Here is a 55161-nt window from a genome sequence, read left to right as displayed (position 1 = left end):
ATTTGTTCATTATTCTTTTATCTTTTAAATATTTAAATGTAATATTATTTATATTTGTTTTATCAATTTATTTATTTATCGTTCTTTTACTTTTAAAATATTTAAATTGAATATTATGTATATTTATTTTATCTATTTATTTATTATTCTTTTACTTTTTAAATGCTTACATTTAATATTGTTTATATTTGTTTCATCTATTTATTCACTTATTTGTTCTTTTACTTTTAAAACATTTAAATTCAATATTATTTATATTTGTTTTATCAATTTATATATTTATGTATTCTTTTACTTTTTCAAATGCTTCAATATAATGTGTGTGTGTTTTTTTTGAAGAAATCGACTGAATTATATTGAAATAAAGACCTAAGCTAAGACTGCAAAGTCGGTTTGAGTCCAATAAAGTAGACCTAAAAAATGCATGAAAACAGACTAGGCCTCTAACGGTTGGCCCAAAATAAACTAAAAAAATCAAATAAATAAAAGGAATCCTAATTTAAGAATTTCAGTCGACAGTAACAGCTGGCCTCCATAAGGTATTATCATTTCCAATCACCGACACAACTTTAATGGTAGTATATCTCTATAAATCTTTTAGTCTTCTGTTATAAAATTCAAACAATCGTATATTCTCTTTCAATCTGGTGTCGTGGACGCTTCCTCTCCACTGCGCAACAAGCAGAGCTGGGAATATCTCCAACTAGGTAATGGCCTTCTCCCTTCTTTAGTGCCTCCACTGTAACAAAATGAGCGAATGTGTTTTTTATCTGGGAATAAAATGAAAATTGAGATATTGAAAATGGATTTTTGTGTTTTGAATATCTCTAATGATTGCTCCGATAGTCAATCTGTCATATTCTGAACTTTGGCATTTTGTAATCACCATTCTTGAATCTCCTATTATTTGCAAAACATTAAACCCCATAGAGATCTCTAATTTTACGGCTTGTAACCTTGCATGTGCCTTTGCCGCAAATGGAGTTGCAATATTGGAATGGATGACTAACTTGGAAGCTAATATTTTACCCCCCATATTTCGAACTACCAGCCCCGAGGCCGATCTTAAAAATTGTTAATCAAAAGCCGCATCAAAGTAAATCGCCACACTCGTTCTCCTTTTGTCAGACTTAGGACCCCTGCTTGCCTCTAAGATAAGTGTCTTCTTCTCAACTCCTCTTAATTCTGAAATGTATCTTGAGATTTGTGTTAAGATATCCTTGCTTGTTGTTTGTTTATTTTCGTATATTAACTTATTACGGCTTGTCCAAATTATCCAAAGCCCACAGCAAAAAAGGTGATATTGTTTATTTGTCCCTTGGCTGAAAACCCAAGTTAGCCAGTTCCATACACTGTCGATGTTAGAATAAAGTATCCAAGAAAACTTTAAAAACCGCCATACTTCTGTCGTTGTAGGGAATCGACAGGATACATGATTACTATCCTCCTCATCCTAATTACACCGAGGACAGCGAGCATCAACAACTACTCTTCTTATCTTTAGATTAACAAAAGTTGGGATGTAATTCCAAGATTTCCTCCATATTGTAATTTTAACTTTCGGGGGAATCTGTAAATTCTATAATTTTTTGTAACAAGCTTTAGTTTCAGTATGTATACTAATAGGATTTAGAGTAGCCTCCTGTAATAGTTTGTAGGCACTTCGAATAAAAAAGTTACCAGAAGGTTCTCCTCTCCAAACTTGGAAATCATCATACACTAAACTTGCCAAAGAAATTTACATGATCTTTTTAGCAAAATCCGCTCTGAAGGTATTGACAATTAAGTCTGCTTTCCACATTCTATTTACTTCATCAATTAGATCCGATACTAATACAATATTATCATTTCTGTGTTGATACTGCAATCTGTCTTTTTCATTGCCCAAAATCCAAAGATCCATCCAAACATAGTCTTTCTTCCAGAACTCCTTCTGCCGACCAGATGCTCTTCCCCTTACCAACTCTCCAACATAGTCCTTCTTCTAGAACTCCTTTTGCCGACCAGATGCGTCTTATTAGCTAAACCGAAATACGATCCCCCTTACCAACTCTCCAACATAGTCCTTCTTCTAGAACTCCTTTTGCCGACTAGATGCTCTTCTAGGTAAGGGAATGTAATATTCCTAATTGAGCAGTTAAAAAACTCGCATTCGGATAGTATTTAGCTTTCAAAACACAAGCTAACAAAGAATCAAGATAATTAATAAGACGCCAACCCTGTTTAGCTAATAATACAATATTAAATTTATCGAAAATCGAGACCACATGTTTCTTTTAATACGCAAATGTCCTTCCAAGCACACCAATGAATCCCTTTTTTGCCTCGATTTTTCTGCCACCAAAATTTGGCTATTATACTCTCTATCTCATTGCATAGAGACTTAGGAAGCAAAAAGCAAGCCATAGAGTAGGTTGGAATGGATTGTAAAACGACTTTGATAAAAACCTCATTCCTTCATTGAGAAAAATACTTAATGCTCCAATTATAAATTATTTATTTTAATCTGTCCTTTAGACTTTGGAAAGCTACTTTCTTGCTTCTACCCACCAAATTCGGTAATCTTAGATATCTTTCTGGATTATTTGAGCTACGAATTCCAAGCACTCTGGTAGTTACCATTTTTTTAAATATTTAAAATTGGACACTACTCATATTCATTAAGCACCTTTCATTTTCATTTTTTTCACCTTATTTATTATGTTGTGATGTCATAAACTGATTTTCTAATTATTGCTATATTCACTTTATTACTAACATAGTATTTATCCATTTACTTGTTATTTATTATTCTAATATGAATATCCTACCCACATAGCTACTTCACATCACTTCATCATCATTATACCATACATTATATTTAAACGTTTACCCATTTTTGAATTATGCCCGGATAAGTAAAATGCATATCATTTAAAGTGTCATGTTTGTTTTTTCGTGCGATGCATAATTTTTTTTAAAAGGTAAATGTTCATTATTTTGGAATTAAAAAAGTCGTGTTCCTAACTTACGGAATATGCCTTCTTTCTAAAATCGAGATAGTTTAATATCTATTTTTAAGTAAATAAAAATAAAATTTTAGTGCTTGTTCTTGTTTACAAGGATTTAAGGTATTACGTCCTAACTTACGGGACATTATTGGTTATCATCTATATTATGAAAAGTCAAAGATATAGGTATCAATTATTGAAAAGTCAAAGATATGGGTATCGAAATATTGGCATAAGAAATCTGAGATATTTGTAATATTTGGTCCCTAATTGTGTAGTGACTTTGCAAGTTGATCCCTGAACCTCAACTATAAATAGGCCTAACCATCTCTCATTCATTGTATCATATATTTGCTATTCTCTACTTAAGGCATTATTCTCTCTCTCTTTATAAATTTTCACTTGTATTTTGGAGTGAAATATATTTGGTAGTGCCCGAGGACGTAGGCAAAATTTGTAAAACCTCGTTAAAATTCTTATGTTCTTTATGGTATTATTTTGCATATTTTGTGAGTGTGATGTAGTGATTTATTGTGCGATTAAATTACGATTGAGAGATATTCTGGCTAGGAAAAACCTGGTACTTAAGCGATCCTTGTGATCCACCTCTCTTTCCTGGGAATTGAACTTAGTGTGATTTTTAGTACAATAATTTTACTCTTTTATACGTTTCCGCACAATAATTGGTATCAGAGCTAGATTCATACTTGGGAAATACGATCGTTTACGGTACTGTTTACGTATAGTAGTTGGGATTGAGGAGAAAAATAGAAAAGGCATCGTCATTAGCAAAGACTATTGTGACCAATGTAAAATTTAAAGTAGAGAAATTTGATGGTACCAATAATTTTGGTATGTGGCAATATGAGATCCTGTATGTCATATGTCAGCAAGAGCTGGATATATCCCTTGAAGAAAAATCTGACAAGATGGATGACAAGGAGTGAGCCAAGATCAATAGACAGGCATGTGGAACAATCTGTCTATGTTTGGCCAAAGAGCAGAAGTACTCTATCATGAGGGAGACATCATCGAAGAAATTGTGGGATACACTGGAAGAAAAGTTTCTAACAAAAGGTTTAAAAATAGGCTTTATATGAAAAAGAAACTTTATCGATTCACGTATGCACCCGGTATGTCGATGAATGACCATGTGAACTCATTCAATAAAATTTTAGCATACTTGTTAAATTTGGATAAGAACTTTGAAGATGAAGACAATGCATTATTATTGTTGAAATCTCTTCTTGATGAATATGATCATCTTACCACTACATTGCTTCATGGGAAGGATACATTCACATTTAATCCAGTCTGTAGTGCGTTGTATAGATCTGAGACTCGAAAGAAAGATAAAAGAGATCACAGAGATACAACTGCAGAAGTCTTAACAGTAAGAGGTCGTTCGCACAGCAACAAATCTGGTAGGAGTAAGTCTAAAGGGAGACCTGCCAAAGATGAATGTGCTTTTTGTCGTGAGAAAGGGCATTGGAAAAAGAATTGTCCTAAGTTACAAAAGGGCAAGGCTATTTCTGATGCATGTGTAGCGGAGCATGATGAGGAGTCAGACTTTAACTTGGTTGGCATGACAATGACATGTCATACAGATGAGTAGATTTTGAATTCGGGATGTACTTACCATATGTGTCCTAATAAGGACTGGTTTCCTAGTTTTAAAGAATTAGAAGGTGGAGTTATTTTTATGGGCAATGACAACGCTTGTAAGACAATAGGAGTAGGTACAATCCAATTGAAGAATTACGATAGCTCAATTCAAGTTTTGACAGATGTTTGCTACATACCTAGCTTGAAGAAAAAACTTATCTCATTAGGGGTCCTAGAATGTAAAAGGCTCACAATCACTTTGAGAGATGGATTACTAAAGGTAGTAGCTTGGGTATTGACGGTGATAAAATGCATAAGAAGGAATAACATGTACTATTTAAATAGAGTACAGTTATTGGATCAACATCAACAGCTTCTGCGAAAGATGCAGATTCAGATTCTACCAGGTTATGGCATATACGATTGGGACATGCTGGTGAAAAAGCTTTGCAGAGTTTAGCGAAGCAAGGCTTGTTGAAATGTGCAAATTCTTGCAAATTAGAATTCTGTGATCATTGTGTTCTGGGCAAGCAGGCGAGGATAAAATTTGGTTCAGTAATTCACAATACAAAAAGAATTTTGGACTACGTTCACAGTGATGTGTGGGGACCTACTAAAGTGGCTTCTTTGGGAGGTATGCACTATTTTTTTTACTTTTGTTGATGATTATTCAAGAAAAGTATGAGTGTATCTAAAAGGAAAAATAAAGTTTTGGATGCATTTCTGAAATGGAAGAAGATGGTAGAGACCCAGACTGGTCGAAAGGTCAAATAACTTCGATTAGACAATGGTACAAAGTATAAGAATGATATATTTCTACAAGTATGTCAAGATGAGGGCATTGTGTGACACTTCGCTGTTTGGGATACACCACAACAAAATGGGGTGGCAGAACGTATGAATCAGACTATACTGAAGAAAGTTCGATGTATGTTGTCCAATACTGGATTGGGTAAGGAATTTTGGGCTGAGGCAATTACATATGTGTGCCATATAATTAACCGGTTGCCATCAACTGCAATAAATGAAAAAACTCCTATAAAGAGGTGGACTGATAAACCTACTACTGATTATGATTTTTTATATGTTTTTGGTTCCACTGCATATTATCATGTAAAAGAATCTAAGTTAGATCCAAGAGCAAAGAAAACATTATTCGTGGGTATAACTGGTGGAGTAAAAGGATACCGTCTCTGGTATCCTGATACAAGGAAGATTATTTTCAGTAGAGATGTGACTTTTGATGAATCAACCATGATGAAAAATAATGATTCATAAAAGGATGACAAAACCAATAGTACTTTACAGCAGGTGGAGCTTAAAAAGGTTAATGATGATCCAACTAATTTTGAAGGAACAAATGATGATGAAGTTTCGACCTAAGAACTTCTACAGCAATAAGATTCAATTGCATATATGAGGCTAAGAAGAAAGTTTTGTATGCCTGCTTGCTTTGATGATATGGTAGCCTATGCACTTCCAATTGCAGATGATGATGTTCTTTCTACTTACACAGAAGTAAAAAGTAACCTTGATGGTGTAAAGTGGAAGCAAGCTATGAATGAAGAAATACAGTCTCTTCATAAAAATAGGACTTGGGAGTTGGTGACACTGCCCAAAGGAAAGAAGGCAATTGGATGCAAATGGGTATATGCAAAGAATGAAGGATTTCCTGGTAAAAATAAAGTTTGATACAAGGCTAGATTGGTAGTAAATGGTTATGCTTAGAAAGAAGGATTAGACTACAATGAAGTGTTTTCTCTATTTGTTAATCATTCGTCTATTCGTATTTTGCTAGCCTTGGTTGCGCAATATGATCTTGAACTAGTTCAGCTTGATGTGAAGACTGTATTTTTACACGGTGATTTGGAAGAGAAAATTTATATGACTCAGCCAGATGGATTCAAGGTTGCTAATAAAGAAAATTGGGTTTGCAAACTGATAAAGTCGATTTATAGATTGAAACAATCTCTGAGGAAGTGGTACAAGCGATTTGATCAGTTCATGAAAGGGCAAAGGTACACAAGAAGTAAATTTGATCATTGTGTGTATTTTTAGAAGCTACAAGAAGGAATTTTCATATACTTGCTTTTATATGTTGAAAACATGTTGATAGCATCTAAGAGTAAAGTTGAAATTAAGAGATTGAAGACTCAACTCGACCTTGAGTTTGAGATGAAAGATCTAGGTGAAGCTAAGAAGATTCTTGGCATGGAAATGTGTAGAGATAGAGCTCGTGGCAGAGTTAGTTTGTCTCAGAAGCAATATTTGAAGAAGGTACTACAGAAGTTTGGCATGGACGAGCAGACAAAAACTGTAAGTACCCTGTTGGCTTCTCATTTCAAGCTTTCTGTACAACTATCTCCTTCGACGAATACGGAACAAGAATACATATTACAAGTTTCGTATTCTAATGCAGTAAGTAGCTTGATGTATGCAATGGTGCGTACAAGACCTGACATTTCACAGGCAGTTAGTATAGTGAGCAGGTATATGCATAATCTTGGAAAAGGACATTGGCAAGCTGTGAAATGGATTCTACGGTATATTCAGAAGACCATGGATATTGGATTACTGTTCAACAGGATACTACACTTGGTAAATGTGTTATTGAGTACGTTGATTCTGATTATGCCAGTTATTTGGACAAACGAAGATCAACCACCGGTTATGTGTTTACACTTGCTGAAGGGCCAATAAGTTGGAAGTCTACACTGCAGTCTATAGTTACGTTGTCAACCACAAAAGTCAAATACATGGCTGTAATAGAGGCTGTAAAGAAAGCTATTTGGTTACAAGGTATGGTTAAAACCTTGGGATTGGTTCAGGAGCATATTAACATGTATTGTGATAGTCAAAGTGCTATTCATTTAGCAAAGAATCAAGTCTATCATGCACATACAAAGCAGTACATTTCTATTTTGTGCGAAAAATTATTAATGAGGGGAAAATTCACTTTCAGAAGATTAAGACTGCAGATAATCCCGCAGATATGATGACCAAGTGTTGTTAGAACTTATTGTTAGAACTTGATAAGGGGAAAATTCACCTTCAGAAATTATTGTTAGAACTTGATCAATATTCTGCAAGTTTAACAATTGAAGAATGCACTATCAAGTGTTGTTGACAAAGGCAGAGAGAATTGTATGAAGATAAGATTATTCAAATCAAATCTTTAAGGTGGAGATTATTGGCAATCATCCATATTATGGAAAGTCAAATATATGGGTATCAAATATTGGAAAGTCAAAGATATGAGTATCGAAATATTGGCATAAGAAATCTGAGATATTTGTAATATTTTGTCCCTAATTGTATAGTGACTTTGCAAGTTTATCCCTGAACCTCAACTATAAATAAACTTAATCATCTCTCATTCATTGTATCCTATATTTGCCATTCTCTACTTAAGGCATTGTTCTCTCTCTCTCTTTGTAAATCTTCACTTGTATTTTGGAGTGAAATATATTTGGTAGTACACGAGGACGTAGGCAAAATTTGCTGGACCTCGTTAAAATTCTTGTGTTCTTTATGGTATTATTTTGCATATTTTGTGAGTGTGATTGTAGTGATTTATTGTGCTATTAAATTACGATTGAGGGATATTCTGGCTAGGAAAAACCTGGTACTTAAGCGATCATTGTGAACCTCTCTTTCCTGGGAATTGAACTTAGTGTGATTTTTTAGTACAATAATTTTACTCTTTTACACGCTTCCGCACAATAGACATGATATATTTTCTTCTCGATTAGCTTGAAATATGCCATTTTTCATAAAAATTAATTTAGTGATATTTTAACAAAAAATCATATTTTAAATCTCTTCAAATTTTTAATTTTCGGCATTAAGACTTTAATTAATCAACTAGGTACAAATTTTGAGGCGTTGCGATGGTGTTAATCTTTCCTCGTGCGTAACCGACTCCCGAACTCGTTTCCTGAATTTTGTAGACCAAAAATCTTTGTTTTAGTAAATCAAACTGTTTATTAAAACGATCAATTTACGAGGTGACCGATCACACCTCATAAAAAAGGATTGGTGGCGACTCCTATTTTCGTTTTTAAATAATATGTCTATTTAAAAAAAAGATCTCGACAATGGGAACTAAATTGATCCATTTAATAATAGAGGGACTAATTTAATCTAAACCCTAAAATACAAGGACCTTCTAGATGCTTTCACCCTTCTAATTAGCGTATTATATTTGTCATGTTATATTTCACTATTTCCATCATTACATCAGATTTGGTCTTGCCCCTTGAATACACCACCTCGTCTAAATTTTGATATGTTTATATGTCATCTCAAAAGATTTTTTTTTTTGAGGCATTTGCATATTTATGTATACATGTCATTGTTGCCAATTTCGTTTCATTATTGTCTATGCTGGTTGATACATGCCATTCTGGTTAAATTGGAACCGTAAAGTTTACATTTCCGACTCAAATTTCTTCAGTGTGTTTCGATTATTTCAGTATATTCTGGTCCATTTTAACAAATTCTGGTCAGTATTTAGATAAGATTTTGATATTTTAATTTATTTTTTAATATTTAGTTAATTTTTCATTGTTTATTTGTAATTTTCAAATTGCATGAATAAATAAATATTTTACATTATTATTTAATTTTTTATGCCTATTTTCAATGGATTTTGCATGTAAGGTAAAATGTAGAAGTAAATATTGACTTATTGTTTAAATAATATTAAGTTTGGTTGATTAATTAAGGTTTAGCTAACGCTAAATTGCGTTATGGATTGTAATGCAATAAGACAATCTATATTAATAGTTAATCTAAACTGTTCGTAGTCTATTAAGTCAGATTGAGTAATTGACTCATGTTAGGACAATATGTTGTTGAATAATTCAATTTGAGAGATAATTAAAATTGGATTGTCTTTCAAAAATAAAAGTATAAATGTGATTGTTTGAACTAATAATAAGTCAAATAGGACCTTGGTTAAATTCATTCTATATCTGTTGCATGTGTGATTCATGAAATTTTATATACTGAGAACCTTTTATTTCAAGGTAATGGGTTGAATTTTAATAATTGAAAATCTGTGCTGTCAAGATAGTATGACATCACTTACATAGAATCGTTGTATGGTAAAAAGAGGAATTTATTTCATTTTATTGACTAATGTATAGACGATGAAAATAAAATATGTTCATGCATTATTTGCATTCGACAAATGATTTAAGTAATGATCAATTTTATTGTGGTATATATAATGGCGATCACGAGATAGAAATGGATCGGATTAGGTGAATGGATGTATAACTTGAGTCAAAATGTGAATGCTTTAAGAAATTTACTATGCATTCCACTAGGAGGCGAAGTTGAGGGTTGACGGAGGCCTTCACCTCCTAAAAAAAAATTGTACTTTAGTTCTTTTAGAAGTAATAAAATAAATTATGGTAAAATTGTATTTTACTCCCCTTAAATATAAAAAAATTTATTTAATCCCTTAAAAATGATTAAATTATAAATTAATACATGATAAAATTATATTTTGATGTTTTAAAATTTTAAAATTTAATTTTGTGCGCTTACAAAAATTTCTGACTTCAATCCAACAGTTTAATTGTCTTTGAAATTCGGTAGCCATACTAGACTTGGAGATTGGTAAAGATGTAGGAAGGTTGTGACAGTCAAAATTTTACAATTTTAAAATATCATTAAATTATTTGTCAAATGCAAATTTAAAATTTAAAATGTAATATATTTAAAGGATAATGCTAGAAAAATAAAAACAATGTAATAGTCTTTACATTAAGTAACTCCATCTATTTATCATTTTTTTACGTTTTTTTCATTGAAAAATATTTAATTTTTCATTGAAGAAAAATTCTATCCATTATTTTTTATTGTGTATTATCAAATGTGCTTAAAAAATTAAATCACTTAAAATCTTAATTTTTAATTACTTTTTTTAATTCGTTTTTAAACAAACTTATGTTGTAAAAAAGATAAAAGGTTAAATTATGTTGTTAATCCTCGTACATTGACAAAAATTGATATTAGACCAAAAAGGTCAAATTTAAGCCCTTTTTTATTTTAGTTTTTAGTTTTTTTTCTAGAATTAGATAAGAATTAGATAAAATAAACAAGGAAGGTGAAATGAAAAAAGTAGATCCAGACTCATCAAAACTCGGGTTCAAGCTCCAATTAAATTACTAATAGAGCGAAAAGAGAAATGTGGCTGGAACAACAATATCCTACAAGATACTTAAAGAAAATACCGTAATGTGGTTTGATTCTAAATAGAGGTTCTACTTTTTTATTTAAAAATATCAATTCCGTCATTAAAATCAAAAGTATTTTTTGTCAGAAGTTGATAATAAATAAACATGTTAAATTGATAATTTTTTATAGAAATTTTAGACTAGGATTTTCAAAATGAAAAAAGTAGAAGGATTGAAGTTTTAATTTTTGAAATGCAATAATCAAATATCAAATTCTAAATAAAGGTATAAAATTATTATGTTTAAAGATCTTCTAATTCATAAAAAAAAGAAAAAAAAAGAAAATTTTGAATATTTCTATCAAATATTAGAAAAAGAAACTTGAGGGTTAGTGTTTCCAAAACAGTAGTTGAGTTGGTGGGGAAAGGAATCACACATATCTTTGCAAAAGCAAAAGCCTGTAAAAAGGTACAAGTAAGAATTGTTAGATTCTTATGTATAAATGTTTCGAAATTAATTTCCCGGAAAACTGAAGCTTTCACACGACAAGTTTTAACAACTAATATAATTATTACGATTCGAACTTAAGTCATACTTGAAATGATAAATACTCTTAATTATTAAGTCATTACATGAGATTCAATTTTTTTCATTTTCTGTTAGAATGTTCTATTTTTTTGGTTAATTTTGATATTTATTATCATTTTGTTTATATTAAATACGAGATTATCATACGCTTATTATTTTCATTAAAAAATTGTGTCATAATGTATTTATTAAAAATGGTAAAATAAGGATTTATAATTCATTTTAACAAAAAAATTTAAAATTCACTATATGCTTCAGTTATAATTATGTGTGAGTTGTTGGTTGAGTCTTAGTTTGATTGGCATCGGTTGTCATTGCATTAGGATGTGGTTTGAGTGCGCCAAAGCGTATTATTCTCCTATTTAAGGGTTGGAGAGGAGCTATAAGTAGTTCTAGGCATTCTACCAAAAATATAAAATATAAAAAATACCCTTATAATTTATGGATATTTTAATTATTTTTATTGAGTTAATATTTGTCTGACCTGTGACACAAATCCAATTAAAAGTTTAAATATAATTAACTGATATGATATATCTACGTACAATTAATATAATTTATATTTATGGCACCAATATCAAGTTTGGTTGAATTGGATGTTACATAAATTAAATTATAATAATTAAAATTTTAAATAATATTAATAATATATATTATTTATTTCTCAAGGTATCTACTTGAGCAAATCTAATAACTAATCTTCTGCATTCTGTAAGCCATTAAACTAGTAAATGCTAGCCACGAGTTTTTAAGCTTAATAATACATTTTAGTACTTTAAACAATATTTTTTCCCTTAAAATTAAATAATTTTGTGTTTATTACTTTTTCTTTTAAAACTAAATAAATTAATATATTTTTACATAGGAGAATAATACGCTTTAAAGCACTTGAATCTATGTCCATTTGCATTGGTAACAATGCCGGTGCCAATTGAGTTAAGATTCAATCAACTTTCTTTTATTAGTTTTAGTATTTGATTATTATTTAATATGTTATATTGATGTTTGAGTTATTTTAATTATGTAAGCTAGGATAAGTTAAGAAGTTATTTAATATTAATATTTTTATAGAAAAATATTTAATTTAAGGAAAAATATTCGATACACTTTCAGTGAAGTTTTTAGATTCTACAATAGGATCAGGAGGTTGACAAGTATTTTATAAGTATATAGTAATATATATTTTAAAAGATACATAATAAAATTTTTAAGCTAGTTGTGAAATATAAAAAAAAACAAAATTAACCTTTTTTAAATATCAATAAAAATACATTATATTTTTTTAACCTGCTTTTGAATCAAATAATTAACTTTTTAGTATTTATTATCATTTGGTTTAACAAGTATGACAAGATAATAGAAATATATAAACACAATTAATACAATTCATGTTTACTGTATTAAAATAATATTCCAATTTAACATCATAAATTAAATAATACCAACTTTTCTGCATGTCTTTTTCTTATGAAAAAACTACCCACACTTTTAAATATATTACATAATCTATAAATTCAAAAGAATCTAAATCTCACTCACTTAAAAAAAAGTTTGTTAGGATAATTACCATCACCGATCTAAAATTTGAACGAATTTGGACCGGATTCTAATGAACTGATGGGCCAAGCTTATTCTCCTACGAGGTTACACATACCTAAGATTATATAAGCGCTTGCTGAGCCTAGAGTATAATATATGTTTAAATACATATAAATAGACAAATACCACTATTTGAGGGAGATAAAAGAAAAATACTCAATAAGGTTACTTAATTCTTAATTTCTTATACATAATGTATTATTTAGTATATTTAGTGTAATAATAAAATGTGACCATGAATTAAGGAAAATTATTTAAATTTTTTTAAAATATAATAAGACATAAATTTGAAAAAAATATCATTTTCAATTTAATAAAATTTTAAAATTGACTCGTTTAATAAATTATCTAAATACGACCCTTTCATTATCGTTCTACCTACCCTGCCCATAAGCTTCACTGCGAGTGCCAGACAATTAATTAAGGTCAAAAACCTTTTCTAAATCTCCCCATTCTACGACGACGTTTAAAGTAGCTTAAACGGTCTTTTAACAAAAGGTTAAATAGAGCATTAACTTCTCATAAATGATCTAGAGCATCCAAGCTTAGCATAACTCGATTACATGTCAATGTATCACTGGCTTTCAGAATGAAAAAGTTGCCAATCAAGATTCAAAAAACAAAAAAACCTACATAAGCGATACCGTACTTGATTATTTTTCTCCTCATCTTCTTCTCCCCCAATAAAGCGGTCCCATCCTTTTTACTTCCTCCCTGTGAAAAGAGCAACTCATATTGTTAATTATTATAATTATATTTTTTTTTCAGAGAGTTACACGGAAACCCAATTACTAGGGTTTTCAAATTCCTTTGTCTTTTTTCATAAGTGTCGCAAAAATATTATATTCGCATCATTGTGAAATTTGCTTGTTTTTAATGGTGTTTTCAATGGTTGTGGTGCCCGAATGTTTTCGAATCGACGAATTTACCTCCGAAACAAGATCTTAACCCTCCATTGTGATGACTTTCAGCAGCAGTGAATGGCTCGTTTTCATTCTCGGTTGCTTCATTTCTTCACCTTCTTCTGCACCACCTTCGTCATCTGTCTTTCGTCTTCTAGCATCGAATCGGATTTTTGGATAACCGATTCGGATTCGGAAGGTCTTTTGTTCCACCAAGACTACTCTCCTCCAGCACCTCCTCCACCGCCTCCTCACGCACCGTCAGTGTCTTGTACTGACGATCTCGGTGGGGTAGGTTCTCTCGATTCCACGTGTAAGATTGTGGCCGATTTGAACCTCACTCGTGATGTTTACATAGCGGGAAAGGGTAATTTTTACGTACTCCCCGGAGTTCGATTCCATTGCCCCATTTTGGGCTGTTCCATAACCCTAAACATCAGCGGGAACTTTTCCTTAGGCGAAAATTCAACTATAGTTGCTGGTACTTTCGAGCTCGCGGCTTATAACGCTAGTTTTTTCAATGGCTCGGCCGTGAACACTACGGGATGGGCAGGGGACCCGCCGCCGCAGACGAGTGGGACACCTCAGGGTGTAGAGGGAGCGGGCGGAGGTCATGGGGGCCGAGGTGCGAGTTGTTTAGTGGAGGAAGGGAAGCTGCCGGAGGATGTATGGGGTGGAGATGCTTATTCGTGGTCATCATTGCAGAACCCTTCGAGTTATGGTAGTAAGGGAGGGTCGACGAGTAAGGAAGTGGATTACGGAGGAGGAGGTGGTGGCCGGGTAAGAATGGATATTAAAGAGTTTCTGGATGTGAATGGGAGCTTGTTGGCTGAGGGGGGTGATGGAGGGAGTAAAGGAGGTGGTGGTTCAGGTGGTTCCGTCTATATCAAAGCTCATAAAATGTAATGCTTCTCTCTTGTTACTTTGTTTCTTAAGAATTATTTTTAGTGATGCTTTGGTTTATTTAGTTTCCATAGTTGTATGGTTATTTTGTGTTCGTTTGGTAAGTGGAAACGGGAATTTGGAAATAATGAGAATAAATGATTACCAGGTTGCAGAAAATTAGGTACGTAAGTGGCTGTTTATGTTGCCGTGCTGCTAACTATAATTTTGAGAGTAAATCATATTTTGAAGTTAATTACTTGTTTTAAAGCATTGAATATGTGGTTCTGTGAAGAGCAGGACTGGAGGTGGCAGGATAAGTGCTAGCGGAGGTAATGGTTTTGCTGGTGGAGGTGGTGGAAGAGTTGCGGTTGATGTTTTCAGCAGGCATGATGAACCAACAATATATGTGCATGGTAAGATGCTTCTTGTTTTTGCCATTGTTCATTATGATGGATCATAGGAAAAGGCTCAATATTTGTTAAGATTATTAAGAAATTAGATTATACTCTTGTTACATAACATCTTTTTGGGTACCTGATTACTTTCAACTTGCTAAAAGAATGGGCAATATGCACATGAGTCACAACCAATGAGCGAAAAGATTGCTAGGTTTTTTAAAGTTTTTTTATGATTATAGTAATTTGGAATATTGGATGCCTTTTGATAGTGATATAAATGAATTGCTCTCATATCGTAAACTATTGTTGGCTGACAAGCTTGGAAAAATACTTATCTTTGAGGCTTTGTGATTTCATTATTCAATATTTTGTATTTGTTCTTTTTTGCTCCCACTCAGTCCATTTATGGTGACTGCTTGGTAATCATTTAATAATTATCTTTCAGGAGGAATTAGCCGTGGCTGCTCTAAGAATGCTGGTGCTGCTGGAACCCTTTATGATGCTGTGCCTCGAAGTCTTAATGTTAACAATTATAATTTGTCAACAGATACAGAAACGCTTCTTCTAGAGTTTCCTTATCAGCCACTTTGGACTAATGTCTATATTCGAAATTGTGCCAGGGCCAGTGTTCCATTGCTTTGGAGTCGTGTTCAGGTTTGAGAACTTCAGTTCTTTTCGTAATGAGATACTAAGTAATGTAGATATCCCCCAACACATGATTATTACTGGGTTTTAGTTCTCATTGCTTTGATTGTTTCAAAGTGTTTTTTCTTTGTTTTAATTTTCTCCTTTAGGCTTCTGAGCTAATAATAAGTTTACTTACCTCTATCTAATGAAATTTCTCTTTAAGGTCGTTTGGAGTTGCTGCCTCTGCTATCACCGCATTCCGCATTAATGTTTTATGATTATGCTTGTAATATATAAAATTGAGTTTGGCAAAATGAATCTAATTCTAGTTTTGATCCTTATACAGGTGCAAGGACAGATAAGTCTTCTATGTGGGGGGGTTCTGAGCTTTGGGCTAGCACATTATGCAACTTCAGAGTTTGAACTATTGGCAGAAGAACTGTTAATGAGTGATTCTATAATCAAGGTAATGATACATCGTCTTATGAACTTGAATTATTAAGTCTGTTATTCCCTTTTCCTTTTAATCATTATGCGAGTCAATGTTCTCCATATTTACTATTCAGTTTTCTACTTTTCTTCTGACGTCTTATCATCATCATATTGCTAAGTTGTTAAAGTGGTTTACCCAACCGAATACCCTTTTTGAAGTAGCTGATTTTGTTTTAGTTGAAGTTTTATCTATCTGTTGTATCATTGTGGATATTTATTTCCACTTCATTCGATGCATTTTTGTGTTCTTAACATGTCTTTGTAAGTTTTGAAATATCCTTAAGCAGCAGATCTAATGAGGGTATTATGTATCAGCTGTCTTAGCTTCCTTCTATTTATTTCTGCTTCAGCTGACTGTTTATTTCCTTTTTTCCTTCATATTTATAATATGCTTTTAATACTCTATGATCTCCCTGTTTAATGCATAACAGGTCTATGGGGCTTTACGCATGACTGTGAAAATATTCTTGATGTGGAATTCAAAAATGCTAATAGATGGTGGTGAAGATTCAACTGTTGCAACTTCATGGCTCGAGGCTAGTAATTTAGTCGTTCTCAAGGTGTTTAACCTGATACAGCTTTGATGTTTCTATTGCATTTTCTCGGGATGTAATGATGCTTGACAACTCTGTCCCCTCTCTTTTTCGTACCTAGGAATCATCAGTTATACAATCAAATGCAAACCTGGGAGTACATGGACAAGGTTTATTGAATTTATCTGGATCAGGAGATAAAATTCAGGCACAACGTTTGGTCCTATCACTATTTTACAGTATTCACGTAAGTGATGATTTAATGTGGTAATTGGATTGGTTCTAGGTTCAAATTTTATGCATTTGGGTTGAAATATTTTGATTTATATGGTTAAAAGTAAATTAAGTTTGCCAAGAACATTCTGATCAGGAGGATAAGGTGTAGGAATGGTTATGCGATAATGGTTCGACAGTTATGGGTAATAAGGATTCTTTTCTAGTTCTCTAGTGGACCACCCATTAAGTTTTATTGCTCTTCCTAGCTTGCATTTTATTTGTGAACCATGACTATCTTCAGTTGTTTTGAGGACAATGATTTCATTGTAATTCCACAGTATAAATTTTTCTATTTATTTAATGGAACCCTTTTTCTGGATGGAAGCATGAGTTTGACTAGCCGACTGTTATCTTTCCATTGGAGGCTACAGTAATGTAAATTTGATGTCCTTTGTAATTCTCCTCCTTGATGCCATATTCATTTTCATTCTGGTAAATTGGACTTCTTTCGCCATCATTGCATGAGTTAATCATCATAAGAGTTAAGTAGAAAGGTATGACATGCATTCATTACTGTGTGTGGTAACTTATGAATGCTAGTCACCAGTTGTGACAAATTCTTTCTGCCAGATTTACATATGTATGAATTAGTTGTGCCATATAATTAATAAATTAACCATATCTGTTTTGCATGAAGGTTGGACCTGGATCTGTTTTACGTGGTCCCCTAGAGGATGCATCATCTTATGCTATGTAAGTCTTTAGTTTGGTTGTATCTCCCTTGTGTTGAAGGTTTCTACCCTTTTTATAATATATCCTGTTACTCTCTGTTTGGCAGTACACCAAAGCTTTATTGTGAGCTCCAAGATTGCCCCATTGAACTACTTCATCCACCTGAAGATTGCAATGTGAATTCATCTCTGTCTTTTACTCTCCAGGTGTTTATCAATATAGTTGTGCATAGTGAACAGAGAAATATGCTTTATTTAGCTTATTTAACCGTTTTATTAGTTTGGTTTGTAGATATGCCGAGTTGAGGACATCACTGTCGAAGGTCTTATTAAGGGGTCTGTTGTTCATTTCCATCGGGCTAGAACGATATCTGTGCAGTCTTCTGGAATAATTAGTGCTTCTGGGATGGGTAAGTTTCTATGTTGTGGTTTAGGTTATATTTTCTTCAATTTCTTTCTCTCTCTCTATATACACCCTGTTGTGTACATGCAACCATACCTGCACATACAAACATATCCATGCTCAGAAATCTTCTCCATCCATCATAAAGGTCTTTTATAGCTTCTAATTATCTCTTATTTGCCTTGAAGAAAATTGAACAAAATACAGCTGAGCTTGTTAACCTGGGGGACTTACCTTTGTTCTTGTGCAGGATGCATAGGTGGTGTTGGCAAAGGGAACTTTTTAGACAATGGTATTGGCAGTGGTGGTGGCCATGGTGGTAAAGGAGGCCTTGGATGTTATAATAGTAGTTGTGTTGGGGGTGGTAATTCATATGGAAATTCCAAGTTGCCCTGTGAACTTGGTAGTGGAAGTGGAAATGAGAGCTCAGCTGATTCAATTGCAGGCGGTGGTATTATAGGTAAGGCTTTGGGGTCTTTTTTTTTCCAAGGGCATATATTTATCTCTCTCTTTTTTTTCATTGCAAGTCTTAGCAAGGGTAAGTTCAGTGCCATTTTTTACAATAGTGTTTGTTTCCTCTGAGCCTTGTTTCAGTTGCTGTATTGTCTTAAACCCTTACTACCAAACATAGCCTTAATGAATACTGCTGGTATTTATGTTTGTAAGTTTTTCATGAGATGTTATGTCTGAACAGTGATGGGTTCTGTGGAGCATCCATTATCAAGTTTGTCTGTTGAGGGTTCTGTGAGGGCTGATGGAGAAGGTTTTGCAGAAACTGTCTGGCAATATAAGAATTTTCTTTCCAATGTTTCAAGCATAGCTCCGGGGGGTGGCTCTGGTGGTACTGTGCTTCTGTTTCTACATACGATGACTCTTGGTGAATCTGCCATTCTTTCAAGTGTAGGAGGATATGGTAGTCCCAAAGGGGGTGGTGGTGGAGGAGGTGGAAGGATTCATTTTCATTGGTCAAACATTCCCACTGGAGATGTGTACCAGCCTATTGCTAGAGTGAAGGGAAGCATCTATGCTAGGTTAGTTTCCAATGTAACTCTTTTTTCTAAATGATATTGTACGATAACTGCTAAGAAACTTTCCCACCTAGGATATGGCACATCCTCTATCACAAAGTTTTATCTTTTTTGTTTGTTTGAAGCCATTAGTGAATTTAGAAATTGATCACATAAGAAAAAGAATTTAGAAATTCATCAAAGCATGCTCTTTTTTTTAACTGTGAAGTGTCAAGTCCCAAATATTATTGCATGGTGAATGTTTTATGGATATGTTAGAAACCTGATGGTTTTTTGCTTTTTGGTATCTGAGAATATTCTAAATTGAAGACTTAAACTGCGAATATTGTTTTATAAAGTTTGTTTTTGGGGCTTTTTTGGGTGGTAACTTAAATTGTTATTTTATAGTATGCTTAGATCTATCTTGATGCTGTGATCACATGGTGAAGCATGTTAATTTTTTGAATTTACCTGGCACTTTGGTTGCATTAATGAGTAGTTGATCCTTATATTATTTCATTGCTTTGAAGCACCTACCTGGAACTTTAAGCTGTGTGTACTACAGGTTATTTTTACAACCAATGCCATGATACTTGCCAATAGTGCTTATTTGCTGTTTCATTTAATTAGGAACTGTGTCATTGCCTTGTAGTTTATGCTTGCGATTTAATTCTTGTCATGGATGCTTGTTTAAAGAGTATATCCTTTTGATATCCTAATGACTTTTTGATAATTTTTGAAGGGGAGGATTAGGTAGAGATGAGAGTGGTTCTGGAGAAAATGGAACAGTGACTGGTAAAGCTTGTCCGAAAGGGCTGTATGGGACATTTTGTGTGGTAAGTTGGCAATTTTGTTGCTTTCTAAAAATTTTCAGATTCTTATAGAATAAGGAATTTGCTTGCTAGTTGATGCTATACTTTTATATGAAGCACTTGGAAATTGAAAATTATACAATAACCAAATTAACATGAATTCTATCATGTAAATGCTTGACTGACTTCAGTTTAAGGGGGAAAAATCTATCCAATCAAATGATTTGACTGAATTTACAGGGGCATTTTATATGAATGAACTTTTGGAGGAAGTAAATTTTGTTCTAATAGTTGTGTAAATTAACATAGGAGAAGTCTGTCATTCATCTCTTTTTACTAGTTTGTAAGAATCCTTTTTCTTTATTCTTTTGAACCAATACAAATTGATTATTCACTTTCAGCTGCTACAGTTTGTTACCATTTCTTTTTTTTTTTTTTTTTACAGGAATGTCCTGTTGGTACTTACAAGAATGTTAGTGGATCTGATAGTTCCCTCTGTCAACCTTGCCCTGCTTGGGAGCTTCCCCATCGTGCCATTTATATTGCTGTTCGAGGTACACTCATTATTGACTAGATTATATCTTATATGAGATCTAAATGACATACTGCTCTTTTACTGCAGTTTATGGATTTTTTGTCATGAAGGATGGGTGAGTTGAAGGCGGGGTTGGTAGGGCCTTGGCCCCACCTGAGTAATTGAAAACCCAATTAATATTAACTTTACAAAACTAAGAAAAAAAAAAGGTGAAGCTCTAGTTTGGTCCCCCAACCTATTTAGCTTCAGCAACCTCTTTCTAAATTTGTACATCAATATGATTAATTTTCTATCAATTTTAAATCTTATGTCATTATTAATTTGGTTCTCTCTAATTCTTTACTTAATTAAACGCTATTATACTTAATATTTCCTTCCTTAATTAAGAACTTTTTTTTAGTTCATCAAGAATTTTTTAATAATTAGGGGTAAGGGTTGGGGTTGTTAGGGATTGAACCCAAGCTCTCATGCCACACAACAAATGATCTTGCCACTAGGCCGAGAGGATGTTGGCTATCAAGACAAATATTGATATCAATTATGTGGTGACAGATAATATTTTCCTTTTATGGTAATAATAGAAAATTAATTAAATAAAGTTGCATCATTATTATCTTTATGCAGAAATTATTGTGCAGTAAGTTTTTCTTTAGTTTTTTTTAAATCCTTGAATATTTATATGAAATGCACATTTACAAGTCAAAATGATTGATGTCGTATTTACGTGAACGGTCACCGGAGTAAATTTTTTTACTTTTAAGTTGACCGTGTTTGTATCCAACGGTTCCTACAAAATAAAATATCTGGTTTTGCCTTTGTTGAAGGATATTTTTCTTGTGATTTCTTGTCCTGTTTAACATAAATTAATTTCAATTTTTTTCTTCATTTTGGTAAATTTATATTGAAAACTTCCTCTCCTTTCATCACAGGTGGTATTGCTGAAACCCCTTGTCCTTACAAATGCATCTCAGACAGATATCACATGCCAAACTGTTACACAGCACTTGAAGAGTTAATATACACATTTGGGGGACCATGGTTATTTTGTCTTCTTCTTGTGGGTCTTCTCATCCTCTTAGCACTAGTGCTAAGCGTTGCACGAATGAAATTTGTTGGAGTTGATGAATTACCAGGCCCAGCTCCCACTCAGCATGGCTCTCAAATAGATCATTCTTTTCCATTTCTGGAGTCATTAAATGAGGTCATATAAAATTTTTGTGTTGTTTCTTTTTATTATTTCATAGATTGTTGGTCATCTATGCTGATAATTTATATACTTTAAGATATCATTTTGCCTTGGCTAGGATATCATTCCCTTCTTTTTCCCATTACCCCCTATGGCTTGACTTCAATTGTGCCATTTTGTTCTTTCAGGTATTGGAAACGAACAGAGTTGAGGAATCACAGAGTCATGTGCACAGAATGTATTTTATGGGTCCTAATACTTTCAGTGAACCTTGGCATCTGCCCCACACGCCTCCAGAAGAAATAAAAGAGATTGTGTGAGTACATGGCTACCTTTTCTGTTGAATGCTTCTCATACAAAACTATGTAATCCCTAATTGTGCTGAGTACTGGACTACATTAACATTAATCATTATTATTGCACATTGATTTGTTGTGCTTAACCTGGCAGATATGAGGGTGCATACAACATGTTTGTGGATGAGATTAATGCAATAGCTGCTTACCAGTGGTGGGAAGGTGCAATTTACACAATTCTTTCTATTCTTGCATATCCCCTTGCTTGGTCATGGCAGCAATGGCGGCGAAGAATGAGATTGCAACGGTTACGTGAGTTCGTGCGATCGGAGTATGACCATGCTTGCTTACGTTCTTGCCGTTCACGGGCTCTCTATGAGGGGCTTAAGGTTTCTGTTTACTTCTAGCCTTGGTTTAATTTTGCTATAATGTTTTTATTTTACCTGATTTGCATTTAGTAGTTGGCTTTTGGGTCAATCTGAAAGTTAATTTAAGCTAAAATTTTGCTCCTGCTATGTACACGTCTTAGGATTGAGATAGATTCCTTCATTTGTTGAGCTCTTTCTAGTTTAAACAAAAAAGTTGCTTTGAGTAGAAAGAGCTAAAAATCTAATGGGACATATGAAAGCAGGTCTTACACTTTAAACTTAGTTCTGTATTTACTGATTTGAATGGTTTTTTAAACTTTATACAATTGGTTTCCAAGCATAATTCTTGGATGTAGCTTCAAACTTGTATTCTTATATTTGTTCACTGTAGGTATCTGCAACTTCTGATTTAATGCTTGCTTATATGGACTTCTTCCTTGGTGGAGATGAAAAGAGAACAGACCTTCCTCCTCGCCTCCCACAAAGGTTTCCTATGGTTATAATTTTTGGAGGTGACGGAAGTTATATGGCACCATTTTCCCTTCAAAATGATAACATTCTTACCAGTCTTATGAGTCAGGTCAGTTCTCATATTTTAACCATGTAATTGGTGAAAGCATGTGTTCATGTTCAAATTTCTGTTATAACAAACTCTTTTAATTGTTGTAACTCTTATAGTTAGTGCCCCCCACTACTTGGTATCGACTGGTGGCTGGTTTGAATGCACAATTACGCTTGGTTCGTCGTGGACAGCTGAGAGTAACATTTCGACCTGTCCTGCGATGGCTTGAAACCCATGCTAATCCTGCTTTGAGAATCTATGGCGTATTCATTGGTCTTGCCTGGTTTCAGGCTGCACCTAACGGTTATCACCAGTATGGACTTTTGGTGTCTTCTGTTGAAGAGGAAAGCGAACCTGTATCCTCGGGAAATACCGATGGAGGAGTCCGAACTGCACTACTTTCAAGGTAATACGCATGTGACATGGGCATCAATATTTGTCCGAAACTTGGACATTTAGTTATATTGTGCTTTTATGATGGAATAAATTCAAATTGTTGAATGTTTTAAAGATCATACATGTTTGTGCATGCATATACTCAAATCATTTGATTCCTTAATTGTATAGAATTTAGCTTTGTTATTTTCTTGTTTGCTTCAGCGTGAGGACCACATACATGCAAAATCAATCTGGTCACCTAGGAGAAGATGTGCTTTTAACCCAAGGTCACGAAAGCAGTGATGGTTTTGCTAGGCGGAGGAGGAGTTATGGAAGTCTTATAGATACTAACAACTTACAAATGCTTGAAGAGAAGAGAGATATGTTTTACCTTCTCTCTTTCATAGTCCACAATACTAAACCCGTTGGTCACCAGGTAGCTCACATGAATTTAAGGGGTTATATTATTTCTTACTTGTAAATTATCTACGGATTTAAATCTTTCACTTGACACCTTGTTTATGTGATTGCAGGATCTTGTTGGCTTGGTCATATCAATGCTACTTTTAGGAGATTTTAGCTTAGTGTTACTCACGTTCCTTCTGTTGTATTCAATATCATTGTTGGATGTCTTTCTGGTGTTATTTATTTTACCTCTTGGCGTTCTTCTTCCTTTTCCTGCTGGCATAAATGCTTTATTCAGTCATGGACCAAGGCGTTCTGCAGGTCTCGCACGTTTCTATGCTTTGTGGAACATAACATCCTTGGTTAATGTCGTAAGTTCCTCGAACTTTCAATCTCTATTCACTCAATAAACATGCTTTTCTTCTGGAAAGTAAATAAGCACGGAGAAGGGTTGATAATGGTGGATGTGAATAGCATTGTTCTCCCCTCCCCTATCCCTTCGGTACTAAATTTGTACCTTCCATTGCTGCTTCTTGCCCTCCTGTCGAGGAGTATTTGATGGCAAGGCGATATAGTTTTTACCTGTACAATTTCTCATATTTTTACTTTGATATCCATTGATTCTTCTGTGTTCTCTTTTTTTTTTTGGCTTCAATTATGTTAATCATCACCTCGGCTTTCAACAGGGTGTTGCATTTCTTTGTGGGTATATTCACTATAAGAGTCAGTCATCATCTTGTAAACAGATCCCGAACCTTCAGCCATGGAATATTAACATGTAAGTTGATGTTCTTAGGTACAAAGTAAACTTTATTGTAATACTATATAATTGGTCTGGTTTTGGATGTGCAGGGATGAAAGTGAATGGTGGATTTTTCCTGCTGGACTGGTTTTGTGTAAGCTTTTCCAATCACAACTCATAAACTGGCATGTTGCGAATCTAGAGATTCAAGACCGTTCATTGTATAGTAATGATTTTGACCTATTTTGGCAGTCATGAGACACACCCTGTCTAAAAAGAGATACAGACTTACACGTTAACGAGGGTTATTTTGTTTAGTTCTTTTTGCTGTCCTATTTTTGTATGTAGTTTGAGAGTAACAAGTAGAAATAGAAAACAGAGAAAAAAAAAGTTGAAAAGAAAATTATTAGAGTGAGAAGGGTCAGCATTCATTCATGTAAGTTTGTCAAGTTTTATTGTTTTTTGGAGTTGCAATGCAAATAACAAATTGGGATATTGCTAATGTGTTTTAAAGAGAATTCATTTGTATATGTAATTTGGTTCTAAGTTAATTGTAGGGATTGAACTTTTCTTTGCTCTCTTTCATTTTTCCTGGAAAATTCATTTCATTCATAACAAAGAGAGATTACAAAGCTGGTGAAGGTAACAGAATTGACATTTTGATTATATGTTTTAAAGCGTAGTTGAAGTTTTTCGTTTACTCAAAAGAGACATTTTGATTTTGCATACATTTCACATTACTTGATTGAATATAGTAATGTTTTACTGCATAAAATAATTTTTTTGATACCTACTTGGGAATGTCAGCTATGTTGTAATGATGACGACATTTAGCAGTAAAGTAGAGCTGTAAGAGAGTTAAGATAGTTGAAAGTGGGGTAATTGGCTCGGTCCTTACTCCTAGTTCTGTAAGCTTTTAGGTTTTTTCTTATAATTCTCGAAGTGTCGGCTATAAATATATTATCTTCAATATGGGTTGTTATATATAAAGTCTAAATAATAACGGCACACGAGGAGTGGGCTCACAAGGCAATATGCAATCAAAATTTAGTAAATAAATCAATATAAAATTACAGGGGATGAATATAAAACATTTATAAATAACATGTACGTTTATAAATAGGGGAAAACGAATAAATCACAAATACCTAAATATTGCTTTCAATATATCCCATAAAGTGCAGGCTTTCAATAAGTTGAAAACACAATTTCAAATTGCTTAACATATGGCTTTATCTATCACTTCATTTGTATTCAAATGATGGCACCGCAGGAGCATCAAAGCTCTCCAAAACCTCCGTCTTATTTCCATTACCCACTGCCGGTTCCTGCTTCTTTCCACCACCAAAAACTCCTCCGAACCATGAGGAGGAAGACTCTGGTGAACCCTGTGTCGAACTGTCGACCAATGCAGGGGCTTGGTTCGGCAATTGCCCCATTGGAAATCCAGGCATACCGGCCACATTCGGTGCCGCTTCTTCGATCATAATTGGCATCTGTGGTTGACTGAGAAATTTATTCAACATGATCCCGGCACCTTCTATTAAAGCAAGCAATACCCCACCAAACAATGCCGATCTTGAAGCAGCACCGAGTCCTTGACGCATAGAAAGGAACCCTCCGGTGGCAGCACCGGCTATAATCGAGTTCCACGGATCTTCTTTCTGTCGAACATATACCATGGTGCAATCAAAGGTCGAAAACAGGCCACCCCAAACAGCAAAACTACCACCAACACGAGGGGCATTCATCCGCACTGCTTGAGTTCCTCCAATCAACCTAGAACCGCTAGGGGAGTTGTTTGTGGCTTTCAAGAAATGGAAGGCAGCACCTCCGACAGCGCCCATACCGAAAGCACCACCAAGATCATCGAGGATCCGATCAGGGCATGGCTCTCGAGAAGTTTCTGGGGTCCCCATGGTTCACAAAGACAGTATTTTATTGCCTTCCTATGAAAAACAGCCCCCCAAGTTTCAAAATTCCCTGCAAAATGCACCGTTGAAGAGAAAAAACTACCTCAAATTTCCAGAAACAAGAATTATTCTGAAATAAACTAAAAACTTAGGACTGACCAAACCAAAAAATTTCAACAGACCGTTATAGTTTGATCGCAACAAATAAACGTTATTTGACCTAAAAAACCCGCAAAAAACCAACATGAAAAACATATGAACCTAATAAATGTAAATATTTCCAGGAAACAAATTTCCACATATGTTTTTTACACTAATTTTTCTTTTCTAAAGAAGCCAGCTAATTGCAAGTTATATAAATGGAAAAGAATATCAAAGAAAACGATCATAAAAGCGATTCAAGCTAAAACCGTGACGAGAGCAGAATTAAACCCCAGTAACAAAATAAAGCCAATTTTCAGATGGTGAATAATCAGTGTCTACGAAACCCAGAAATCACTGAGGAAAAGAAGAGAAATAACTTTATCTTTTAGCATACATGAAATTATCGAATACCTTCAAAGAAAAAAGAAAAAAAACCTCGGTGGCGATCTGCGAGAAAACTTGAGGTCTGACTAGAAAAAGGAGGGGTTTATTTCATAAAATTTAGATTATTTATGAGTAAAACCCTAGAAAATAATTTTCATTTTGGATTTGGGTTTTCTCTGTTTGTTTTATATAAAATGGCCTTTGCTTTTGGGCTTCTTCTTAATGATTTTCATATATATGGGTTAATACACTATCTGGCACCGAATTTTCGTTTCAACATTCAATTTGGTACCTGGTTCTCTCAATTTAGTATCTAAGTTATTTTCTTCCAAATTAAGTAGCTATATTTTTTTTTCAAAAAGAGCATGGGTCAAATATTCATTGGTATGGATACTAAATTTAACATTAAAGCTAAACTCGTATACAAATGGTATACTAACTCTATATATAATAAGATTTATCATTTGATACACTATAGTGAAATTTTTGTTTGCAAGTGTGTTAAAAAATCATAAATGTCTCATTTTTTTTTAAAGAAAACTATTCCATACATGATTAGTCGAGTTGTAGGCCTAGAGTTGGAAGAATGACATGTAGGTGTAGGATATAGTAAAATAATTCAAATACATAAAAAAAATACGTCACCGATGTCACTATCTCAAGTCTAAAAACTCTACTCGCGGCTAAAAGGGTAAAGAATAATTACACATTTAAATATTAATTAAGGATATATAATGATTTTTTTCAAGTTTAACAAGTACAAATTCAAATATATGTTTGAGTAATCATAAAATAGAATGAAATCATTACAGCACAAGTAAATTAAGAACTGATATAATTCAAATTAAAGTCAACAAACTGAATTTTTTAATCATAATGGGATTCAGAGACCTACACATATAATTACACGTGATAGATCTCGAATCTAAATACTTAAGATATCATCATATGAAAATAAATCATATTATATTGTGTCTTAATTATATTTGAAAACAACATCTGTAAGATATCATCATTTTATGTACCATCAAGTTTCCATTTCCAAATAATGCAAAATAACTAGTTTTTTACCTATAAAAGAGCTAAATAGAAGGAAAAACAAAGTGCAAATACATCATTCTCACAGCTATTCTATCAGCCTAGTGGTGGAGTCAAAATTTTGGGCGAAAATTAAATAATATATTTTTATGATAATAAAAATATAATTTTATCATTTTAATAATTTATATTCTTATAATTTTTAAAAAATTAAATTAATTTTTATATTTATTGGAAGTCCAAAATATAATTTTATTATTACTAATTTAAAATTTTATAAATTATAAAACAACTAAATAAAAAAAATTCATTTTAGGGCCGGGCAGCCCCACTGTATGAACCCCTTCATGGCTCGTAACTCAGAACAAATAATCCCAAATAATTCATCAACTTTTCATGAAAGGATTACAAAATGACAGACTTGAAGAATTTTGTGCCACCAGAACTTCACTTCTCCACTTGAACATAACCAAAAAAGATTTCCCCATTTAACTGCAACTCTCATCCCTTTCAAATAAGAACAGCAGGATTAAGTGTTGTCTTTTCTTTCTTACTCTCACCAACTGAAAAAAAAAACAGAAGAAGCAATAAAGTTTCCCCCAAATTACTTACAAAGTTGGCTAACATAAATACACAATTTTCAGTTCTATAACTTTTAATGCCAAAAAGAAAAAAAAAACGTATATAACTTACTTTGTAGAGTTGAAAGTTCAGAACTTTTCAATGCATGAAGCCTCTTTGCAGTAGAAACAAACATACTGCCAAAACAAGAACAGTTGCTCTAAAATCTTGGGTCAAATGTATGCCACAGGTTTCATTTTTAAAGACCAATGATGGAGAAAATTTTGCTTACTGTCATGGAACATCTCCTTCATCATCGTCATAAACTAAAGTATATTCCCCATTTCTAGCTAATGAACTCTCAATCTTGTTTCCATTTTGAGTTGCAGATGTATCTCTTTGAGCTTTTAGATAATATTATAATAAACCAGTCAAGTTAAGAAAATGTAAGAAAAAATAATTGAGGGTGTTTATAAAAACAAACCTGCAAGTAGACAACTGAATAGTTTATCTATGGCAAATGAGAGTTCTTCATAGCTACCATAGGCATTGAGATTCACTTTCCTTCCAATAGGGGTCCCTTCCATTTTGATCTTTACAAAGGGATTTTCTGGTTTTCCTCCATTTTCCTTTGATTTTGACAAGCTGTTGATTACAAGGTTTTTCCTGCATGACCTAATTGGAGGCCAACCAACAACTGGGGAACTTGCAATTCTGCTCATTTTCAGACAGTTTTAAGATCAGGTAAGAGGAATTAAAGCATGAAATTTTTTTGCTGCAAATACTACAAGAACAAGTATCATAAATTTAAAAAACATGACAACCTTTTATTTGAGGCATTCTCTCTGATTGGTGAGAATTCTCCTGGAGGACCAAGACTCAACTCCAACTTTCTGTCATGATTTATTACAGGACATTCTTTGTTCATAAGATTTAGATTCAGCAACTGAGAATATTCCTCCGTATCTGTTGCAGAAAGAAAACTATGTTTTTGGTTCTTTTAGTTGAATGGAGGCTAAGGGTGGGGATTAGAGGAAAAATACTAATTGCTGCTTGTATTATAGTTAAAGAACTTGAATTCCAGATTTTATATGAATTTTGCTGGTTACCAAGGAAAAGGACAACCATACACATGATACTCCAGTGTGTTCGATAAGGATATGTTCAAATTTTTTGGTATTTTTTCAAGGATTTGTGTCTGGTATAGTTGTGGTCCTTTTGACTTTCTTTCAAGTTTACTCTTGAGACTAAGTAGAGCAGAAAAAGGAAACTGTAGAGAGAGATTTCATTACTCCCCACAACACTAGAAATGGAAAATAGGACATTAGATGAGACAGGCAACACAACATACCTAGGACCTAGGCTTGGCTAGGCACATAAACATAGCAAATGATGACATCATTTATCATTAGTATTTATACACTTTTAGGGATATATTTATATAGCACATATATATACAAAAAGAATTATCTAAATAAAAATCTATCATTTACTCTCTCGAAAGCTCAAATTTGGATGAATTCTACAAGTAAATATCTTTGATCCATCTCGACAATTGACTAAATATCATATATATATATATGTATATATAAACTTAATAAGTAAATTCATCTATGCACTTAATTATCCAAATTATAAAGAATTTATACTATAACAATGTAAGCTTAGCAAACTACTTATAATATCTGCAACTATAGTTAACCTTTCACCGTAATATAATGATGAACTCTTCCCATATTTCAAGAATAAAGGAAATATTTCAAACAAGTGTTGAATTGAGAACTAAAAATAATCTCCTTGATAGAAGCAGTCACTATCATTATAAACGTTGGCTCTTGAAGTCATGCTTTCTGCCATCCACGTTTCATGGATCGGTGGAGAAAGCCTACCTTTTCTTTTGATGGGGGTTTAGCATTTACAGCAGTGAAGTTGTTTTATCAAGTTAATTACCAGTATAGTGTACTATATATACACACTAAAGTGCAGATCATCATTATCATAGCAGAAGAATAAACCCTTATCCATTTACATATCATCCATCACTGCCTTTTTCACTTTTAGAGGAGCCCTTTTGGACTTTTTAAATTGGGATCTACTTGCATTATAAATGTGGTCACAATCTATTACCATGAACAGCATCCTTAATCTTCATTAGCCGTCACACCTTCTCAATTATATTATTATCTTAAAACATTTGAGTTATCAGTTTATCTATGTCTGCTACGATTATATCATTTACGATTGTAAATGGAACAAAAGTAGAAGAGAAGGCGAAGAAAGTTATCTTATTTAACCGATTAAATTTTAGTTCGATTCACATGAATATTATTTGTCAATGAAGAAATACGTAACTTCGAATACTGTTGAAATACATTATGTTAGATTAATATGGATTATAGGTAATTTTAAATATGGTGTTATTTATATGAAAGTTATAATTGTGATTCAAGTAGAAATCTGCGAATGCATTTCAAAATTCAAACAACCAAAGCCCAAGATTTCCAAATCCATTATCTTGAAAGGAGGGATTTATTTCCCCAGCAATTTTGTCAATCAGAGGCATGAACCGAATTCATTTTTTGTTGTAGATCAGAGTTCATTAAAGTTTATAATTGGTAACCCAGGCCAGATCAAGGCCCAAATGCTGAGAACTCCACCGATGGATATATATGATTCACAACAATATTTTCTGTTTATATGGGAATTTTTCATATGTTAAAATGGAAAATTCATATTTGAGCGAAGAATCTTTTCTGCAACTCTAGTTAGCAAAAAAGAAGAAAAGGTGAAAGACAATCATATAGAATTGAATCAAAAACTACAAAAAGGCGCTTAAACTGGCATTGGATATACCCTGTTTTTGAAACTTAAAGACTTTAGGGTTTTCAAAATTATATAAATTTAGGCATTCTTAATCTCCAATTGTATGATCCCAGTTACCCCACTAACTGTTTCCGGTGTTTGATGGATCGTCTACGCCCAAGACAGAGGCCGGTCTTCTCTGGGTTTACAAAAGCTGAGGTAATAAAATTCTTTCGTTTCTTTTTCAAATGGCATTTCTTTATCTGGGTATTTTACCAGCTTCTTAATTTCTTAACAAATGTGCAGTTTTAGCTCTTAGTTTTTGCTTATATTCATGGTTCTTTTTAAAGATTTTTTTTTCACGTTGCTGTATTCATATGATATTATCAATATTAGTTTTCTTTATGAATGAACTGTTTTAGAAATTAGCTCCAAATCATGGTGTCTAGAATCTACAACAAATGGTGATATGGAATTTTTACATACTTTCAGGTTTCTCAGCATGGCAACATGTGATATTATCATTAGTAGTTGTCTTTATGAATGAATAGTTTCAGAAATCCCGGTCCAATTTATGGTGTCTAAATTGCGGAACCAAAGGTGCCATGGAATTATTACATATATTCAGATTTCTCAGTGTGGAAAGCTTCCTACATCTTAATGTTTCCTTTGTTCTTGCTTCTTACTATCTTGAATACATCGTTAATGTTATTTCATAATTCATTAGCATCTTGAAGTTACAGCAGTTGTCTAGTTTCTGTTTCACGTGTATGATAGTTTCGATTAATTGCCAGGTCCTTTTGCTTGGCATCTTTCTTGTTTTGACATAGTGGTAATGTACACATGGTTTTAAATTCGAATGTTGATGATTTGAACTGTTTGCTATAAGCAGACCAATGCATCCATTGTACTGAGTTTCTGTATAGCTCTTAGATGCCTCATGTAGCTTGTTTCTGAAAAGCTATTATGCTTTGATGGGATCATGAAACAGATATTTTTCCATTTTGTTACCTCTTTATGCACAGATTGAAAAAATGGAGAAATTGTTCATGGAATCAAGAGAGCTGCTGCAGAGTAAAGAGTTTTGTCAAAAACTTGCAAGAAATTTTAGGTTAGTTGAATTTCATGTATCTCTTCTTAGACCCCCCCCCCCTTTTTATTTTAACCATATGAATTTGATGGCACTTAGATGCATGTTGTCTTTGTAGTTCATCCTCAGGTCGTGCTGGTAAGCCCATCGTTAAATGGAACGAGGTCATTCTTTACTCTCTTTCTTTCATTTTCTGCATTAGTTTTCTTATTATTTCTCCTATTTTCGTTCGATTTTGCTTATGTTGTTTTTATTTAACAGTTTAGGAACTCTCCTATTATCCCTAGTCCAATATTTGTTTCTCAGGTACAAAACTGGTTCACAACTAGGCAGCAAGAAAGCAAAGTGAAAGTTCCTTCAGTGACGAATACATACAAAGATGAGTCCGGACTCCCTCAAACTTGCCTTCTAAATGATGGAGATCAAAGTAGTCAGATTCTTAAAGGTGCGTCTCTTTTTGGGAGTTTGAAAAAAAAACAGAAATGTTCAATTTGCTACTTACTTTAGTGCAGTGACCTGATTCAGAAATATAAAAGCTCTATAAGCATTGAGGAGCCCCTGACTTTGTATTTGCATGTAATGTTAGATATAAGCTAAAAGTTCACCAGGCCTTAAAATTTGGTTTTTGATTGGCCTTGCCTGTGTAACAATAAATCATAAAACGGCATCTTTGTCTGTCTTCGAGAAACAAGGCAAAGAATCGGGTTTCCTTTTTACTTGTAGAGTAGAACTTCTACCAGTATACATTTGTTTGCTGATGCTCTTTTTTACTCTTATATTCTAAACTGTAGAAATCTTACACGCGTTTCTTGGTCATCTTTGCTTTTGCTTTGTGATCTAGAAATAAAAAGCAACTTATAACTTTTATTACTCAGCTGAAGCATCATGTTTGTGGAAAAGCATGTATCCGGTCGCCAATTTTTTTTTCTGCTTTCTAGGTTTGGTTTCAAAAGTGGGAGAAAAAGTTTCGGATCTATCAGAACTCGAATTTGAGGCAAAGTCCTCAACAGATGGAGCATGGTAAGAGTATTTAAACTCAATAGCATAACTTAGGCTTTCCATTGTTATGCATAATAACACGCATTTGTTATGTGCAGGTATGATGTTGATATGTTTCTGTCTCACCGAGTTACCAGTTCCGGTGAAACTGTAAGTACATAGATCATATTATTCTGATCACTGCCTAGACTGATGCTCATCCTGAGCTAACATTAAACTGTTCTTTGTTGCTATCAATCATATTGCGAGTGAGATTGAGTTGAAATTTACGTGTAGGCGGTTTGCACCAAAGCTAGATCTTAAGAGTTCTTAAAAAGGAGTTTATTGTAATGATTCTGAGTGTTCTATTTTACAAGTTATTTGATAAAATGTATTGTTTCCTAAAGGAAGTTCGTGTTAGATTTGTCGGATTTGGAGCTGAGGAGGATGAATGGGTTAATGTAAAAAAGGCAGTACGAGGACGATCCATCCCATTTGAACATTCCGAATGTTGTAAGGTGATGGTTGGAGGTCTTGTATTATGCTTGCAGGTGACTATATAAACTCCACTCATTGTCCTTAATAATCCTCTTAACTCTTTTGTTACTTAATTTGCAATTTCTGGCTCAATATTCAGGAGAGAAGAGACCAATCAATCTACTACGATGCTCATGTCTTGGAGATAGAACGGAAAACTCATGACATAAGAGGTTGCAGGTGTCTGTTTTTTATCCGATATGATCACGACAGCTCTGAGGCAAGCATTGTTATCTTGCTTTTAACTCTTAGATTATAAACCATTGTGCCATTTGAAGCTTTCAATACTGATCTTTCTACTTTTCACCTTTTGCTAGGAGACAGTTCGCTTGAGGAGACTCTGTCGAATTCTAGGCTGAAAATTCAGATAGCTTGCACCATGCTTGCTTTTGAATCATCCAGTTTCAATTTTGCACTTGTATGGGTGCGTGGTTTACTGAACAAAGGAAGGAATCACAAGCACCTCTTTTCAAGTCAAATTTGTTCTTAATAAAATAACAGTAGATTTCAAGTCAAAAACACAATATTCCACAAAAGGATCATTCGGCTTATTTGCCAATCATAACATGATTTTTTTTTTTTTTTGCTTCTTTTTGTTGGAAAATCAATTCTCATCTTCTCAAGCAACTCATTTCGCTTACCTCAATATGCTATATGGTCCCAGCCTGTTAAAAACAATTCTGAGATCAGTATTCAAGTTCATATGCAAGAATAAAAGTCGCAAATTCCAAGCCTCTAAGCAATTGACCTAGGGAAGTGAGGTGCCATTAAAGGTAAAAAGTGGTTTGTGCAAATTGCTGGATAAGGCAAAAAGCATACGCTGCTTACCCCTTTTAACGGACATGAAAAACAGATGATTTAAACATTCAAGGAGGAATTAACCTGAAGCTGTACCTGAAAATATATTGCAGATAGAAATAACACTTGATATGCACAAAAGCCAGAGTCAAGGAATGCAACTAGTCTTAACCAAAAATTATGCATCAATTTGACAACCGAAAGTTCCTTACCAAATCAACTGTTGGCTGGTCTCTGTACTCGGTAGCAGTTCCTTACAAGAGGGCATCAGCTGCATTTCTCGGGCATGGAGCTTGACCTCTGCTAATAATACAAAAAGCACCTCACAGGCTCACAATTTTGAGCCTTGGACTAATCAATGCATAACATTCAAGTCTAAATTCCAGAGTACAGCTTTATGAACTAAATTGCACATTGCATTATCAGACTACATCAGCAAACAATTCCAAATTTACCACCATTGGATTCAAAGGCTAGTAGGGTACAAGATACTGGTACATTCAAATATCAAAATGCAACACCTTTACCATGCACCAAGTCAAAACAAAAGCATGGGATCCCCACTTATGAAGAAAAGAAATAATGGAATGAAAACATCCAAGAAAAGTACTTCAAAATAAGGAGCGTTTGGCAAATGGATGGATCCAATTCTAGGCGCTTGTTTGCTCCAACCATCCACAAGAAATTCAATAGAATCATGAGCTGCGTGTCCTGAATTAGATTTTAGAGAAACGAGAATATAAGGTTCATCTATAGCACAAGTGATGTCATATCCCATTACATACTGTTGCTTCAAAATATACAAAATAAGTAACATTTTTCTCTTCTTTAGGATCAAATCAGACATCCATGAACAGGGTGAAAGATCATAATGATCTTCTAGTCCAGAAAACAAGGCTAGACACTAAACATAATACAGATCATATGACCCAAAGCACTTAAGAGTCCAGCATAAAATCGCCATTGATATTTCCTCAAACACCCATCAACAATTAGAACTTAACCTGTGCACTAGCCTTCAACCAAGAAATTATGATTTCAAAACTATACAATAAGAACATATGTTGCACCGAATGGTACAAAAGATCAGAAATTAGCTCACAGAGATTCTGACTTGATTGAATGACAGTGCACAGATTTTTAAATAGATGCCACATGGTCGTGGCAAAAAAGTTGAATTGTGCATACATCAACTCCCAAATGCAGTGATCAATCAATCTTGACTAAAGAGCTTAGTTCCCTAAAAGTGAAGCAGTAGATCTGTCCCTTGTTCAGCAAACAAAATGAATGGCATCTGAACAAAACTTTGCCAGGTCATGAAACAGTTCGACCATAACAAACTGATGCAATATAGAGATTCTTCGCCCATTTCTCCTGGAGGAAAAAAAACTATGTCAACATCTACACTTCTAGGGGGGGAAAAGGGAAGAAATAAGCAACTAATTGAAGTTGAATAAATACCTTTACATGAGTGCTAGGAAAAGCAGAAGTTCGAAGGGTCTCCTGAGTTTCATCTGCAGGTTTTCTTCTAGGAACGCTAAGAACAAAAGCAGCTTGATCCCAAGTTGCAGCAGTTGAAGTGATGCGATAGCCACCGTCCCACCTCCTGTGAATACCTTCACTAGGATAGAGAAAATCTAACTCTACAACCTGCAAGTGCACCAAGGATATTGGTAGGGTGTAAGTTTTTTCATTTCACGACAATTGAGTGCCATTGAACAGTTAATGTTGAAATCAAATAAAAACCTGGTCAGAAAATGGAGCACCACGTGACATGACAATTGCCCATCTGCTTCCAGCAGTGGCCATGGCAGTCACATAAAAACCCTCCCTCCATTTTTTGTTGATCCACTTAAAGGGAAATGAATCACTGACTTTGTAGGATTGCTGTAAATACTGGGTCCCTACATTCAATACAGCAAATGAAATAAGATAGACTGTATAAATATAAAAACTGAAATTTCTTCTAGATACTTCAGGGATAGCTAAACTAACCCTTAGACATTACAACTAATGAACTCCCATTATTTGCTCCTGCAATAGCACTGATGTAGTAATTCTTTTCCCATTGCTCCATAATCCATTCCTTCAGGAAGTAAAAAAGAAAAAAAGAACAGATTAATACTTGTGCCAGACCACAAATTATGAGCTATAGACAAAGCCTCAAAATCAAAAGGAATACAATAAACCTTGTGAAGAAAGTATGGTGAGAGTTGATAAACTTGAGCAGTGAAGCCGGTGCCAGCATCCATAATAAGAGCCCATAGGTTTGAACAAGAGGCCACACTGCTGATAAATAATCCATCTTCATTACCTTTCTCGATATGTTGGGGAAGCCTCACATCTGCCACATTGTAATGATATCTACAATTGGAGATAAAAACTATCAACATCTTTTCTTGGTCATGAACTTGAAAAGCTTGATCGTAAGTTTAAGATAGACACCTTTGCTTCATGGGCCTACGAGCATTGTACACACTAATCCATTGTGTTGCAGGCATTCCCATCCGAACCTTCTTCTTTGGCTGCTCATCCTCTTCCTCCTCCATTGTTAACCTTCCTCTCTTTTGTCCTACTTGATATATAAGCTTCAAGACAACAAAAATTTATATGTCAAATGAATTCCAAAGAAGAAAAATATAGTCTTCCTCTTGATATGTTAAATAATAATGTAGAAACAAGAAGCAAAAAGTACCTTCTGAGCACCATCAGTATTTATTGGTCTAATATCTGGGTTTGGACCAACAATCCCGTCGAAAAGAGAGATATATCTTGCATAATTTGGCTCCTCATCAAATTTCAAATTCACCACATACTCAACAAACTGTCTGAAAGGCAAAGGGCAAAAGCAACACAAAGTTTCTGGGGAAGTTGCCATCTTCTTCTTACAAACAAGAAAGCCTTTGTTTTCACCCTAAAATAACATTTGGATCAGAAAGGTAATAGATGATAAATACAAACATACAGAAATTTATATTAAGGAAATGCAAACCTGATATCCTTGCCAAGGTAAACGACCACGGAGGAGAAAAATAAGTGTGTAGGCCAGAGACTCCAGATCATCTCTCCTGCTACCAGTTCTACCGAGATGAGCATGCACACTAGCATAGCGTACAGTTCCCCTGCAGTATAGGAATAATTAATAACAGATACACATAACCTTAAAAATAGAAAAGGCAAAAGAATCCCCAAATAATGAGATTGATAAGAAAATCTATTTCTGCACCACACAGAGGAACAGAAAAGAATGCAAAGGTAATGAATATCACCTGAAAACATCTGGACGTTGATCGTACTCAACATGTTGACCACTTGAACTATCTCGCCACCTGGTTGCTGTCAAGCCAAAACAGAGACAAAACTATTAAAAATTATTTCAATATGCATATAAAATATATCTTAAAATAAGGAAACTTCAGCTTACCTAATCCTAGGTCAACAAGAAAAAGTTTTTTCTCATCCGGAGTTCCTGGAGTACCAAGCAAGAAATTCTCAGGTTTCACATCTCCATGAACATATCTACAACGTATAGAAGCATCAGTGTTAAAGTGAAAAATGTGTTCCAATGATAAAAAAACACACTTGTATAGCAGGAAGAATCACAACCCTTTCCACCCAAAAGCAATGATGGACGCCCCAACTAATTGATAAATTACAAAATATTTATCAGTCCAAGTGCATCAACTTTCTTAACACTTAGGTGCCAAAGAAAAGCAAATCATAGGCAAAATAAATAAATAAAGAAGCATCACCCTCTGGAGTGCATCTTCTCCAAGATTGAGATGGCCTCAATGGCTATACATGCAACCATTTCAATGGACATCCTGAAATTGAAAATATAAAGCAATCATTAAACAGCCAATCTGAGGATAAATTAAGTAAAATCCACCATGTAAATTCACAAAGAACATACATGTGCGAGTTATTATTCCAAACATCCCATAAACTAGGTCCAAGCATATCCATAACCTGTTAAAAACATTCCAATAAACATCTCAGAGTCAAACTCCAAAAGCCAATACATAAGTTTCACAAAACTTAGAGACTGCATTAAAGCAAATGCGTACCATAACATAGTAGTCACCTTGCCGGCCCTTATAATGAACTCGAGGGACACCATGGCTACCACCAAGTGCACTGCACAAAATGCAATGAAAGCCATAGTTAAAACCTCAAATGACATGACGGCCAACTTAATGAGCCTATGAACAAATATAACTATTCATAAAATGAAATCATAGGAATCTCACTTGTAAACTACCCACTCGTATGGTGGCCCATAATTACATCCTTTGCTGCTTCTGTGCTCAAATTTTAAAGCTACCTACAATTCAAACATAACACATTTAGCACATTGCAGAAGTGAACCAATAGTGTATGCAATAGAATCCACTATAAAATAATGTGGAACCTCTAAAGCTCCAGGACCAGCGCCAATTCGTCGACCAACATATACTTGCCCGAAGCCTCCTTTCCCCAGTTTTCTTTCTATTCTATACATTGGGGAACTGCCTACCTGAACCTGTTACAACAAAAAGAAAGAGTAAGAATCCAAACTTCAGAGTTCAAACTAACATAATGAAATAAAAATTGGAAAATATTAGTTTCAACATTATGTGGTCTTTCTTCATATTGCTACTTGCGTTCAATGAAACCTAATACTAGGACCAATTCTACAAAAGCCAAAACTTGTTTTAAAATGCTAATTGTAAGGAAGTTTGTAGCGGCAAACCATACAATAGTCTAAAGAACCCAAAACCAAAAACGCGCTAAAAGCAAAAACTCAGAGAGACAACAAATAAGTCTCCCTAAGTAAAACTTTCCTTCTATGGATTCCTTAATAGAAAATTTTAATATGTATACACACATACATATAACTAAAAGAAAAAATATTTTTAATTCGAAAAACTAAAGACTACCTTCTCGGGAAGCGGAGCGGTGCTTCCTTCATCTTCAGCCCCGGGGCCCTTATCACCGCTACGGCCGCCGCTATCGAACTCGTCCATCTTTTTTCACGGCAACCTCTTCTCCGAAAACCCTAAGCTCTTTAATATCCTCGTCTTCCTTCCTTCCTTCCTTGCAAACGGCAGCGTTTCAAAACCAGCACCACTCACGATATTATTGTGTTCGTTATCTTTGTCGTTGAACTTGTTACCATCAACGGCAGCAAGGAACGCGTCTTTTGGTTTCCTATTCTGTGCGGTTCTCCACGGGCGTGTGCGAACAGTACACTTGTTGGAATCAGGTCGGGGGAGTCTACCAGTCGAGTTTGCGTTAATGGATGCCCGATTTCTGCGAGCCTGGCTATGCAGCTCTGGCATCGCAAGTGTTATGTTCGTCCATGAAGGAAGATAGCGTGGTGAAAATCCATGAATATTCTTGAATCATCGGCTGATATATTCGATCTCTGGCTTTGAGAGATTGGGCTAAACCGCCAAAAAAAACAGATTAGATGAAGAAAATTTGGGAAATTTTATATAGGGAGTGATGAAATTAGGGTTTGGCGTGTGGGAAATTTGGAGATCTGTGGAGGGAAATGAAAATATGGGTATTTTCCTTTATTTTACAAAGCAATGCTGCATTGATTTTCTTTCTTTTTCTTTCTATTTTGTTTTCCTAATCAAAACGTTTAGAATTTCTCATGCATACTCTTTTTTCATTTATAAAATATATTTAAATGTAAAAATATTCTTTCATCAAAAAATAATAATTACTTAATTTATCCGACTATAAATTTCTTTTTAACTGAAAATCCATGAGCAACATACCAACTTTTATACGAAGAATAGATATTTTTATTAAAAAAATTATTTATTTATATTGTTAAAAAATAATTTGATCGACAGTGACACATGACGAGTCACTTGTATCTCATATTAATGTTTAAAGACTCATTTTTAACAATAAAAAATGATAAAATTTTACCAAAATAATTAATTTACATATTGATCTGACCTACAAAAATTAATTTACTCTTCTTTTAATAATATAATATAATATAACTCTCAGTAGAAATCTACCCATAATACTTTTACTTAAATCCATGAAAATAATATCTATCAGAATCTCACAATATATTTATTTATTTCACTTTTTCCCTTTCAAATGAGGGAATTATCTTGGGGTTATTTCAGTTTTTATTTTTAAGCAGTAAACAAAGCTGATTGTTTTAAAAAAAAAATAAATCAGTTGTATTTTTTTCATTATTATGATATTTCTTTTAAAAATTTAATGTGTTCCTCGTATTTAACGAAGCAAAATTATGATAAAAAAAACATCCTAAATGATTTTGTCTTGTTTTTAGTTTATCTTAACAAAGCGAAGCCAAGACCAGATAATAAAATAATAATAATAATGTCACTTGTTAGTCAGCTATCAGCCAAATGGTAGTCAAGCAAAAATAAAAACTATAAAATATAAGGTGTAATAGCATAAATTTAGGCATTTTAATCCGTATCTTAAGGGAACCTCATATATAATACTTAAAATCGAAGTTTCTAATCTAATACAGATATTCTATACTTTTTAAATGTAAATGCTTTAAAAATTTGTCATATGCTTGTTTATTAAAAGCATTCAAAAGGATTAAATCATTTTTGGAAACTTAAACTTGGTAAATATTTTTATATTGAAGTTTGGGTTTTTTGTTTAAGTCATGAACTTAGGGCTAGTTTGAATGGGCGGTGTGTTTACCTCTGGTGAAGTTAAAAACAGCGGTGGCGGTGAGATTAATTACTGTAGCGGTGAGATTGAATACTGTAGCAGTGAGATTAGAAACAATGGTGTAGTGTGTGTTTGGATTCAAACGCAGCTGTAGCGGTGAGGTGAGAATAAAAAATGACTATTAAGGACATCATATTAGAATTAATATATAATAGAATTTTTTAAAATTATTTTACTTTTTTAAAATTATTAAAATATGTGAATTTATAAATTCATTTAATAAAATATTAAAATGTATCTTCTAATATTTTAATGAATTATATAATCAATTTAAATTATTTATTAGATGAAATGATAATTATTTTTAATTTTTTATAGTTAACTTATTTATTAGATTTTACAAATTTAAAAGTTTACAACCTACTTTATTCTCATTACTCATCACTAATTTTTGCCAAGTACCCCACTTATTTATGATGCAGAAACAACATGCAATTTCTTTGACCTTTCCTATTTGAAGCATATATATGCTAATTTTTGTTGCAAAATTTTTTGGATGTAGAAAAGAGAAGATAGAAGAGAAAGCTGCAGTGAGTGAATGCGATCCTACCCTGGAATTGGGTGATAAATACATTTTATTATTGTGCTTCTGAATATTGTTAGTATTTGCTAGTCTCTAAATGCTTGTCCGAGAGTTGTTTGATAAAATGCTTGAGAAAGGTTGCTTGTCGAATGAGTTTAGCACTTTACTGCACGGCTACTGTCGTAAAGGGAAGTTATCTAAAGCAAATGCTATTGTAAATGAGATGATGAGAAATGGTTGTGTCCCTAATACTTGTAATATTTTGCTACATAGCCTATGGAAAGAGGGTAAAATATTGGAGACAAAATAGTAAGGGTATTTTTGTATGTTAAAAATACCAACAGCTGAAATCTCCATTGCTGCTAAAATCTCCAGCTGACTTTCAGCTGACCAACGTGGTGGAGATGTCTTCTCACTGGACTGACCTGCTGAACCAAATAGCATACCAGTGAGATTGGCACCATATTTTCCCCCCAACTGCACCTCATTGGCATTAAAAGTCAAACCAAATGAAGCATTAGTATTTTTGTTATTTGTGGAAAACTGTCACTAAAGTAAAAAAAGACTTTGATGATTAATGTTATATTTTATGTTTTCAGAGTAAAAAATCACATCTTCCCCCGAATGCCCCTCCAACTTCCTTTTTGTATGTCTTTTTTTGAGTTTCAGTGTGTTTCCCTTCTACTCTCTCCGCTTCCAGTCTTGCTCTCCACGCATTTCTCTTCTCCAAGTATTTTTCTTGGTCTTTCTTTTTTAGTCTCATTTATATATAAACACAAAGCCAGAAGCCTTCAAACCACTTCAAACTTTTTGCTTCATAATCATCTTTACTAATGAGTTCAGCTACTAGTTTTGATTTTCGACTAAAACCCATTTTTCTTCATGGGTTTTCTGCTTCATTACACTTAGGGCTAGTTTGGATGAGCGGTGTGTTTACTCCGGTGAGGTTAAAAACAACAGCGGCAGTGAGATTAGTTACTGTAGCGGTGAGATTAGAAACAATGGTGGATTGTGTGTTTGGATTCAAACGCAGCTGTAGTGGAGGGGTGAGAATAAAAAATAACTATTAAGGACATCAGATTAAAATTGATATATAATAGAAGTTTTTTAAATTATTTTACTTTTTTAAAATTATTAAAATATGTGAATTTATAAATTCATTTAATAAAATATTAAAATGTATCTTCCAATATTTTAATGAATTATATAATTAATTTAAATTATTTATTAGATAAAATGATAATTATTTTTAATTTTTTACAGTTAAATATTTTTTATAACAATGGTAAATATTATTTTCACAAATAGTAACATTATACTTTGATCAAATTTTAAAGTATCTAAACGAATGGTTTTTAATAAAAAAATATATAGTAACATACATAACAAGTTTTATTATTACTAGAAATTAGGTTATGATACAAAATGTTTTTACAAATATGGATTCATTAAACTAGTTGCAATTGTTTCCCTTAACATCATGATTTCAAGGTCACTTTCTCTGTTAGAAGAACTCGATTCACCTCTGTCAAACTGGCTTGAAGAGACTGGCATATCGGGTATATTCTCAAATTCTCGAAAATCCTCATCATTTGACCAAGCATGTCTTCGAATGTAATTATACAAAACCATTGTTGCAATAACTATTAAAACTTGCTTGTTGAATGAATAACTTGGAATATCTCTTAATATTGGCCATTTTTTTCCACACTCAAAATGTTCGTTCAATCACAGAGCGTAACGAAGAATGGGCATGATTAAAGATTTCTTTTTTTCCAGATGCTTGATGATTACCTCGATGAAAATCAAGTAAATGATATCGTTCCCCCCTATATGGACCTAGAAAACCTACCATTTGTGGATATCCTGAATCCACAAGATAATATTTTCCTACAAAAAAGTAAAACATAATATTAAGTTTAAAAATAAATTAAAATTTTTAATTTTTTTATGTAAAAAGTAATTAAAAAATTAAAGTTCAACCTGGTGGAGGGTGTGGAAACTTCAACTCTTGTTTTCTAAGTGCTTGCAAACAAATTCTACTATCATGTGATGTTCTTTCCCAACCAAGAAATGCAAAAATAAAGCACATGTTGAAGTCACAAACTGCCATAATATTTTGAGTTGGTTCACATTTTCGTCCGATATAAGGTATTTGACAAGAAGGCTAAATGCATGCTTTTATGTGTGTTCCATCTATAGCCCCAATACAATCATTTAAAATAAATACAAGTAATGAGATAAAAGTTAGAAATAATTTATATTTTAAAAATATAAAGATTGTGTAATTTTTACCTTAAAGTGAGGCCAATATCTTGTATCATGTCGAATATGGTTCGGTACTTCCTCGAATTGACCTTCAGTGGGTTTAATCGTGTCTATTCCCATTCGAGCAAATATATGCAACATATCAGTAAAAATTCGATTAACAGTTTCCCCAGATCATTGAAATCGCTCTGTTGCATTTGAATTTGATTCTCTATTTCCAAGAATGTACAATGATAATGCTAACTTCTCCATCGCCGATACTTTCCCATTCTTTAAGCCATAATTTGTTTGCAAATCATGCAACAAGCTGTGAAATATATCTTTTGGCATCCTAAAACTATTCATGCAACGATCATCGTGCCCATTTAATACTTCGTCCACCCACATTTGACCTGTATAACTTGAATCCATACGCGTTTGCATAGTGAAATAAGTTTCATGGTGTACCAATACACTGCTTAACACATATTCTTCCTTTTCATGATAATTGTTGTGCTCAACTTGGGTAACAATTGTGGCTATTCTTCGTTGAGCTTCTTCACTTAATTCAGGGGTATCATAATTCATATCAAAACAATTATACATATTGTTAAATTCATCCATAATCTGAAAAAGTAATAAAATGAAAATAAATCCTTTAAAATCTCGTGACATTCTATAAACACAGAAACTTGATTAAAAGCATAGCATAAAAATACCAAACAGAAAAAGTATCATACATTAGTTTTACATATAAAAAAGTAGTGTAGTTATATTACAACAATAATTCTAAGGAGCTTATGGTGGAGGTGGTTGATGGTATGGTTGGAAGGGAAATGAGGATGTTGCTACCAAGGATGAAAATGATGCAATTGGATTTTGTTCAGCATACTCACGTCAAAGCCACCAAACCCTATCATCTAGATCTAAGTTCAAAAACACTTCTCGTTTCACCGGTATTTGAAACATTTTAGTGGCAAAATAGTACAGTTCATCTTTTTTTTGGAATTTCATCTCCCAAAGCACGCAAAGCATCCATTGCATTTGAAATAGTATATTGAGAATGAGGAAAAATAATTTCATTCACTGACTTCCTTCGACTAGCCATACTCTCACACAATTTCTCAATCTGAGTAGTTAATATATTTCTTGATGATTTTCTACTTGAACCTGATTTTTTTTCCTTTACCGTGTACAACCCCAAGTGTTTGTTTTCTTCGATTAGGAATTTCATGAGAAAAGTTTGATGGTACCTCATCAAGAAGAATACCTTCATTCTCGTTACTATGTTCATCTGAATCACCAAATCCCTCATTAGGTGTATCATCTCCCATAGGAACCCCACTTGGAATAACACCAGACGAATGTGCCCATGCATTCTCTCCAGTGGCTACAATGCCACCAAACATTTGTCACATTAACTCATTCAATCGTGGTTCAATTCCTTTCTTCTTAAATCCTTTAAAATCAAGATTTTCCTACATAATATGTTAAACGTTAAATGTTATACTAAGATTTTTATAATTGTAAATTATTAATTTCAATAAACTTTATGCATTAAAATAATGATAAAGTTAACACTAACCTGTATTTTTTCAGCCCACCATTCTTCGGTAGCATCGACCGTCTTTTTAGATGGACACCATCCAATACCTGTAGATTCCTTAAGCAACTCCCTCCATAACCTTCATTCCTTTTTTAATGTATCCCACTTATTTTTCAATTGAGGTTTTCCATATTTTTTTTGTGTTTTTGCTTGAAAAAGAGCAATGACATTTTCCCATCCTTTTGAGTTTAGATGAGTTGTCGGTCTATTACCAGCATTGACTTCATTCACGTAAAGTTCACAAAATATCAACGTCAACTCATCATCCCAAACAGCTTTTGTTGCTAAGGTACTATCTCCCTCCACAAAATTTCGTGTCTTTACCATCTATTATTATTTTGATTTTAAATGTCAACAGGCATAAAACTATAAATATATAATTAGATATAATAATATAGTTTCATAAAAAATAAAAATAATACATCACGAATGGATGAAAGCCATAAGATGAACACTAAAGAAATCTAGTGCAAATTGTATTAAAGAAAAAAGAGAAAATCCGAGGGGAATAGCTGTTCCAGTTAAGAAAGGTGATGCAGAGAATGGGAAGAAAGCAGATTCATCGCATATTGACAAGGTTCAAAAGAAGGCTGACATAAATGAACCCAAAAATCGAAGTGGTAAACAAAGTGCTTCTGAGGTAATCAAAGAATTGCAGGTCCTATTTGAGAAAGTTTCGGAGTCCGAAAATGGAGTTTTAAATATGCTTGACACTGGAAAATTTCGCTATCATCACAAAAAATCTGTTTATCAAGGTATAGTTTTAAACATTCCCTTAGTTGACCATGGGTTTGAAATTTCGATCACAAAAAATCTATTTATCAAGGTATAGTTTTAAACATTCCTTTTAGATTTTAGTTCGATATTTGTTCTCTCTTGTCTGGATCAATGTCTACTAGAAATGCATACCGGTCCAGTTAGAAGAACGAAAATTAGAAGGCAAAACTTTACCTATATGAAACCTAAGTCAATAGTTGTAGTCTTCAGGTTTATTTTATAGAAACGAAATACGATTAATTGGAACATAAAAATGTTTTTCTAACTAATGTGTTATTTTTGTTTATATAAATACATAATTTTAAAGAAATGAAATATGAAGTTTGTGTATTGTTTTTTTATTCAATCATTTCGTAATAAAATTAGAGGCTGCTGAGATCATTAGTCTTACTGAATTGGATCACCAGTGTTCCTTTATTAGGTTCGTGCATGACAATTCGAATATCATTGGGGAGATAGCTATTTCTGGTAATGGAGGTCCGGATATGGGAATTCTATGTTGTTTTACTTTTACTTATTATGTTTTTGTTGCCATGCACTACTCATTGTCTTAAAATTAGGCTTTAGTTGCTACTTGTTCCGTGAATAGACACAATTGGGTCCCTTACTTTGAAACTTGGAATTGGATGGTGGGAATTTTTTGCCATGGATTTATCCTAGTGCTTGGTTATTGAATGGTTTCTAATAGCTAGTAGGGATAGAATGACGCCTCATAGGGTAGCTAAAAGCATTGAGTGGCAATATGAAATGCTATTTTCATAGGCTAATGTTGTCTGATTAATGTTTGTACTGTATGGGGTAGTATGTTGGTCTCGTGTCATGGTACCCTTTTTTTGTATGTGTCTGCTTGGAGATGCTTGCCTGAGCTCTATTAAATGAAAGCCACACTACCAGTAATATGCCTAACATGGTATTGTATTCATTTCACAGATAAATGGATCACTTGCAAGGAAGGCTATTAGGGAACTGATGGCAAGAGGATTGATTAGGTTGGTGTCTGCCCATTCAAGCCAGCAGATTTACACTAGGGCTACAAACACCTAGATGGTTCGTTATATTTTTGCTTAGTTCCATGCAATAGTGCCGTTCATTGTTGAGTTGACTTCGAAGTGAATTTATTTACTGCCGCCGCTTTTTTTTTTAGTTTAGAATGTGTGAGATACTCTCTTTTTATCATTCTAGTTTAATTGATACTTTTCAGACTTACTATTCAGCTCTCTTAAATTTGTTTCTAATGTGAGATTCATATGTTGATTTAGTGTTTCAATCCTAACATATTTTATTGCATACTTTATATTATTGTTTTATGGATATTTGTTGGGATTGGGGAGTCTGGGGTTCAGACTGAGGCCAGCTGCCCGCCTTAATTAGAAATATTCAACCTTGTAGGATTATGAACAAATGTAGAATTTGGGAAGTGTTATTTTGAGGAAATGGGTTGAAACTTAAAAGATTCATATCTTTGCTTTAACCAGGAACCTTATCTTTTTACTATCGAAAAGCTTTAGTCTTGAAGGATGCATTTATAGTATGTTACTATGTTATTAGTTGCTTGCATCACCTATAGTTTTAGTTTTAAAACCTTGGGGGAGCTCTAACCAACATCTAAGGCTAAAATAGTTAAATAATAATTTACCATAAACATGTTTTGTTAGTATACCATGAAATACTAATTCAAAGAAAATTGAGTCTCCATATATGCTTTATTAGGACTGATTTAGACTTTTCAATACTTTAGAAAAGAAACAATGAAGGAAAAAGAACTATAAATAACAGAATCAACAATCAAACAGAGTTTCACATGGAAAAACTAAATGAGTAATAAAGTACTCACTTTCACTAATTTTGGTAATCAAACCTTCAACCATTGTAACAACCCCACCAAGTGTGCCACTAGCTAGCTCCAAATCAAGTTCTGGGACTTTTACACTTGCAGTATCTGACTGGTAAACTTACAAAACCACTTGTTAGATAACTTACCATAAGCATGGAAAAAAGAACAGACAGAACATACCATTTCAATCCCATGAAATGTTCATTACATGTTTGAGGCAAAGGTGGCGCCCAATGTAATAATAGTATCAAAAGCTTGAGGAGATGCAATGTTAACTTAAATTGCTAAATGTGAAAACTAAATTAATGACTATATTAGTACCTGTTACAGCCATGAAAATATATTTTATACATCCAAGATATGATAATACTGTGGATGCAATCAGCCTTTAAGTGTGATTGCTAACAATCTCTATTGTAACCTTATAATTCCTTTTTCCCTTGATAAAAATTTAGAAAAGAAACTGAACCAACTCCAGAAGATTTGATATTCACACCCAAATCCTTTATAAAGACATTTCAGTAAGAAGAAAGTAAGGAAGATTGAACAGCTTGTTAGATTTTCGATTTTGTGTTCCAATTTGCTCTATTGGTTTGCATCTTAAAATAAACAAAAAATGGAGCAAATTTCACCAAATTTAGTTCCCACAATTACACTACATAAAAAAGAATCTAGATTCAGGAATTTTAGTCTGATGGATGAATTAAAAAATCAAATCGATAAAACAAAAATGGTAAAAACATGAAATTTAAATTCATGTCCCAAGTAACAACAACACACTTTTGGTGTGACATGTATCGGATTCAAGCGAAATTTCTTTTTCATATTTCAGATTGAACTTTGGTCTAAGCAACCCAATGTTGTTTCATATCTAAAAACCAAGCTCAATGCTCAAATTCAAGTCTTTATTCACCAAAATATCCTAGCTTTCAAGCTAAAAACGATGAAATAAAATCACGTAGAACACAGAAAATCACAAGAACCCAATCAATACAATAGATAACTGAATACTCCAACTCTTCAGTTGGGATAAAAAAATAAAACTTTTAAAACAGATCTAGGCACGATAATCATGTAAACAGAAAATAATAATTCAAACAACTGGTGGAAGCATTGAGTTAAAATCAATGAACGATAGAAGCAAAGATAGAAAAAGTTTGAATCTTGGGAGAATATTTAGATGGGTTACCTTAGATTCAAAGGATTTATATCTGTTCTTGGTGAGGAAGTAAGGAGAAGTAAATTTTTGGAATAGAATTGAGGGAACCTAACCTCAATGAAAAAGAAAACGTCTGTGAAGATTTTAAAACAAATAAGGTTGGGAAAGAAAATTCTTTAACTTTCAAGGATAAAATGGTAAAATAATAAATGAAAATATGGGCATTTTTGTCTGCAACAAAAGTTAGACTGCCCGCTGTGTTTAAGCTGGAACTTTTACCTCCGGTTGGAAATGAGGCTCGCACTGAGGTTCAAATCTTCAACTGCACCTCACCATTGTTTCTCCAAACACCAACACAATGCAGGGAAAAATAACATTCCTTCAAAATTCCATCTCACCATGGTTGATTCTGCATCCAAATGAAGCCTTAGTTAGGGTGAGCAAAATTCGATTAAACTCATGATCAGATCTATTGGTCTACAAGTATGTTTACACCAAGGTCGAATCCACGTAGATAAGACTTTATGTGTAAATCTGCATGTAAAAGCTCGCTAAGTGTGAATCTTAGTGCATGAGTTTTTTGGAATCAACCCACCGTACGTTAATCCGCAATAAAAATGGAAGATTGTGTCAATGCAGAAAGTGTATAAATTTTTAAGTTGAACCAATGCAAATGAGGACAAGAGTATGTCACGAAGATGTATAAACTGCACTTGTGAAAGTGACGTCAAATAGGAGATCAGAACCATGAAATTCTAATTTATAAATTTATAAGTGGTATGTTATATTAGTAACTCACTAAGCTCATTTGAACTTACTTAGCCTTTGTTATGTTTCTCAGGTATGATGGTTTCTATAAGGAGCTAAAGAGGGATCAAGTCAGAATTCGTTCAAGCTTAGGCAAACTGGTGTTCTTATCTATAACATGCAAATAGTGGGGTGACCTAAAGGGGAACCTTAATGTCTAAATTATTGTAACTACGGATCAACCTGGTATATTATATTCAATGATGAGTAATCATTTAAACATTGTAAAGCCATTATTGTTAATATTTTCTTAAGTTTGCATGTTAATAATTTAAACTAGGAATTTATAACTCCAACGTTTTAGTTTGCCAAATCAGCTAGTCAAAAATGATACGATTGTTGACGATAATATTCGAAATAAGTTAAGTATGATTATAAAATACTTCGTTGGTGGTCTTAGTCATGTAAGTATGATGTTACATCTTGTAACCGAATTCGTTGATCGAATCGGTAAATGGTGCTACATAAACTTTTATTTTTATCTAAATTGACCTCTCATATTTCCTTGAAAACCCTAAAGTTCAAGCCCAATGTGGGAACAATTGCAAAATACATGATCTAATATGAGAACAAATGCCAAGTTCATGGACTGACTTGGACAAAAAAGAAGTACAATCCCCAATATGAGAATAATTTCCTAGTTCAAGCATTGATATGAGAACAATTGCCAAGTTCAGGGCCTAAACTAGTACAAGCCCCATATAATAATTTAATAAAAAATCCTCTATCTAGGATCATGTTATTTAATATACATATTTGACATCATCTTAAATCTACTCGTAGATTTTATTTTTACTCCACAATGAACAAAATAATTATCATAAAAATAAATTAAAAATTAAGTCGATATATCAAATTTCACAGGGAGTTATATTATTTTTATTTGGTCGAGTTAAGCATATTTATTTAAGAAATATATATGCAATACTTTGAATGTATATAAATGAAATTTTACTTTTTGTAATGACTCTTTTTATATTTAAAAATATTAAATTTTCAAAAAAAAATACGTAGGAAAGGAAGTAATGGAAATGGGTGGTTCGTTTTATTTAGGACAGGACGGACAACTATTTGATAGGGTGATCAGTGTAGAAGATAGAGAAAATGTTCGGCTAAGAGAGAAATTGTTGGAGAAGTATGGGTTGCTTACCCCTATGTAACACCTCCTAACCTTAATTCGTCGCCGAAACAAGGTTATGAGGTATTATCAGACATATCAGATAATCTACAAATAATTTTTTAAATAAATAACAAACATATTATAATATAATCGTAAATTCATAAAAATATTTATTTTACTAATTGACTCTATTTTTTATTATTTTATTTTATGTGATTAAAAAAAATTCAATATAACCCTTTTATAATTAGTTAACCTTCCTGCAATTTCAAACCGCAACCAATTCACAATTCATACAATTTCATATTCAAATAACCTAAACATATCTTAAACATTAATTTAGTAATTTACTAAATAAATATTCACATATATTGTTTAAATAAACAAACTTCATTCATTCTATTTCAGTTTTAATACCAAACATACCATTTTATAACTTAATGTTTCATTTATCATTCAAATATTATAGGCCAATTCTTTACAACCAAAACTTACAAGACTCTTTAATAAAACCGAAATACATGCCACATTTACCAAAGGAAAAATACATCACCAAAGTCATGCTGAAGTCGGGATTGATCTGGATGTTGAACCGGGACCTTTGACTTCAATCGACCTGCGATCGGAAACAATACTCAGTGGTATTACCATAATTCAAATTATAACAGTAATAAACATGTAAAGCATAAATCATACATACAAATTTAAATTCAAATTTCATATTTCATATTTCAATAATAACAATTCATCAATTAATATCATATATCCACATTTTAAACTTGGACACATCATGAACCTTAGGTTCATTCCCCAATTTCGTATCACATTTCAATTCACAATTTAACTTTTTCATCTCATTTCAGTAGCTCGATTGATCAACTCATTTGGTTTATCATTTCATTATTTACCCTATTAACAAAACTCGAACTTTGGCCGATACACGATCCAACCAAACACTCCAGTATGGCACCCAGTGCCTCATCGGATAGTTCGAAGCAATAGTTGACACCCAGTGTCTCATCGGAAAAGCAATAGTTCGAAGCATATTTTCCTAATTTCTAATTTTCCTCAATTTTAGCCCCTAAAACATAAAACTTATAGCTTACTTCACAATTTAATCCTTTTATCAATTCTAAATTGAAATTCATTCAATTAAATCCCTAATTCATCTTTTGTTCAACATAAACTATATTCAAAAACCTAAAAAACTCCAAAACCTCAACTTAATTTCAACAAAACTTTGTTCTAAAGCTTTTAAAACATCAAAATTAAAAGAAAAGGACTTGATTGACTTACCAAATTAAAGTTTAAATCCTTAAACCCTAATTTTTCCTTTTCTTTTATTTCTTTCTTTTTCCTTCCCCTGTTTCGAATGGTCTCTGTTTCTTTTCTTCTTTGTTTCTTTTATTCTTTTACTTTATTTATTTATTGTATTAATTAATAATATGAATAATAATAATAATAATAATAACAATACATAATAATAATATAATAATACTTAATTCATAAATATCTTTTACTTAAATTATAAGAAAATATTTTATTTTATTACAAGTTTATTTTTATATATTTTACACATGTTTAATTTAATCGCCATACACTTGTCTTTAATTTAATTTATTCCATAATATAATAATTATAATTATAATTTATCAAAATATCTTTTTAACTTAATTTTTAAGTAAATAAATAATTATAATACAAATGTATATGCATATGTTATTACATATGTACAACTTTATCACCCTACATTTGTCACTATTTGATTTAATTTATAATATAATTTCATAATTTTAATTAATATAAATTACATTATCTAATAAAATAATAATATTCATTATAATTTATTAAGATATTTATATAATTAAATCATAAAAATCTAAGATTTTTATGAAGTAATTGCCGCCTCATACTTGTGAATTGGCTTAATTTTCATTTTGATCCTTTATACTTTCTTTTAATCTATAATTAAACTTTTACCCTGTATTCAATTTAGTTCTTTTTGCTAATTACCCTAAATTAAGCTAAATTCACCTAATTAAAACCTAATTAAACACACAACTAGATGGAGGCCTGATACTACACTTTTCTGATGCCCGTGAATTTTGGGTCGTTACACCCTAACTTCAGGCCATGAGCCTTATATATATATATGTATTATTCCCTGGCTCGAGATGTCACATGTCAAAAGTTGATGGTTAAAGTTACTATTATATCAAATTTAAAAGTTATTAAGTATTTTTTTCTGTTAGTAATTTAATAACTAGTGACCAAAAAAGAAACAAAATCTGGTAATTATATGACCATTTTATAATTTTTCATAATCGAGTGATAAAAAATACTAATAATTGGGTGATTACCAATATAATTTACTCAACATAAATACTTTGATAGATACTTATATATGTTTTTTTGATAAAATATGATGTCTAAATTTTTATGTTGAGAGAGGATAATATATTGTATATAATTCGATAATTTTTTTTTAACATTAATCTCGTTATAAGTTCTTATCATATATGCTTTTTATATATATATATAACGTTTACGACTATCAATAGTCTTTCCAAAACCCTCAAATAAGAGGATAATACACTTCAGTGCAACCAAACACACATCCTCTTGTACTAACAATAATAGTGATGTCAATCGAGGTTCTGATAATTCTTAGGGTGAAACTTGAAATATTACCTATGGAAACTATGTTTGGAATATATCCCCGGAAGGTTAGAATATGCATATCAAATAAATTCGATTAGTTAGGTAACTTATATCAAGTATAAATTATGGGTTCGGACTGTAACTTAAATTAATTTTATATAAAATAATGTATTTTAATTATTAAATAATAAATCATATCAACTTAATTTAGAGAACAAAATTCTTGTTCCTTGGTTCTTTAGCAAATATAATTACGATTTACAAATAAATCCTACACACATTCCATAATTATATGTATCATTAAATTAAACAAAATATAAATAGGAGTTATAAATAAATATCAATAATTTTATTAAAAATAATTAAATATTAATAATAACTATTATAAATAAATATTAATAATTCTCATATTTAGATTTATAATTTAAAGGTTTAGGGTTTTAAATTTTAGTGTTTTAATATTTATTTATAAACGTTTTATTTAATGATGAAATATCATATTATTATTCGACTATGATCTATGAAAATATTCTCCCCATATAAAAATAGTAAAATTAAAGACGAATCAGAAGTAAGAAAAATATATAAACTCTCCAGCCTTCTATTTTTTTTTAAATGAACCCAAAACAATTATTAATTTAAATTTATATATTACCACACTCTTTAATTACAATTAAACTTCATAATTTATAAAAGTATCAAGGAAAAAAAATAATGAATGATGTTAATGGAAAATTTCATGTGATGGGAAGACAGATGGCTAAATGTTGAGATGTTTTCTTAATTTTCTTTTATGCTAAAATTGTGCGTCGATTGAGTCTTAGTTCGATTAGCATGTATGTTATTGTTAATGTAAAAAGATGTGAGTTTTAGTGTGCTGAAACGCATTCTCTTCTTATTTATTTATAATAAAATTATTCAAAAAAATAAGAGTGCACCACAAATTCTCATTTAATGCATTTGAATTTATATTCTCTTTATTCGTGTAATAATAATGCGAATTTAGCTAAA

General features: G+C 32.8%; 5 protein-coding genes and 3 long non-coding RNA genes across 15 annotated transcripts; 3 read left to right on the top strand and 5 right to left on the bottom strand.

The window, feature by feature from the left end:
• Positions 1–466: 466 nt before the first annotated feature.
• LOC107937949 (uncharacterized) lies at positions 467–1701 on the top strand. The gene is made up of 2 exons (XR_001694796.2): positions 467–707; positions 985–1701. It is a non-coding gene; the product is annotated as an uncharacterized lncRNA (long non-coding RNA).
• An 11949-nt stretch (positions 1702–13650) lies between these two features.
• Positions 13651–24943, top strand: LOC107937972 (uncharacterized). The gene is made up of 22 exons (XM_041109354.1): positions 13651–14774; positions 15055–15170; positions 15601–15809; positions 16129–16248; positions 16706–16834; positions 16929–17054; positions 17721–17776; positions 17862–17961; positions 18047–18164; positions 18408–18617; positions 18852–19188; positions 19907–20000; positions 20422–20530; positions 21441–21712; positions 21886–22013; positions 22148–22382; positions 22753–22941; positions 23040–23329; positions 23524–23737; positions 23835–24077; positions 24393–24484; positions 24559–24943. The coding sequence occupies exons 1-22, from the start codon at positions 13951–13953 to the stop codon at positions 24704–24706; spliced, it is 4359 nt and encodes a 1452-aa protein (XP_040965288.1). The 5' UTR covers positions 13651–13950; the 3' UTR covers positions 24707–24943.
• Positions 24944–25541: 598 nt separating this feature from the next.
• On the bottom strand, positions 25542–27075 carry LOC107937973 (mitochondrial import inner membrane translocase subunit TIM17-2). 2 transcript variants are annotated; one of them, XM_016870989.2, is made up of 2 exons: positions 26917–27075; positions 25542–26431 (listed from the first exon to the last, which is right to left on the bottom strand). In XM_016870989.2, the coding sequence occupies exon 2, from the start codon at positions 26365–26367 to the stop codon at positions 25693–25695; it is 675 nt and encodes a 224-aa protein (XP_016726478.2). In that variant the 5' UTR covers positions 26368–26431; positions 26917–27075; the 3' UTR covers positions 25542–25692. The 2 variants fall into 2 exon arrangements, with proteins under 2 accessions (XP_016726478.2, XP_016726479.2); XM_016870990.2 differs by having other exon boundaries at positions 26941–27046.
• A 1243-nt stretch (positions 27076–28318) lies between these two features.
• On the bottom strand, positions 28319–28942 carry LOC121225173 (uncharacterized). The gene is made up of 3 exons (XR_005923108.1): positions 28781–28942; positions 28621–28685; positions 28319–28490 (listed from the first exon to the last, which is right to left on the bottom strand). It is a non-coding gene; the product is annotated as an uncharacterized lncRNA (long non-coding RNA).
• A 16-nt stretch (positions 28943–28958) lies between these two features.
• Positions 28959–30640, bottom strand: LOC107937961 (auxin-responsive protein IAA26). The gene is made up of 3 exons (XM_016870977.2): positions 30616–30640; positions 29313–29454; positions 28959–29202 (listed from the first exon to the last, which is right to left on the bottom strand). The coding sequence occupies exons 1-3, from the start codon at positions 30638–30640 to the stop codon at positions 28959–28961; spliced, it is 411 nt and encodes a 136-aa protein (XP_016726466.2).
• A 313-nt stretch (positions 30641–30953) lies between these two features.
• Positions 30954–34457, top strand: LOC107937977 (protein SAWADEE HOMEODOMAIN HOMOLOG 1). Of its 7 annotated transcripts, none has more exons than XM_041109351.1 (10): positions 31492–31509; positions 31783–31890; positions 32316–32401; positions 32499–32518; positions 32687–32825; positions 33256–33400; positions 33478–33529; positions 33766–33909; positions 33996–34115; positions 34213–34457. In XM_041109351.1, exons 2-10 carry the CDS (start codon positions 31865–31867, stop codon positions 34252–34254), a joined length of 774 nt encoding a protein of 257 aa, XP_040965285.1. In that variant the 5' UTR covers positions 31492–31509; positions 31783–31864; the 3' UTR covers positions 34255–34457. The 7 variants fall into 7 exon arrangements, with proteins under 7 accessions (XP_016726485.1, XP_016726484.1, XP_040965286.1 ...); XM_016870998.2 differs by having other exon boundaries at positions 31494–31509; positions 32499–32544; XM_016870996.2 differs by lacking the exon at positions 31783–31890 and having other exon boundaries at positions 30954–31509; positions 32499–32544; positions 34220–34457.
• Positions 34458–35423: 966 nt separating this feature from the next.
• On the bottom strand, positions 35424–40335 carry LOC107937976 (casein kinase 1-like protein HD16). Its single transcript, XM_016870993.2, has 16 exons — positions 39613–40335; positions 39105–39215; positions 38944–39017; positions 38761–38830; positions 38607–38662; positions 38446–38517; positions 38118–38212; positions 37963–38029; positions 37686–37815; positions 37389–37607; positions 37139–37281; positions 36883–37057; positions 36689–36779; positions 36440–36597; positions 36155–36343; positions 35424–36067 (listed from the first exon to the last, which is right to left on the bottom strand). Exons 1-16 carry the CDS (start codon positions 39697–39699, stop codon positions 36008–36010), a joined length of 1797 nt encoding a protein of 598 aa, XP_016726482.1. The 5' UTR covers positions 39700–40335; the 3' UTR covers positions 35424–36007.
• Positions 40336–43308: 2973 nt separating this feature from the next.
• Positions 43309–49729, bottom strand: LOC107937947 (uncharacterized). The gene is made up of 5 exons (XR_001694795.2): positions 49593–49729; positions 48404–48512; positions 45772–46119; positions 43923–45664; positions 43309–43829 (listed from the first exon to the last, which is right to left on the bottom strand). It is a non-coding gene; the product is annotated as an uncharacterized lncRNA (long non-coding RNA).
• Between the last annotated feature and the right edge of the window lie 5432 nt (positions 49730–55161).

Source organism: Gossypium hirsutum, chromosome D13 (genome assembly GCF_007990345.1).
Source record: "Gossypium hirsutum isolate 1008001.06 chromosome D13, Gossypium_hirsutum_v2.1, whole genome shotgun sequence".
Classification (NCBI taxonomy): Eukaryota; Viridiplantae; Streptophyta; class Magnoliopsida; order Malvales; family Malvaceae; genus Gossypium; species Gossypium hirsutum.
The sequence above is the reverse complement of the archived record's forward strand: the minus strand, read 5'-3'. Positions and strand labels throughout refer to the sequence as shown.

Bases quoted from the DNA above. Each gene is read 5' to 3' on its own strand.
- LOC107937973 (XM_016870989.2), bottom strand. From the start codon at position 26,367: ATGGGGACCCCAGAAACTTCTCGAGAGCCATGCCCTGATCGGATCCTC.
- LOC107937977 (XM_016870995.2), top strand. From the start codon at position 31,453: ATGGATCGTCTACGCCCAAGACAGAGGCCGGTCTTCTCTGGGTTTACA. The intron at 32,545-32,686 runs GTCATTCTTTAC...TTTGTTTCTCAG, and splicing joins CCATCGTTAAATGGAACGAG to GTACAAAACTGGTTCACAAC. The intron at 33,910-33,995 runs GTGACTATATAA...CTCAATATTCAG, and splicing joins GTCTTGTATTATGCTTGCAG to GAGAGAAGAGACCAATCAAT.
- LOC107937972 (XM_041109354.1), top strand. From the start codon at position 13,951: ATGGCTCGTTTTCATTCTCGGTTGCTTCATTTCTTCACCTTCTTCTGC. The intron at 14,775-15,054 runs GTAATGCTTCTC...TGTGAAGAGCAG, and splicing joins TATATCAAAGCTCATAAAAT to GACTGGAGGTGGCAGGATAA. The intron at 17,777-17,861 runs GTAAGTCTTTAG...TCTGTTTGGCAG, and splicing joins GATGCATCATCTTATGCTAT to TACACCAAAGCTTTATTGTG.
- LOC107937976 (XM_016870993.2), bottom strand. From the start codon at position 39,699: ATGGACGAGTTCGATAGCGGCGGCCGTAGCGGTGATAAGGGCCCCGGG. The intron at 38,831-38,943 runs GTGAGATTCCTA...CATTTTGTGCAG, and splicing joins TACGAGTGGGTAGTTTACAA to TGCACTTGGTGGTAGCCATG. The intron at 37,282-37,388 runs GTACTTTTTGCT...GTTGTCTTGAAG, and splicing joins ATACTGATGGTGCTCAGAAG to CTTATATATCAAGTAGGACA.
- LOC107937961 (XM_016870977.2), bottom strand. From the start codon at position 30,640: ATGAAGATTAAGGATGCTGTTCATG. The intron at 29,455-30,615 runs GTAATAGATTGT...TTTCTGCAACAG, and splicing joins GATTAAGGATGCTGTTCATG to ATACGGAGGAATATTCTCAG. The intron at 29,203-29,312 runs GTTGTCATGTTT...GAAAATGAGCAG, and splicing joins GAGAATGCCTCAAATAAAAG to AATTGCAAGTTCCCCAGTTG.